This window comes from Oncorhynchus keta, chromosome 1 (assembly GCF_023373465.1).
Source record: "Oncorhynchus keta strain PuntledgeMale-10-30-2019 chromosome 1, Oket_V2, whole genome shotgun sequence".
Classification (NCBI taxonomy): domain Eukaryota; kingdom Metazoa; phylum Chordata; class Actinopteri; order Salmoniformes; family Salmonidae; genus Oncorhynchus; species Oncorhynchus keta.
This window is the reverse complement of record NC_068421.1, coordinates 90,827,321-90,879,168: the sequence shown is the minus strand read 5'-3', so window position 1 is coordinate 90,879,168 and position 51,848 is coordinate 90,827,321. Positions and strand designations below refer to the sequence as shown.

Genomic DNA, 51,848 nt, shown 5'->3' with positions numbered 1-51,848 from the left:
ACGCTCATGTCAGGGAGCTTGTGTAAAAGGGGGTGGAGATTTGTATAACTATTATTTCATTTATTTTTCATTGTATTCACAAGAATGTCCATGTATTGATATGTAATGTTATTATTGTTGCAAAAGATAAAACTTTTTTTTTTAAACTGCCGGAAGAAGGAAATGTGACGTCGGAAACGGTTTCCACTTGATTGCACAGCCACAAAATGTACTATATCATAAAAACTTAATTTAAGGTTAGGAATAAGGATAGCAGTGTGGTTAAGGTTAACGTCAAGATTAGGTTTAAAATCATATTTAAAGACGATACATTGTAGAAATGGGCGGGGTTTATTACTTTGTGGCTGTGGTAACTAGTGACGACAGTAGAAAGCCCGAGATTCAACATGGCCACTTACATGATAATGCTGGCTGCTTGCAAGCAGACTTCTAAAAACGGCGCAATCTTGTCGAGAAATTACCCCAATATGTTTACAACGGGGACCGTGCGATCTCTCGTTAGCGAGTCATCTAACTGGACTGGAATGGTGGCCAAGAGATCTTATTCTACAAACGGTACGCTTAGGAAAACATTATGCAACGCCCGCTCTGGGAACGTTGTTACATCAATGACAGGAGCCGGGAGGCTAGCGAAGCTCAACCGATGGACAAGGGTCACCGGTTTTTATTCCGGGGAAAGAGCGATTCTCGGCTGCGGGGCTTCGACCAGCTACGACCAGATAAGATTGTTTGGCAACCGAGGCAGCGGCGCTGGCTTCTCGGGGGAAGATGGGTCGGAGAGCAGCGGGTCTGGGGGAGACGAGTCGGGGGGAGATGGAGGAACACCGTACAACTCCCCCCAGATGACAGCTCTCACCCCCATGCTGGTCCCTGAAGTGTTCCCCAACGTACCACTGATCGCCGTCAGTAGGAACCCGGTTTTCCCAAGGTTTATCAAAATTATCGAGGTAAGCAGCGCCGACTCATTAGACACAGAGGTCTCCCAAGGACACATCTGGATGATGCAATATTCAGAATTAGAAAAGTCACTTATTTTAAATGACTAGTGTCTCTCTACCAGTGTGTCAACTTAAAGTTGCAACACTTAACTTTTTAGGAGACCTGACAAAACGCACATAGAAATGGGAGTTATAAATCTGTCATTCTCATTTAAAGCAAATCTAAGATAGCTCTGTTCTATGATATTTCTATGATTCCTGTTTTAATTGTTTGTTTTTTTGCTTTACACCAGCTTCAAACAGCTGAAAATACAATATTTTTGGTTATATAAAATTGATCTCACAGCTGTTTAGATGGTACAATGATTCTCTACACTATACTTGCTTGTTTTGCCACATAAACTGAAATTAGGCAAACTATTAGAATTTTAGCAACAAGGAAATGGCAGAGCAATTCATGCATAGTGGGTCTTACATTTTAGTGCCTCCAATCTAAGTCTTACATGGAATTGCATCATATTCAATGCTAGTACTGGTTGTGGTCAGCGTTGCTGTAGATCTAACATCTTTTTTTTAGGGGAATCTTTTTGTTTTTGTTAATGCATTAGTTGCATTTTCTAACATGTTGTTGTGCAAGTAAGCTAATCATTACACATATTGGGTGGTGTGTTTCATTTGTAGGTGAAGAACAAGGGGCTTATGGATCTTCTGAGGAGAAAAGTCAGACTTGCCCAACCGTACGCTGGAGTGTTCCTGAAGAAAGATGATGCGTAAGGGACATCTTTCTTCAAATGTAACCTCTACGACCTGTGATGACAGCATTATAGCAATATATTTTTATTTTTTTTACATGTTAAAAATGATAACATGAAGCAGACCAAACTCTTTGGTTCTTTAAAAACCTGCTGTAACATATTGTGTGCTATAGCTTGGAAAATAAATGCATGTGACTCTGGATGACAACATAACGATTTCCAACATTAGGGCTGTTTTCCTAAACAAGTTAAATCTACTTTGTTTTGTCTCACTTGCCACAATACTAAGGAGTATCGCGATACTGGTATCATCCTGGATCTAGTACTTGCCCTTTAGACAGATCCTACTGTATTCTCTCTGTTGACATTCTCTCTCTTGTCTCTCTCTGGCGTTCTTCAGTAATGAGACTGATGTGGTGGAGAGTCTGGATGCCATCTACAACACAGGAACTTTTGTACAGATCCATGAGATGCAGGACCTTGGTGACAAGCTGAGGATGATTGTTATGGGCCACAGAAGGTAGGGGTGAAGAAGAAGAAGAAAGAACTTACTATGCATGTTACGTTACTTTTTCAATATTTCATCTGTACAGTATGTGTTAGTGTCCATTGGAAACATACGCACTGTACGAAATACTATTTTCTCTCTGGTAGAATCCGCATCACCAAGCAGATGGAGGTGGAGCCGGATGAGTCTGCCTCTGCTGCCTCTGCTGCCTCTGAGTCTGCCTCTGTCACTGAACCAGGGAGCCAGCCCAATGTCTCACGCCGGAAGCCCAAGAGAAAAGAGCGCAAAGAGCCAGCGATCCTGGCCGAAACAATGGAGGAGAAGGTGCAGGAGGCAGACGTGACAGTAGAGGCGCTCCCGCTGCCCTCCTCTGATATCCTCATGGTGGAGGTAGACAACGTGGTGCACCAACAGTTTGAGGTCTCAGAGGAAGTCAAGGTAGGCATTTGGATTCTACAGTGCCTTCGGAAAATACTCAGACCACTTAACTTGTATCACATTTGGTTACGTTAGTCTTATTCTAAAATTGATTAAATATACTTTTTTTCTCATCAATCAATTCACAATACCCCATAATGACAAAGCAAAAACATATTTGTAGATGTTTTTTGTTTTGTTTGAAATTTAAAAACTGATACCTTATTTACATAAGTATTCAGACCCTTTGCTATGAGACTTTAAATTGAGCTCATGTGCATCCTGTTTCCATTGATCATCCTTGAGATGTTTCTACAACTTGATTGGAGTCTACCTGTGGTAAATTCAATTGATTGGACGTGATTTGAAAGGTACACACCGGTCTATATAAGGTCCCACAGTTGACGGTGCATGTTAGAGCAAAAACCAAGCCATGAGGTTGAAGGAATTGTCCGTAGAGCTCCGAGACAGGATTGTGTCAAGGCACAGATCTGGGGAAGGGTACCAAAACATTTCTGCAGCATTGAAGGTCCCAAGAACATAGTGGCCTCCATCATTCTTAAATGGAAGAAGTATGGAACCACCAAGACTCTTCCTAGAGCTGGCTGCCCGGCCAAACTGAGCAATCGGGGGAGAAGGGCCTTGGTCAGGGATGTGACCAAGAATTTGATTGTCACTCTGACAGAGCTTCAGAGTTCCTCTGTTGAGATGGGAGAAACTTTCAGAAGGACAACCATCTCTGCAGCACTCCACCAATCAGGCCATTATGGTAGAGTGGTCAGACGGAAGCTACTCCTCAGTAAAAGGCACCTGACAGCCCACTTGGAGTTTGCCAAAAGGCACCTAAAGACTCTCAGACCATAAGAAACAATATTCTCTGGTCTGATAAAACGAACATTGAACTCTTTGGCCTGAATGTCAAACGTAATGTCTGCAGGAAACCTGGCACCATCCCTACGGTGAAGCATGGTGGTGGCAGTGTCATGCTGTGGGGATGTGCTCTTATTTCTTGGCCCAAGCAAGTCTCCTTCTTATTGGTGTCCTGTAGTAGTGGTTTCTTTGCAGCAATTTGACCATGAAGGCCTGATTCTTGCAGTCTCCTCTGAACAGTTGATGTTGTGATGTCTGTTACTTGAACTCTGTGAAGCATTTATTTGGGCTGCAATTTCTGACGCTGGTAACTAATGAACTTATCCTCTGCAGCAGAGGTAACTCTGGGTCTTCTTTTCCTGTGGCGGTCCTCATGAGAGCCAGTTTCATCGTTTGATGGTTTTTGCGACTGCACGTCAAGAAACTTACAAAGTTCTTGACATTTTCTGGAATGACTGACCTACATGTCTTAAAGTAATGATGGACTGTCATTTCTCTTTGCTTATTATGGCAAGAACAGCTCAAATATGGACTTAGTCCTATTTGGTAAAATACCCGTCTTCTGTATACCACCCCTACCTTGTCACAACACAACTGATTGCTTCAAACGCATTAAGGCCGGAAAGAAATTCCACAAATTAACAAGGCACACCTGTTAATTGAAATGCATTCCAGGTGACTACCTCATGAAGCTGGTTGAGAGAATGTCAAGGGTGTGCAAAGCTGTTATCAAGGCAAAGGGTGGCTACTTTGAAGAATCTCAAATATTATTTTTGATTGGAATAACACTTTTGGTTACTACATGATTCCATATGTGTTATTTCATAGTTTTGATGTCTTCACTATTATTCTACAATGTAGAAAATAGTCAAAATAAAGAAAAACCCTGTAATGAGTAGGTGTCCAAACTTTTGACTGGTAATGTATATAATTCATTTATAAGTCGGGAAATGTTTTTTTTAGCAACTGCAGTTTTCCCCTTTAACCACGCATTGTAGCGTGATGCCTTGATAACAGAGTGCATTTGCTTTGTTTGAAGGCCCTGACGGCAGAGATCGTGAAGACCATCCGTGACATCATCGCCCTTAATCCACTTTACAGGTAATGAATGACATCCTTTCTTTACAAATGCATAATTGTCATTCAAAATACCTAGGAAAGTGATGTCTCTTCCAATGTCTACATGGTGGTAATTATGAATGCATCAATAGTCCAGAACTCGTATGTTTAAAAAAAAAATTTTTTATGACTGAATGTTACTGACTATTTTAAGGTTTTACTTCAAATGCCCACACATGTTTCAGCCTCCTACCCCTTTTCTTTTCTTTTTGGAATACACAAGTGTCTAATCAAATCAAATCAAATGTATTTATATAGCCCTAAGTACATCAGCTGATATCTCAAAGTGCTGTACAGAAACCCAGCCTAAAACCCCAAACAGCAACCAATGCAGGTGTAAAAGCACGCAGGTGTCAAATGACTAACATGTAATTGTATCTGTGTGTGCATGCAGAGAGTCTGTTCTTCAGATGATGCAGGCTGGGCAGAGAGTAGTGGACAACCCCATCTATCTCAGTGACATGGGAGCCGCTCTCACAGGGGCCGAATCACACGAGCTGCAGGACGTACTGGAAGAGACCAATGTAAGTGGACAGGGATTGTCCTCACTAACAAACATGATCCGTTCTTTACAATTTATTATTATTTTTATCCCTTTTTCTCTCCATGGATGTTCAAGCTAAAAAAAAAAAAGCGATTACCCATAAGTAGATTGTCAATATAATATTCTTTGTGCTTTAAAAATATATATATATATATTTATTATTATTATTATTATATATATTTTTTTTTTTTTGTTCAATAACTGTCACTCTCTCCTCAGATTCCCAAACGTCTCTACAAGGCTTTATCACTTCTGAAGAAAGAATACGAGCTGAGTAAGCTGCAGCAGCGTCTCGGCAGGGAGGTAAAGAAACGCTGTCCTTCTTTATACTATTTTGAGATGTACAGTATCTCTTCAAAACCACCATTACCTCAAGCTCTTTGCAAAAATTTAATGACACATTGTACAGTAAAATAGTAACTTAAATGAATGGCGAAGATGGTCCGGACAGCCACCAATCCCATTCCTAGCACAGAAAATAAAAAAATAAAAAAATATATATTTGATATAATGATTGTGACGTATTATTCTCTGTCAGGTGGAGGAGAAGATCAAGTTGACCCACAGGAAGTACCTGCTCCAGGAGCAGCTGAAGATCATTAAGAAGGAGCTGGGCCTGGAGAAGGAGGACAAGGATGCCATAGAGGAGAAGTTCAGGGAGAGGCTGAAGGAGCGCACCGTGCCCCAACACATCATGGACGTCATCAACGAGGAGCTAAACAAACTCGGCCTGCTGGACAACCACTCCTCAGAGTTCAAGTCAGTCCCTGATCCCCAAATCAACCCCTAGTCCATCCCTGCCCCCTGGATGTGGAGATCTGAGTGGATTGGATAGGTCTACTGTAAGCAATATGGTGACAATTCCACCTGGCCTATCAGAGGGCAAAATAGAGCTACCACCATACTGCTTAAACCTATCCAATCCTCACAGATCTATATGTAAGTGCTATGTAGGTAGGGGCTAGGGGTTGATTTGGGAATCAGGGACTGACCTCAGCATCTGCCTCACTTTTGAACTATCACTCAGAAAGAGCATATTTATTTTGTTACATCTGTCCTATTTTATACAAACTAAATCAAATTAAACTATTGAACAAGTACGTAATGAACAAGCCTCTTGTATTAAACTGTTGGTTCTGTGTGCAGCGTGACCAGGAACTATCTGGACTGGCTGACCTCGATGCCCTGGGGAACTAATAGTGAGGAGAACCTGGAACTCAAACGGGCCAAAGAGGTGCTGGAGGAGGACCATTATGGGATGGACGATGTCAAGAAACGCATTCTGGTGAGAGAATTGTACTGTGGGATCACCATGGTTACAATCCGACTAGTGGTTGACGGTTGGACTTGTGGATGTGAAAAATTCTGTTGGGCGACTAGTGCCTTTTTATTCAAGTAAATACAAAGTTTCCTCTTGACCTCACCCTTCTTCCTCTCTTTCTTCCTGCAGGAGTTTATTGCGGTGAGTCAGCTGAGAGGCTCGACCCAGGGAAAGATCCTGTGTTTCTATGGTCCTCCTGGTGTGGGGAAGACCAGTATCGCCCGTTCCATCGCCAGAGCACTCAACCGAGAGTATTTCCGCTTCAGTGTTGGTGGAATGACCGATGTCGCTGAAATCAAAGGACACAGGTATGAGGCACTAATTAGCTGCTGTTCATTGCTCAATACATCAATTCTGTCAGCATTCAAATTCTATACAATCCAACGTTGAGAGTAACTAATTCTTTACTGTACTTTTGTGTTTGTTTTCAGGAGAACATATGTGGGAGCCATGCCTGGAAAAATCATTCAATGCCTCAAGAAGACAAAGACAGAAAACCCACTGGTCCTTATTGACGAGGTGAATAATACATGTAGTCACCTCTAGCACCTCTAGCACCTCTAGCTCCTCTAGCTCCTCTAGCACCTCTAGCACCTCTAGCACCTCTAGCACCTCTAGCACCTCTAGCACCTCTAGCACCTCTAGCACCTCTAGCACCTCTAGCACCTCTAGCACCTCTAGCACCTCTAGCACCTCTAGCTCCTCTAGCACCTCTAGCACCTCTAGCACCTCTAGCACCTCTAGCACCTCTAGCACCTCTAGCACCTCTAGCACCTCTAGCTCCTCTAGCACCTCTAGCACCTCTAGCTCCTCTAGCACCTCTAGCACCTCTAGCACCTCTAGCTCTTATTTGGCTGACAGAAATGTAGTTTCATGCGTTTTGTTTGTATTATTGGTGAACTCGGTGATCGACTGTTCTGCCTTTTTTTTATTCTTCCAGGTTGACAAGATAGGTCGTGGTTACCAAGGCGACCCGTCCTCAGCTCTGCTGGAGCTTCTGGACCCGGAGCAGAACTTCAACTTCCTGGATCACTACCTGGATGTGCCTGTTGACCTGTCCAAGGTAGGTGGACACACCTGCTGTTAGGATGGACACACCTGCTGTTAGGATGGACACACCTGCTGTTAGGATGGACACACCTGCTGTTAGGATGGACACACCTGCTGTTAGGATGGACACACCTGCTGTTAGGATGGACACACCTGCTGTTAGGATGGACACACCTGCTGTTAGGATGGACACACCTGCTGTTAGGATGGACACACCTGCTGTTAGGATGGACACACCTGCTGTTAGGATGGACACACCTGCTGTTAGGATGGACCTGTCCCTGGAGGGATTCGAGGTGTCCAGACTCTCTTCTTGAATCTAACGGTTTGTGTCCTTGTTGTCTCCAGGTTCTGTTTATCTGCACCGCCAATGTGACTGACACCATCCCAGAGCCCCTCAGAGACCGTATGGAGATGATCAACGTGTCTGGATATGTGGCCCAGGAGAAACTAGCCATCGCTGAGGTAATGTGTCATCACACAAGATTCAATCGGACAGTCAACAAACATGATTTAACAAAACACCGACTCCCATCTTACGACAAACATTGGCTCATTTAACATGTTTCCATCCAAACATTTTTATGCGAGTAAAGTACCTGTGAAACAATTTGTTGGTAAGCTTTCCTAAAAACGTTTCCAATGCCGTTGTCACATGATCTATTTCATTGACCCAAATATTGATCCCTTAACCACCAACATATTTTGACAGGTGGATCATATTTTGGGTCGATGAAATAGATCATGTGACAACGGTATTGGAAACGTTTATTTATTTTATTTCTCAATATTTGATAAAAGTAAACTGCAGTCATGCGACGATGCTTGGTCCCGGGCTCCTCCCCCTAGGTCCCGGGCCCCTCCCCCTAGGTCCCGAGCCCCTCCCCCTAGGTCCCGAGCCCCTCCCCCTAGGTCCCGAGCCCCTCCCCCTAGGTCCCGAGCCCCTCCCCCTAGGTCCCGAGCCCCTCCCCCTAGGTCCCGGGCCCCTCCCCCTAGGTCCCGGGCCCCTCCCCCTAGGTCCCGGGCCCCTCCCCCTAGGTCCCGGGCCCCTCCCCCTAGGTCCCGGGCCCCTCCCCCTAGGTCCCGGGCCCCTCCCCCTAGGTCCCGGGCCCCTCCCCCTAGGTCCCGAGCCCCTCCCCCTAGGTCCCGAGCCCCTCCCCTAGGTCCCGGCCCCTCCCCTAGGTCCCGAGCCCCCTCCCCTAGGTCCCGAGCCCCTCTCATGAACAGTTTATTAGCTTCAGATGATTTCAAGTTATGATGAACGTCACAGGGTGGTGAAAATGCACGGTGATGATGAGTTTGACTCTATAATCATGCTGGTGACATGATGATTGGTGCTTGGCTGCCAATTTAACCAATAAAACCAGTATGGGCAAATTTGCTATTTATCGCAAAACTATCAACAGAGCTGAAAATTGGAGGATAACATTTTAAATGAAAAGTTACACTTTTTAATCACAACAAGCCATTTTAGTGGATTTCTGTCGGTAAAATTTGCATATTTTTTTGTGTGAATATTAGCATATGAAAATCTTTTGACAAATGGATGGATGACCTAGCTATTGGAGGCATCTCCATCTGACTGTAACTCTGTCTCTCTCTCTCACACACTTTCTCTAACTCTCTTTCTCTCACTCTCACTAACTAACAGAAGTACCTGGTACCTCAGTTGCGTACTCAATGTGGACTGACTGAGGATACGACCAACATCTCCCCAGAGGCTCTGAACCTTCTCATCAGACAGTACTGCAGAGAGAGTGGAGTCAGGAACCTACAGAAACAAGTGGAGAAGGTCAGGCCAAACTTCACCTTCTGACTGCATGTATTAGTGGCAAGTCTATATCGCTGTCAAAGGTGATTCAACAAAGTAATGAGTAAAGGGTTTGAATAATTATGCATGTTTTTTATATATATATGTTTTTTTATATATACATTTGCATACAATTCTGAAAACCTGTTTTCACTTTGTCATTATGGGGTATTGTGTGTAGATGAGGGAAAAAACAATATTTTAAGAATAAGGTTGTAACGTAACAAAATATGGAAAAGGTTAGGGGTCTGAATACTTTCAGAATGCACTGTGTACACTATGGGGTTAATCTTGACTTTTGAAGTCTCATTTTCACTCATTCGATTTAAGTGGAAATTATTATTCTCCCCTATGAAAGGGAATAATTAGACTTTAAGATGTTGCTCATGTTTTTGATTATGTGTCCAGGTGTTCCGGAAAGTGGCGTTCCGTATCGTGAGTGGAGAGGAGACTGCGGTCCAGGTTACCCCTGACAACCTGCAGGATTACGTCGGCAAGCCCATCTTCACTGTGGATAGGATGTATGATGTCACACCGCCTGGTGTTGTCATGGGCCTGGCATGGACAGCCATGGGTAAGAATGACCTAGAGACGTAGAAGAGAGGTGTGTTTTACAACCAGCATTATGCATCGACAACAACACAAACACCGCTCTGATCTTAACCCTCTGGAATGTAAGCCTGGGGATCATTTAGCTATTTGATTTAGAATTTTATTTAAAAAGATATACAGTACTAGTCAAACGTTGGGACACCTACTCATTCAAGGGTTTTGCTTTATTTTTACTATTTTCAACATTGTAGAATAATAGTGAAGACAACTATGAAATAACACATATGGAATCTTGTAGTTACCAAAAAAAGTGTTAAACAAATCAAAATATATTTTATATTTGAGATTCTTCGAAGTAGCCACCCTTTGACTTGATGACAGCTTTGCACACTCTTGGCATTCTCTCAAATAGCTTCACCTGGAATGCTTTTCCAACAGTCTTGAAGGAGTTCCCACATATGCTGAGCACTTGTCGGCTGCTTTTCCTTCACTCTGCAGTTCAAACCATCTCATTTGGGTTGAGATCAGGTAATTGTGGCAGCCAGGTCATCTGGTGAAGCACGCTATCACTCTCCTTCATGGTCAAATAGCCCTTACACAGCATGAAGGTGTGTTGGGTCATTATCCTGTTGAAAAACAAGTGATGGACCCACTAAGCGCAAAACAGATTGGGTGGTGTATCGCTGCAGAATTTTGTGGTAGCCATGCTGGTTAAGGGTGCCTTGAATTCTAAATAAATCACAGACAGTGTCACCAGCAAAGCACCATCGCACCACCTCCTCCATGCTTCACAGTGAGAACCACACTTACGGAGATCATCCGTTCACCTACTCTGTGTCTCACAAACACGGCGGTTGGAACCAAAAATCTCTCATATGGACTCATTAGACCAAACGACAGTTTCCACCGGTCTAATTTCCATTGCTCGGCCCAAGCAAGTCTCTTCTTATTGTTGTCTTTTAGTAGTGGTTTCTTTGGGCCTGATTCACGCAGTCTCCTCTGAACAGTTGATGTTGAGATGTGTCTGTTACTTATATATGCCATTTAGCAGACGCTTTTATCCAAAGCGACTTAGTCATGTGTGCATACATTCTACGTATGGGTGGTCCCGGGAATCAAACCCACTACCCTGGCGTTACAAGCGCCATGCTCTACCAACTGTGTGTCTGTTACTTGAACTCTATCATTTATTTGGGCTGCAATCTGAGGTGGAGTTAACTGTGATGAACTTCTCTTATGCAGCAGAGGTAACTCTGGGTCTTCCTTTCTTTTGGCGGTCCTCATGAGAGCCAGTTTCATCACAGCGCTTGATTGTTTTTGCAACTGCACTTGAAGAAACATAAGAAATTCCTGACATTTTCCGGAATGACTGACCTTCATGTCTTAAAGTAATGATGGGCTGTTGTTTTTCTTTTACCTATTTGAGCTGTACTTGCCATAATATGGACTTGGGTCTTTTACCAAATAGGGCCATCTTCTGTATACCACCCCTACCATGTCACAACACAACTGATTGGCTCTAACACATTTAACACGGAAAGAAATTCCACAAATGAACATTTTAACCAGGCACACACACATGTTAATTGAAATGCATTCCAGGTGACTACCTCATGAAGCTGGTTGAGAGAATGCCAAGAGTGTGCAAAGCGGTCAAGGCGAATGGTGGCTACTTTGAATATTTATCACTTTTTTTTTTGTTGGTTACTATATTTTTGTGTGTCTCCTGGTCTGACAAACACTGCCGTAGTTCTGCCGCTGTGGATACACAGAGCTAACATCGGCAGATACAGTGGGTTGAGATGCAGCCCATGCAGATATCTCTAGCTTAAACAGATGGATTTTTGATAGGGGATTTTTCTATTATGCTAATTAGATTTAGCGGACATCGCCTCTTAAGGGGTTTTAAAGTCCATCTCTCCTCTCCAGGTGGCACCACGCTGTTCATCGAGACGGCCCTGAGACGGCCGCGGGACACTGGGGGTAAGGATAAGGACGGCCCCAGGGACGGGTCCCTGGAGGTCACAGGGCAGCTGGGAGATGTGATGAAGGAGAGCTCTAAGATCGCCAGTACCTTCGCCAGGACCTTCCTCATGAAGCAACAGCCGGACAACGACTTTTTCTCTGGCGCCCACCTCCATTTGCATGTCCCTGAGGTAAAGGTTGATGAGATGACACTGTCTTCACAGACAGCATTTAAAAAAAAATAGTAATGTGTCTTATATACTATACCCCTTTCGTCCAAACTGGCAGTTTGGTGTTTTTCCATCGATGTCCACATTCCAACCATTGTAATCTGATCTCTTAAATCACTCACCGTATTAGTTTTCTATGAAACGGGATCTTGGTTGTACCAAACAAACAGTTTCTCCTCCTCTCTCCCTGTACGGCTGCTGTGGTTATCGACAGGGTGCTACTCCCAAGGATGGCCCCAGTGCCGGCTGCACCATCGTCACGGCCCTGCTGTCCCTGGCCACCAACACGCCAGTGCGGGAGAACGTGGCCATGACTGGAGAGGTGTCCCTGACCGGAAAGATCCTGCCTGTGGGAGGCATCAAGGAGAAGACCATTGCTGTGAGTCACGTCACTCTTAATAACACCATTTTAGTTACCTGGGAGCTTAATGGGATAATTGGTCAACTTGATACCTTTTTTTTTTTTTTAACTTTTTTTTATAAGAAAGAGAACGAAATGTAGGCTGATCCTTTACATATTGTATTACTATTAAAAAAACGTAAGTTGTGAGGTGAGACACTTGATCAACAATGGTTTCATAACATTAGGTGGTGGCAGGGTAGCCTTGTGGTTAGAGCGTTAGAGTGTTGGACTAGTAACCGGAAGGTTGCAAGTTCAAACCCCCGAGCTGACAAGGTAAAAATCTGTCGTTCTGCCCTCTGAACAGGCAGTTAACCCACTGTTCCTAGGCCGTCATTGAAAGTAATAATTTTTTTCTTAACTGACTTGCCTAGTCAAATAAAGGTAAAATAAATAAATAAACAGGAGACACCTTTGTCATTTTATTGCTAATTCCTGCAGAAAGCACACAAGCTGCTGGTAAGACGGATATGCAAACGATATGTTTTTGCATATGACATTCATGTTTAATTTATGGTTCAATTTTAGAGGTGGCAGGGTACGTATGGTTGTGTATGGGAGAGCTCGTTCTGAAACTTATCTGAACTTTTATTATACTGAACAAAAATATAAAAGCAACAATTTTACTGAGTTATAGTTCATATAAGGAAATCCTGTCAATTTAAATACATTTAATTGGGCTATAATCTATGGATTTCACACGACTGGGCAGGGGCGTAGCCATGGCTGGGTATAGGCCCACCCACTGGGGAGCCAGGTCCTGCCAATCAGAATACGTTTTTACCCACAAGTGCTTAATTACATAAAGAAATGCTCCTCAGTTTCATCCGCTGTCCAGTTGGCTGGTCTAAGATCCCGCAGGTTAAGAAGCCAGATGTGGAGGTCCTGGGTTGGCGTGGCTTCACATGGTCTGTTGTTGTGAGGCCGGTTAGATGTACTGCCAAATTCTCTAAAATTATGTTGGAGGTGGCTTATGGTAGAGGAATTAACATTAAATTATCGGACAACAGCTTTGGTGGACATTCCTGCAGTTGGCATGTCAATTGCATGCTCCTTCAAAACTTCCTTCCCACAAGACATTTGTGGCATTGTGTTGTGTGACAAAACTCTACATTGTAGAGTGGCCTTTTATTGTCCCCAGCACAAGGTGCACCTGTGTAATGATCATGCTGTTTAATCAGCCTCTTGATATGCCACACCTGTCAGTTGGATGGATTATCTTGGCAAAGGAGAAATGCTCTCTAACAGGGATGTAAAAAAAAAAATGTGGGAAGCTTTTTATGGATATGGAACAGTTCTGGGATATTTTATTTCAGCTCGTGAAACATCGGACCAACACATTAAATGTGTTTTATATTTGTAGTTTTAGTACCAGTGACATAATGAATCTTGAACATTCCTCCCTTATCTCCAGGCAAAGCGTGCAGGAGTGACCTGCATGATCTTACCAGCAGAGAACAAGAAGGACTTCTCTGACCTGCCAGAGTTCATCACAGAGGGCCTGGAGGTTCACTTTGTGGATCAATACAGCAAGATGTACCCCATAGTCTTTCCACAACAATGAACACTGAATTATGACTATGAAACTGGCACCTGAGCCGCTACCAGTATTGGGGACGATTCAGGAAGAACAATGAAATTCCAATTCTCTTCAATGTGGAAAATGTTGAATTGTAATTTGTTTTACTTTAAGAATTGATTGGAATTAAAATGGAAATCACCCCAACCCAGATGGATAACAACGAGTTAGATCAGACATACTGAACTATGAAAGCAGATTTCTGATCATTGTTTTTTATTTGGTTGTACATTCTCACCTGTTGTTAAGCCCCCCCTGTGAGACAGCTGTGTCATGAGAGCGGAACTTTAGAAATGTATGATGTAGAACATATGTAGAGGGACATTTGAGATCTAAGTTGCATTTCTAATTACTGATGTTCAACCCTTAACCCCCGGTACAAATTCCCCAATCAGATGGGTCATGTCACTGCGACACAGCCTAGACTATTTTTGACCAAATTTTGCATTTAATGTAACTGCTGATAAAACTTGCATATAACTTTACCTTTTTTTACGCTAAAGTTTATTCCCACTTGATCAATGGTTTCATGACACCTTCGCCATTTATTGGCTAGCCCATCGTTGGCATACTGTAAAGTACACTAACCAGTGTAGTCAATTCTCCAGAATATTTACACAGGTGTAGAGCTGTACTCAAGACCTATTCAAATACAATGCGCATTTCTGATAAAAGTATAAATGGGTCTCTGCAGAGTAAGTACAGTACCACTTCCATGAGAAACAATGAAACAGTTTACTTTTTTTGAAATACAAATTTATTTATTTGCAAGAACAGCTTTAATCCTTCTTGGCAGCAGCCTTCCTCATGGCAGCCAGGACATTGCTGAGCTCCTCCCTCTTTCTCTTGGCGCGGATGTGAGTGCCAATCTGGGAAGAAAACACAAAGGGTACATTACAATGGAAAAACCAAACACACACTATGCAGGTAAACTACCATACTCGGGATGACAACACTAAAGCATGTCTCTGGGATAAGTTCAGTAATCAACATGTTTAGGGATAGCAGTTACATAATGCACAACTTGTCTTTGACAATTAACTGATTGGACAAACTACAGGTCTAATCCAATAGTTGACGAATCTTTCAATATATGCTCCATGATGCAAACAGTCCATATCTCCCACCAACAGGTGGTAACGTTTAACATTATGTGGGTGCTACAAAATCTGTTTTGTTCACTGTTGATACACACGAAAGCAGCTTCAGAAACACACCATCTGACATGCGCAAATGCCTTCATGTTGCCAACACCACCAATATACCTGCCCAGGTTGGTAAGCAGGGGAGTTTACATACCCTCTTCTTGATGAACTTGAGGGCACGTTTATCCTTGGACACCTTCAGCAACTCCATGGCGCGCCTCTCGTAAGGGGCGAAGCCGCACACCTCACGGATCATGTCACGCACAAACTTGCTGTGCTTGGTCAGACGCTGAAATGAAAAATCAGCAACAGTTTGTCAAACAACCAGTTCTAAAGTCACTGTGGAAATATAGATCGTTAACCATGAGGGGGAAAGGGCTTTTATTCAGATAGCTACCATTTATATAATTTTAAAAAGTGTCTGAGACCAAGCGTCCCTGTCTGCCGTGGGATGCAGACAGACAGGAATAGTAGGAAACTAGTTAATGTGTGCAGGGGGAACGACAGAACAGCACTGAACAAGCTGCACTGTAACTTATCCTGCTTTTGTAATTGGATCACTATCACAGCCTATGCTCAAGTTAAATTGTTGACCTATAATCTGTTAACGGGGAGCAAAGCCTGACCACTTTCCGTCACTACAGGTACGGCAGCTATGGGAATAGAACCCAAACTATAAAATCAGAGCCAGAGCGGGGCTTGACCCAGCAGGGTCAAGAAACAACCACCTTTGGCAAAGTAGACCCTTTGCCGGAGGACTTAGGCTCTACCAACACCACACTACCTGAAATGGTTGTCAGGTTTCTATCAGATTAACTCACCCCTCGTCTACGGGCGTGTTTGGGTGCGGTCACATTCTTGGTTACGGGGTGGCCTTTGCTAAGCCCCACGGCCATAGGATACCTGATAGCCATGTCTGTAGAGAAAGAGAGAAAATATATAAGTTTAGTTACATGTAATTCAAAGCATGAGACTTTAACTGGCTAGCTAGTTGCTGACCAACTAACTTACATTACAGTGTCAGTACGGGTGCATCAAAGCTGGGACAGAGAATGAAAAACAGCTTCTATCTCAAGGCCACCCTGCCCTTAGCCAGAAACCAACTGTTTAATCATTCCAGTACCTCAGAGGTGGCAGGTAGCCTAGTGGTTAAGAGCGTTGGGCCAGTAAAAGGTTGCAAGATCAAATCCCTGAGCTGACAATGTAAAAATATTTCGTTCTGCCCCATGAACAAGGCAGTTAACCCACTGTTCCCAACAATTTCAATGATTTTACTGAGTTAGGACCTATGAGGAAATCAGTCAATTGAAATAAATTCACTAGGCCCTAATTCCATGGATTTTACATGACTGAATACAGATGTTGGTCAGATACCTAAATATTTGATTTGTAAAAAAAAAAAAAAAAAAGAAGAAAAAAAGATTCTCGTCACGTATTTCTGTGCATTCAAATTTCCATCGATAAAATGCAATTCTGTTTGTTGCCTGTAGCTTTGGCCTGCCAAATTCTTTAAATAACATTGGAGGCGGCTTATGGTAGAAAACAGGACATTCCTACAGTTAGCATGCCAATTGAACGGTAACTCAACTTGAGACATCTCTTGTGTTGTGTGACATAACTACACATTTTCAAGTGACCTTTTATTGTCCCCAGCACATCTGTTTAACGACCATGCTGTTTAAGCAGCTTCTTGGGGGGCCCAGCTCGTGAAACACAGGACCAGGCATTACTCATCCCAATATTTCTTAATTCCATTATTTTGCTTTTAAAAATGTGTGTACCGTTAGTGATATTACGGCACAGTTGGCGCTAGGAACACAAGCATTTCGCTACACCAGCAATAATTGTTAAGTGTGTATGCGACCAATAACATTTAATTTTATTTTAATGTCAACTGTTACGGGTGTGGCCTTGGCAAGATAGCCAGCTAACTCACGTTACTGGTGATTTCCTACAACGCTCATTGTATTTTTTCCCCCCACCTTTATTTAACCAGGTAGGCTAGTTGAACTAGTTCTCATTTACAACTGCGACCTGGCCAAGATAAAGCATAGCAGTGTCGTCAACTGCAATGTATATTTAACTAGCCACACTCCAGTCATGTAATACACTACTTTAGGTGTTAACGTTAGGACTATTGATTCAGCAAAGTAGCCAAAAATGGTTATGACAGAATGGTGGCTAGCCTCTAACCGTGAACAATGTTAGCTAGCAAACGTAGACAACTAGGTCATTACTCTTACTACTGACGATAGAAGTACGGGTTTGCATTAAAGCAGATTTTTTTTTTGTCAAGGACATGCATATTATCTCATTGTAAAAAAAATAGTCTCGTTGCGAAGCTCCAGCAATAACAAGCCCATGTGGTTCACATGTGTAGGGAAAGAGGCCATGTAAAGCGCAGCAACTTTAGGTTGATGTTTACCGTGAAAATCGTATATTTATCACGACAATATTGGAAGCATCCTTTAAGCAATACATATACATTGTGTTGGTTTTATTCATATTAGTGAAAAAAGAAGGATGTCAAAGATTTTGTAAAGATTTTAGATGATATAAATTCTTCATCAAATTCTTACCTGCTTTCTTTAATGGCGCACAAACCGGAAGGAAAGTTTAGCGGTGGATGTTGGGTAATGAGGGTTTTTCCAAGATAAAACACCAGTGAAATCTCTGTAGCGCCACCTGTGGGTGCGGACCATTTAGATTCAGCAGTCTCTTTTTTTCAAGATAAATGTATTGCAAAAGTGAATCGTTTAGAATATACCTTAGCAGACATTTGTAAAATCAGAGAGGAAGAGCGATTCTAATATAATTAATGTCCATTTCCATTTTATTCCCGTAATAATATTGTTGTAATGTTTAGGCTACAGGCCTATGTATCGTCATATTCGCTTAATATTAAAAGAAAAACATCTCAGACTTCAGTGCGTTCAAACCAACTGGGGAGGGGTGGGTTCTATTTGGGGGGTTGATTTGAACGGTCATCCAACTCATAATTCCAACTCGGGCCTCTTTCTAGAGCTCCGACTTCACAACCTGAAGACGTCATGATTTGACCTCATATTCCCAGTTGTTTTCAACGCGCCAAGTAGCCGCTGGTAGCGTCACATATGATCAAAAACTCACAGATTGGCTAGTGAAATGCACACTCAGCCCTCTGATTGGACTGTCAATCACATGCCAGGTGCGCTTGCACAGTGGATTAAGTTCTGGGGGGTCACGAGTACGAAACTGAATGGGGAAAAATACATATCTTTCATATTTGAATTTGTATTTTAGATTTATTCAGTTGCCTATTTTATCTGGTTTCTAACATAAGCTTACGGTATTGAGTACCACAGTATGAGTTGTAATACCCATAAAACCTAGCGGTAAAACCCGGACATGATTCCAATCGTTTTTCCGCCTTTAATTTTTCTATAGGGTCATTTAGAACTACTTCATATAAGATGAACAATGACCCCAAACATACTTCATACTTCATACTTCATACTTCATACTTCATACTTCATACTTCATACACGGACAAGCATACTTCATACTTCATACTTCATACTTCATACACGGACAAGCATACTTCATACTTCATACTTCATACTTCATACTTCATACACGGACAAGCATACTTCATACTTCATACTTCATACTTCATACACGGACAAGCATACTTCATACTTCATACTTCATACTTCATACACGGACAAGCATACTTCATACTTCATACTTCATACTTCATACACGGACAACCATACTTCCAACGTTGTGGCAAAATGGCTTAAGGACAACAAAGTCAAGGTATTGGAGTGGCCATCACAAAGCCCTGACCTCAATTCTATAGAAAATGTGTGGACAGAACTGAAAAAGCGTGTGCGAGCAAGGAGGCCTACAAACCCGACTCAGTTACACCTGCTCTGTCAGGAGAAATGGGCCAAAATTCACCCAATTTATTGTGGAAGGCTACCCAAAACATTTGACCCAAGTTAAACAATTTAAAGGCAATGCTACCAAATACTAATTGGGTGTATGTAAACTTCTGACCCACTGGGAATGTGATGAAAGACATGAAAGCTGAAATAACTAATTCTCTCTACTATTATTCTGACATGTCACATTCTTAAAATAAAGTGATGATCCTAACTGACCTAAGAAAGGGATTTTTTACTTGGATTAAATGTCAGGAATTGTAAAAAAAAACGGAGTTTAAATGTATTTGGCTAAGGTGTACAGTGGGGTGAACAAGTATTTGATACACTGCCGATTTTGCAGGTTTTCCTACTTACAAAGCATGTAGAGGTCTGTATTTTTTTTAATCATGGGTACACTTCAACTGTGAGAGACGGAATCTAAAACAAAAATCCAGAAAATCACATTGTATGATTTTTAAGTAATTAATTTGCATTTCTATTGCATGACATATGTATTTGATCACCTACCAACCAGTAAGAATTCCGGCTCTCACAAACCTGTTAGTTTTTCTTTAAGAAGCCCTCCTGTTCTCCACTCATTACCTGTATTAACTGCACCTGTTTGAACACGTTACCTGTATAAAAGACACCTGTCCACACACTCAATCAAACAGCATTTCACAGTAAGGTCTACACTTGCTGTATTCGGTGCATGTGACAAATTAAGTTTGGTTTGATTCGACGATTGGCTGTTGAGGGAACACTTGTCACATTGTTTATCATAACACAAACTCCACCTTGGACAATGTGTTCTTTGTCCAGATAAAGATGCTGATACGGCCCTACATACCACTGACCCTTTTGTTTTCCAGTCCAACAGGAGTGCATGTCTCGGATCATCCGGTGCATGGACATCTTGTGCCAACGTGATCCGAGCGAGAGGGCCCAGTTGTGAGGAACACAGCACATCGGGCCTGTGGACAGACAGCTCAGTAACATATTATACAAATATACAATATTGTGTAAAACAGATGCATCTACAAATTCAACCTTTTTACTTTGTCCCCTTTTCTCCATGTTTTAGACATGAGGCGAGACATGCGGAACGCCAGACTCACACCACGAGAAGCACGATCAACGCCATCCTCAGCAAGGTGATCTGCTGGAAGTGATATACTCTCTCTCTCATTCTGGGGGTAAGACATTGTTTACACATCACCGATATAAATTCTCAAATTCTGCGCTTCAGACCAGCCTTTGTGATTGAACTTACTTTAACTACATTACTTTGGTTGGCTGCTTTGAGCAAAACGTGTATGTTATATGACCTATTCTGGGAGGTGTGTGTGAGAACTATGTGGAATATTTTTGGACCATTGGCTTCCCTGAAAACGGCAACTAACAGGAGGAGCATTATGAGCATGTCAGAGGTCGTCACGCTGGATGGGGACGGTGATGGAGGCTTTGATCGTCCACGACAATGAAGGTGCAGGTGTCCCTTCCAGTGATGTGTAGCTGACCTTGGTGCCAATAAGGATGGTCTTCACGGAAGTGTTAAGACCCTCCCTTGATAAATAAATCCTTCGACTTCACTGCCTCTTCAATGTTAAGGTCCCTTAGTAAGCACCATGGGGACACTCACCAGACCAATCGGCGAGGCACCCAGACCCCGTGACCAAAAGCCATGAAATCCTGCACATCCATCCCTGTAACCATATTGAATGCCTTGATGCCAATCCTCTTTGTTTTCTGTACCCCAACTTTACAGACAACACTCCATCCAACGACTGTAATCTAAAGACCCTTTTAATCTGTGACGGAGTAACACGCTTGATCCTAAGTGCTGTCTCCATCATTGCTGTGCGTCAACCTCCCTCTCCTCGTTGTGTGCCAGTTGAGGGTTGGTACGCCGCCCAACTGTTGCTCTCCTTTTAGCGCCATGGCAGTCAGGATACCTGCATACCGCATTTAACAATGTCTGGTACAAACAGGAATGACAGGGAGGGTAGCAGTTCTGGCTCAGGTTCAAGGAGAAATGACATTCTGCTGAACCTGCCGCAGAGACTGTTCCTTAACCTCCTCTGAGGGCTCTCGGGACAGAGGGTTGTAGTCTTCGGCCGGGTACAGGTCCTCCACTGACTGTACCTGATTGGATACGGTTGGCTTCCTCCACTGACTGTACCTGATTGGATACGGTTGGCTTCCTCCACTGACTGTACCTGATTGGATACGGTTGGCTTCCTCCACTGACTGTACCTGGTTGTGGATACGGTTGGCTTCCTCCACTGACTGTACCTGGTTGTGGATACGGTTGGCTTCCTCCACTGACTGTACCTGGTTGTGGATACGGTTGGCTTCCTCCACTGACTGTACCTGGTTGTGGATACGGTTGGCTTCCTCCACTGACTGTACCTGGTTGTGGATACGGTTGGCTTCCTCCACTGACTGTACCTGGTTGTGGATACGGTTGGCTTCCTCCACTGACTGTACCTGGTTGTGGATACGGTTGGCTTCCTCCACTGACTGTACCTGGTTGTGGATACGGTTGGCTTCCTCCACTGACTGTACCTGGTTGTGGATACTGACTGTACCTGGTTGGCTTCCTCCACTGACTGTACCTGGTTGTGGATACGGTTGGCTTCCTCCACTGACTGTACCTGGTTGTGGATACGGTTGGCTTCCTCCACTGACTGTACCTGGTTGTGGATACGGTTGGCTTCCTCCACTGACTGTACCTGGTTGTGGATACGGTTGGCTTCCTCCACTGACTGTACCTGGTTGTGGACACGGTTGGCTTCCTCCACTGACTGTACCTGGTTGGATACGGTTGGCTTCCTCCACTGACTGTACCTGGTTGTGGATACGGTTGGCTTCCTCCACTGACTGTACCTGGTTGTGGATACGGTTGGATACGGTTGGCTTCCTCCACTGACTGTACCTGGTTGCTTCCTCCACTGGATACGGTTGGCTTCCTCCACTGACTGTACCTGGTTGTGGATACGGTTGGCTTCCTCCACTGACTGTACCTGGTTGTGGATACGGTTGGCTTCCTCCACTGACTGTACCTGGTTGGATACGGTTGGCTTCCTCCACTGACTGTACCTGGTTGTGGATACGGTTGGCTTCCTCCACTGACTGTACCTGGTTGGATACGGTTGGCTTCCTCCACTGACTGTACCTGGTTGTGGATACGGTTGGCTTCCTCCACTGACTGTACCTGGTTGTGGATACGGTTGGCTTCCTCCACTGACTGTTGGCTTCCTCCACTGGTACCTGGTGGATACGGTTGGCTTCCTCCACTGACTGTACCTGGTTGTGGATACTGGTTGGCGGTTGGCCTCCTCCACTGACTGTACCTGGTTGTGGATACGGTTGGCTTCCTCCACTGACTGTACCTGGTTGTGGATACGGTTGGCTTCCTCCACTGACTGTACCTGGTTGTGGACTGTACCTGGTTGTGGCTTCCTCCACTGACTGTACCTGGTTGTGGATACGGTTGGCTTCCACTGACTCCTGGTTGTGGACTGCTTCCTCCACTGACTGTACCTGGTTGGATACGGTTGGCTTCCTCCACTGACTGTACCTGGTTGTGGATACGGTTGACTTCCTCCACTGACTGTACCTGGTTGTGGATACGGTTGGCTTCCTCCACTGACTGTACCTGGTTGGATACGGTTGGCTTACCCTCCACTGACTGTACCTGGTTGTGGATACGGTTGCTTCCTCCACTGACTGTACCCTCCACTGACTGTACCTGGTTGTGGATACGGTTGGCTTCCTCCACTGACTGTACCTGGTTGTGGATAAGGTTGGCTTCCTCCACTGACTGTACCTGGTTGTGGATAAGGTTGGCTTCCTCCACTGACTGTACCTGGTTGTGGATACGGTTGGCTTCCTCCACTGACTGTACCTGGTTGTGGATACGGTTGGCTTCCTCCACTCGCATTCCACATCCGTATGGATGATATTGTGAACCTCCAAAATAGGCTACACTGATGAGCTCCATGGAGGCAAATTCACATGTTGTTGAGAGAATCCCCCGGTCACCTATAGAGTGCCAACAGGAAGGATGTTATTAAGTGCTATATGCTGTTCAATGCGTGACTTAGAACATCTTGAAATGCATTTGTTGTAAGAAATGTGCTATATAAATAAAGTTTGATTTGATTGATGACATTACAGCTGTAGAATATTTAATAAACTGTCGTTTTCACATGAGAAGAAGTGCAGACTTTCCATAAGCTTTTAATTGATAACTTGGGATTTTTATCACTTGACGTCTAGTTGGAAGGATCCTTTAAATCAACACTGTACCACTCCAAATCAAATACTGTACCTTTTTAAAAGATTTGTCTCTGGTCATGCAACTACAATACAGGCTAGCTGTCTAAACAAAGTCTATTCTGAATGTCAATAGATTTTTAGATTCATTCTCATCAATGACAACATTATAGAATTCACTGTGGCTGACGTTGAATCTGCTCAGCCTGTCGGGAATGGAGCTCACCCACTGTAAATTTAAATAATATCCACAAAACATGAAGTCTCCCTTAACTATACATGTATCAGTTATGCAAGTTAACAATCAGTATCGCTAGGTTGCTAGCTAACAAGACTACCTAGCTGGCTCACAAGACTAGCCTTGTTCCTTGCAATGCGATTGCCTGTAGTCTTGGAGACAGTGCTGCATGTCGAGCATTGTTCAGGGCTTAAATATCGACGCTGCTGCAGGGCTCCTTGATGAAGTGGTTAGCGTACATCTGAACAAATTAATGGATGACGAGTGGTACTTTTTTGATTATCTTGTGATCTCGACCAAACTTTTGTCATGTAGTCAGGACAAAAAGTGAATTGCTTTGCCACATTTAAAAAAAGTATTACTTTAGTGCCTTGTTGCAAACAGGAAGCATGTTTTGGAATATTTGTATTCTGTACGGGCTTCCTTTTCACTCTGTCAATTAGGTTAGTATTGTGGGGTAACTACAATGTTGTTGATCCATCCTCAGTTTTCTCCTGTCACTCTAACTGTTTTAAAGTCCCCATTGGCCTCCCTGAGCGGTTTCCTTCCTCTCCGGTAAATGGGTTAGGAAGGAGGCTGTATCTTTGCAGTGACTGGGTATGTTGATACATCATCCAAAGTTTAATAACTTCACCGTGCTCAAAGGGATGTTCAGTGTCTGCTTAAAAACATTTGTCCTTTTACCAATAGGTACTCACTCTTCTTTGCGAGGCATTGGAAAACCTCCCTGGTCTTTGTTTGAAATGCATTGCTCAACTGAGGGACCTTACATATTGTATGGGTACAGAGATGAGGTAGTCTTTTAAAAAATCATGTTAAACATTATTATTGCACGCTGAGTGAGTCCTTGCAACGTATTATTTGACTTACTTAGGTTTGTCATTGACTCAAGACATCTCAGCATTTCATGTCTTATTTCTTTGACATTATGGAGTTGTGTGTGTGTGTGTGTGTGTGTGAGCCAGTTACAAACTCAATCAATCAAATGTATTTATAAAGCCCTTCTTAAATCAGCTGATCAGCTGTCACAGTGCTGTACAGACACACAGCCTAAAACCCCAAACAGCAAGCAATGCAGGTGTAGAAGCACAGTGGCTAGGAAAAACTCCATAGAAAGGCCAAAACCTAGGAAGACACCTAGAGAGGAACCAGGCTATGAGGGGTGGCCAGTCCTCTTCTGTCTGTGCCTGGTGGAGATTATAACAGAAGATGGCCAAGATGTTCAAATGTTCATAGATGACCAGCAGGGTCAGATAATAATTACATTGGTTGTAGAGAATGCAACAGGTCAGCACCTCATAGCAAGGAGTCATCAGGCCAGGTAGTCCTGAGGCATAGAGAGAGAGAGGTATATAGAGAGAGAGAGCCTTCCTTCCTTATCTCACAGACAGAGTACTTACATTCACACAGGACACCAGATAAGACAGGATAAATACTCCAGTTATAAAAGACTGACCCTAGCCCCCCAACACATAAACTATTGCAGCATAAATACTGGAGGCTGAGACAGGAGGGGTCTGGAGACACTGTGGCCCCCTCCGACGATACCCCCGGATAGGGCCAAACGGGCAGGATATAACCCCACCCACTTTACCAAAGCACAGCCCCCACACCACCAGAAGGATATCTTCAACCACCAACTTATCATCCTGAGACAAGGCCGAGAATAGCTAAATGTAATACATTTTTAAATTCAGGCTGTAACACAACAACAACGTGAAAAAGTCAAAGAGTGCGAATACTTTCTGAAGGCTCAGTATGTCCTCTGGACTTCTGTAATATAGGATGGGGTGCAGAGCAAATGTCAAATTGTACATAGAGGATTGCCATAAATATGCAAGCTCCAAAAAAATTGTTTGGTGATCAAGAATTTGCAAGCTCAGCAATGGGGAATCAAGCAACAATTACTAGCATAGTCCTACTGTTCTTTTGGTATGAAATTGCATAAAATGTATAATTTACTTATGAAGCTTGCTTTTGGAATTTGTTCAAATGAATTATTACATAGGCCTACTTATGTAGACAAAATAATGAAAAGGGCATTTTTGGTAGCCTCAATCAATAGACAAATATTTGTAGTTGAACAAGTCATTGCATGTATAGATTTGAGTTTAATTGACTTGAAAAAGCTTGTGACTTGACTTGCACCAAAGATTATGGATATACTGACAAGATACGTCTCGACACCCTAACAATGGGAGTCGTTGTTCAAAGCAGTCTAGCTCCCGCCGATCCTTTCTTTGGATTGGGTTGTTGATGTCAACTGCCTGTATTCAATGGAGAGAGAGGCTATGCTACTAGCCTCATGTCAAGAATATGCATAACCATCTCGAGACAACTCCTCTATAAAGTGTTTTTTCTCAAAGTTGCCGGTATGTCACGTGTGATACTTATATCAGTACACTCGTGACAACTTAAGCATTTCAAAACCTCTATTAGATCAAGTAAACCTCACGTAGCAAATAAGCCATTAATTGTTTTATTGACCAAATTCAACACTCTCATTTGACCTCCATACAAAAAAACACCACCTCTTGGAGGGAGACAGATTTTCCTCTGAGTTGGGCCTCTCTCTTCCTCTCTGCTTGGACTTAGAATGCATGACTTGGACTCGGCTCGAGACTCGACCCGTTCTACTTTGCACTCGACATAAAACTTGAACCTTGTGACTTGGTCCCACCTCTGGTAATTCCTAGTGGGAAACTTGTCGATCATCCCTGAGCTCCGACTTCTCTCACATGCTAACCTCTAAGGAAATTACGTCACCTACTGAGGAAATTACCTTGATAACGGCAGTTAAATGCAACATCAAAACATTATTTATAAAATACAATCTATTAAAAGGATACTTCGGGATTTTGGCAATGAGGCCGTTTATCTACTTCCCCAGTGTCAGATGAACTAGTGTATTCATGGATGCCAAAGGAAGCTAGAAGTCGTATTCTTATGTTAACTTCATGGTTGTCCCATGAAAGGAAGCTAGGCTAGCAAGCAAGCATTTTAGCCAGAGTTGTGTCTTTGGCTATGCCGGATTAAGTGATTTGACATGCTATTCAATAAAATAATTTCTCTGTAATTAATATTACCTGATTGAGCTAATCAGGTAAATAATTAACTAGAAATTCGGGGCACTACAATATAATGTTTATAGAGCTGTTATCTTTCAAATAATCTCTTAAAGACCTTGTCATATTTTATTTCAATAGCAGTCAATATTTAATCGTCACCTTGTTTAGTCTCATCTGAAAGTTGTAAATTCTTGGTTATCTTCACGAACCCTGGCTAACAAGTTGAATCAGCAATACAAAATTTGGTTGAATTATTTATTTACTAAATACCTAAATCATCACACAGAATGGATCATCATCATAAACCTCATCCACAGACCAAAGTCATGACACCAGGTAGCCCAGGACAACAAAAACTATAAGTGTATACTGTATGACAGAGTCACGGACGGTTTAGGTAACATGAAAGAGGAGGATGGCATTGACATTTCACGACAAGTAGGCTGTGTCAAAATTTTGTTTTCTACTCACACACACACACACAGAAATCAGTACTATGGACAGCCACATATTTAGCTTAAGTTGATTGGACGAAACAGTTTTTGGTATCTTTTAGTTGTATTAGACTAAGCAGAGGTGATTTAGATGTTAAAATTTGGAAGTTGAAATGGTGCTGGAATAGTGGAGGCAGCTCCTGTTTTCTTTGAGACGTGCGGTAACTCTCTGTGGTTCTAAATCAATAGTTGTTTAGTAGTCCGAAAATATCCAGAACATTACCTTGCATGACCATGCTGTAGGTCATGTAACTGTTTGTTACGTGCAATATGCTTTGTGGACTTCACCAGACAGTGGTTGCTCTCCGGTTTTATGATGAAATAAAAGTGTGGTTGAATTTATTCTGCCACTGTGTCTTCCTATTGTCTCGGCCTTAGGCCTCTTTATCACGATTGCAAGGCAGAACTGACAGGTTATAGAGTAAACAACTCAGTTATTACTGAGTATGTTTATTTGCTTTCTGTCTTGGCTTCCCCGGTGCTTTTACCCACACACCACTACTGACCCTACAAGGTCCGGCGCCTGCTGGTTTTCTGTTCTACCTCATAATTCATTTCACACACCTTGTGTCCCAGGTCTAAATCCCTGATTAGCAGTGGCGACCAGTCATTCATGGCTGTTTTGAGCCCCGCCTGTTTAGCTAAATGAAGTATATATTTTATTGGGGGGGGTTGATGCCTGTTTTGCATGTTATTTTGCTACATATCAGTTTGCAAACAATGTAAAATCAAATGTATTGAGTGAATAAAGCCGCATACAATCATGGTGTCTTTCTTGTGTTCTTGAGTAAGGCAGCTCCAAAATACAGCTGATTCAGCCTAAAGCAGTGCTTTCTGTGGTGGTGGTGGGGCGGCCAAGGGGAAATACACAGCGTAGGGGTTGGTAATCTTCTCTAGTTGCCGTGTGATTGGCTCAGTGTTCTTGTCACGCCCTGACCTTAGAGATCCTTTTTATGTCTCTATTTTTGTTTGGTTAGGGCGTGAGTTGGGTTGGGTATTCTATGTTTTCTATTTCTTTGTGGTTGGCCGGGTATGGTTCTCAATCAGGGACAGCTGTCTATCGTTGTCTCTGATTGGGAACCATACTTAGGTACCCTTTTTCCCCACCTGTGTTTGTGGGAGGTTGACTCTGTTTAGAGCACTTTGCTTGTGAGCGTCACGGTTTGTTTTTGTGGTGTTTATTATTTTTGTTTGGCGTCATTTGGATTAAAAGAGAAAATGTACGCTCACCACGCTGCACCTTGGTCAGCTCCTTACAACAGCCATGACAGTTCTGTCACTCATGGGGACACTACCTCACCGCAGAATCTACAGGGAGCTAGGCAGTTCAATCCCCTTTGGATGCTGCCATAGATATATATTAGAAGTGCCCATCTAAGAGGGCTCAAGGTCATTGGCCACAGTGTTACGTTCCCCAGTTTCTGTGTTGTAGTTTGTGTAATTGAGTGTGTTTCAGGAGATTGCTTCCTGAAATCCCCCAAGCAGCTGATTGGTCAACTCCACGGCAAATTGGAGCTGACCCCGCCACCTCGATAAGTTACAGCTGTATTCCGTTAGACTCCTTCTCCAGTTATAAAAGCCAGTGTTCTGTTGTTTAGGAGAGAGATCATTGCTGGGAGGAGAATGCAGAAAGATTGATTGTGATATAGAGAATGCAATTGCTGAGAGCTGTGTTGGATGTTTTTCATGGAGCTGGGGGTTATATAGTGTTGGTGGTTTTCAGAAAGCGATTTGGTATATACTATGTCAGTTGTTGCTGAAGGAGTTGATTGGTTATGTCTGGTATGTGTCATTAGGACTCACTGTTTTGATTATTGAAATTGTTTATCCTGTTTTCATTTGTTCCCAAGGGGGAAGGCACCAAGGGAGTGCTTAGGCAAGAGGCTCGCAGGCCTGTGGTCCCTTTCCCCCCTCAGAATTTAGCCTGCTGTTCTGACTTGGTGGCGCACATGTAGCCTATAGGCTGTTTTAGAGAAATGTCATCATCGAATATTGTAAGAACTTTCTTTGTCTGCTTATATGCCCCCTTTATTTATCCAATGGTTCTGACTTGGTGTACAGGGAGAACACTTTAAGAATGGCCCATGTTCTGGATTCTGTCGCTTTACATTTCAAAAGTGCTGAACAAATACTTATACTGACCATGTCCATTTTAGCTCGATCATTTATGTCTTGATCGAAATTACGGATTGCCTCTTGTCCGCTCATCTTTTCCTTATGCCATAGTTTGTACATCTCAATTGTTATAGGCCTATTGCTTGTTTAGGTCTCTTATTCATCATTTCATGCAATGTTGGTATGATTTCATTGTTTTTCTTACTTTGTGTATTATAATTAGCTCGTGCTTTTCTTGACAAGGAGGAGATAGTATATGATGTTGTTGGGTTTGTAACCATGTTTACCAGTGACAGTCTCTTCCCATTCATATATCTGTTTTTGCCAAAAAGTTCAGTAATAGACCCATGTAATTCCAATGAATATTGCAAGAGTTTTTGTTTGTCGTTGCGGTCTGTGTCGGTATATTTTATATAGAAGTGGATCCTCAGGATTGTATTTATTTATTTTTAGACCACATAGGTCGAATAAAATACTTCAAATGGTAGGCTAACAGAGTGTCTGTCTCTCGCTCTCTCTCATGACTTAAAGAAGTGTAAAGTTAAGGCCTCAACATCTTGCTGAATTTAACTAAACTTACATCAATGTCTGTTGGTGTCCATTTTGAAAGTGCTAAAGAAATAGGCCTACCTTGTTTGCTTGCACTTGCTTATACTTTGAGATAAGTGTTAATGATATAAGAATACATATACTGAACATAACTGTAATAATGTTAATTTGATTACTGAAGGAGAATGTGGTTATTTTCAACTCCACAAGGAGTCAGTAGTAACCACATTTGTTTAAGCAAGTCTGGCATATCAGCTAAGGTTTTTAAAAAGGCAGTAAATGAGACTGAATGAACTGTTTCGCTGCCAGACAAGGCTCCGCTGATAGCCAGGTGTAGTGGTGGTAAGGATTCACTCCATGGTGCAGAAAGGAAACCTCTGCTGATGGGACAGCTTTGTGGGCCCTAACAGTTTGTGGGCATGTTTGTCTCTTATAGTGCAATTAATGTATTGTTTAGTGTTGTGGCTTTGCTGACTGCACAAAAACACTTTTTTTTTTTGTTTGCCCCACCAAGATTTACATGCTAAAATCACCATTGATGATGACAGGGTAACAAAGAAAAAAAGCAGAAGAGGTCCAGAGATTAATATGAGGGAACGAGACCAAAAATTGTCAAAGGGAGGAGGCAGAATCAGGTGGGAGCATTCTAGCCAATGAGAGGGCAGATATGCTCCTGAACAACAGGGCATAGATATAGATAGAGGACTCATCTTTGTATCAATGAAACTACTATATCTGACAGCATGGGCAGCGTCTCAATTTTAAATAAGTCAATTTTCTTCTTATTCATTGACTGATTGCCCCTAACAAAGAATTGAATCACTAGCATGTCATTCCAGGATATGGAGCTTTAGAAATCATTATTCCAAGTAAACATGTAAGACTACAAAAATCTATAGCACAAGTATTGTAAAGGGTTCCGTCTTTCGGATGGGACATTAAACAGGTGTCCTGACTCTCTGTGGTCACTAAAGATCCCATGGCACTTATCATAAGAGTAGGGTTGTTAACCCCGGTGTCCTGGCTAAAATCCCAATCTGGCACTAATACCATCACGGTCACCTAATCATCCCCAGTTTACAACTGGCCCATTCACCCCCCTCCCTGTTCCCCAAGTCGTTGCTGTAAATGAGAATGTGTTCTAGTTCAATTTACCTGGTAAAATAAGGGTTAAATAAAGCTAATACAATTGTAAGGATGATAATTAGATTAGTAATGCCTGACCTGTCTAAAAAATTCCTCTTTCATATTAACTGCTTAGAGATGGTGTTTGATTTGAGATGGTGTCGAGTCTCTACTATCCCAGCTATTGATGGTGTTCCACTCTTCGAACCCTCTAAACGGCGCTTATATACAATCACTAAGGCAGGGCTCACTATTTCATTCATACTGACATAAGATTAGCCACATTATTTAAAAATGTTTTTAACTAGGCAAGTCAGTTAAGAACAAATTCTTATTTACAATGACGGCCTACCCAGGCCAAACCCGGACGAACCTGGGTCGCCACCCTATGGGATTCCCAATCACGGCCGGATGTGATGCAGCCTGGATTCGAACCAGGTATTGCAGTGATGCCTCTTCCACTGAGATGCAGTGCCTTAGACCGCTGCGGCCACTCGGGAGCCCTATCAATAGGCTTAGTTGGAGTTAGCGAACAGATTGTACACCATATAATGGGATATAACGAAAGATTTGTTTGTCTCCATTTATGGCTGTAAACAGGTTTGCCTATACAAAACGCTGCAGTAGATTCTTCAACTAAACTGGAGTCGGTTTCCCAAAACCTTCGTAGGTGCATCGTTACATTTCTGCGCTGTTAACCGAAAACATCGTTATTTACCTTGCGTTTTTATATTTAGCATTTTAATCTTCCGACACAGAAATGTCTCCCTTTGACAGGTGCCCTGGGCTGTAGGTCAAAACAAGACACAGGACAATTATCATCATCTAGAGTGAGGCCTAACAAACTAACCCCTACCAGATACTATAGGCTTATAGGTGTGTTTTCTTTTCCCACGTCAATCATCCTTTTTTTTTACCATTCTTTTAGACAAAAGTCCATTCCTCCTTATTTCCACCTCCATCAGATTCAAGCTCCATCGCTACTTCTGGCATCATCCATTAGTTCATATCTGATTAAAAAAGAAAATAACTCAAACTTAACTAACCTTCTGTCAGCTGTTCATAGCTACAAACGCACACGTTGTTGCTCGGAAAAGAAGCTTTAAGTGCACTCAAAAGCAGATATTTCAGTCTTTGGGCTGTGTTTACGTCCTAAATAGAAGCAGGTCATTGGCTGCCTTCATCACGAGGGGTATGTACGGGAGTTCTGATTGGTTCTATGTTTAGCAGTTTGGCTAATTTGCCTGAGCAGACAGAATGAAATATACTTTTTTTTTTATGAGAACATGTGCAAGAATTCACTGTGCCAACACATCATCGGAATGTTCAAGTCTTGCAGGTTCGGCCCACCACCTAAATGGGGCTGCACATGCTGACAGATGCCATAATTAGGGCCCCGTGGTTTGGACTATCATGTCACATGACCTAGATATTAACCTCTATTTGAAGCCTTTTACAGAAATGAGAATTGCATAAAATGAAAGCAATTGTCTGAGGATGGTAATGGACCAATCTGATATAAAAACGTGGGACAATTTGTAGAAAAAGCTTTAAATAAAAGGATCAAATCCAGGTCATGTGAAATGATTGCTCTAAACACAATATAGCTGTTTTCGGACAAATGCGATGTCTATCTAAGTCTATGAGCAAAACCCAACTCTCCTTTTGGCGCGGTCCGCGTGAAGTTCGGCCATTTTGTTTTGGCGAGGTCTTTCAAAACTAGGAGAAATTTAGCTACATGTCTTGGTAGTAGACTGCAGATTTCATTCATCAAACAAACTCGTTTAGGTTTTAACTAAGCCGCTTTTGGAACCTCAAAACAACAAGTGCGTGGCGATCGAGTATAAGGAAGAATAAAACATTTTAAAAAATAAATAAAACAAGTTTGAAAACATTACAGAGTGGAGTAAAACTTGAAGAATCATGGCCACCGCAACCCCAAGCCGCGCCGCGCCTGCTGGAACCCCGCTCTCCCCGACGAGGATATCGCGCCTCCAGGAAAAACAAGACCTGCAACATTTGAACGACAGGCTTGCCGTTTACATCGACCGAGTCCGGTCACTAGAGCTTGAAAATGACCGGCTCATGGTCAAGGTCTCGGAAAAGGAAGAAGTCACTACACGAGAGGTAATTTTTTAACCATTAAATCTCTTTTATGTTGCTAGCTAACCCTATAACGTTAATTTAACGGTAGTTAGCTAACGTTAGCATTTAACTAGCTAGCAAGCTAATTAGCTACTAAGTTACCGGTAAAACTACAATCTAGTTAACAAATCGAGCTGATTAATGGAACACACCGATAACCAACTTGTGATCTATTAGTTTGTATATTTTTTTCGAGCAGTTTGATTTGTTGCTTGGCTGTATTTCTCACGGGCCTTGGCTGAAACGAGCTGATTAGCATGCTAGCAAGTTTGTAGCTACTTAACTTGTAGGTAACATTGTACTGGTCCAAAGATTTTTGTCCTGTTACACTGTCTCGCCATAGCTACATTGTATCGATCGTTGAGACTATTGTTTCATTGTAATATTTCACTAGTCATCTTGCTCATTCCTGGTGAATCATATAGTTAACTATAAGACTCGTGATGTTAGTCCCTTTTGTATGGTAGCTCGCTGTCGTGCCTACATTTACATGCACGATTAGCCAGCTAGGAAAACTCGTTTTGTGTTCGAAACTCCCGCGATTATTATTGTTATTTTGGAGGGGAACCTGGTTGTGTTGATTTAAACTCAAATGAACAAATCTGACCTTTCTCTCTCTCTCTCAAAAAAAAAATGAAGTCCAAGATTAGTACATTGTGTGGTAGATAAGGTAAACTAACCAAAGTTGTCTCTGTCCTAGTTAGCAGATTGTAACCGGCTATATGTCCATTTATATTACCAATTACAGGATAGGTACGTTACTGTTTGGCACAGCACAGACAATTTTCGACCAACCAAAAGGAATAAAACAGTTTTGCTCTGAGGTAGTCCAACAATGTGTACGCCTTCATCTTGTCTATTTAAAATATTCTCTCATTTATCGAGACAGGTGTAGGTGGGTGCACTTATCTGTCAATGAGAGAATATTTGAAATAGACAAGATGGCGGTATACATTTTTGTTGGACTAATTCATGGAGCAGAACATTTTTATTTTAATCACCAAACATTCAAACCAACCACATGCAGCTGAACATGGACCATTTTGAAGATGCGTTTTTTGGCCCGAATCTAGAACGAAGATGGTATGGCCAAGGTTGGTCATATTCTCTGTGCTGTGCCAAACAGTACCTGTCCTGCAACGGCTAATGGAACATCACATTAGTTTTTACAATCTGCCACTTAGAGCAGTCCAGGTGGTTTTGTTTTTACCCTGATGTTTATTTCACCACCATCAGCATTTATTGTTATTCCCAGTGCAGCATAAAATCCACATCTTCTGTGAGATTCCTATCAAGTAGGATTGTGTACAGTAGGTGCAATTTGCTGTACAGTCCCTTCGTCTGATTTATTTGACAACTTCAGTCTCGGAGCTCCTGAATGACTTCAGTTCAACTCAGTGCAGAGGATTACATTGATAACTATTTCACCACCTAGAAAGCATACAAATGGGGGAACGGGTAAATTCATTGAGCTAGCTATGAGTTGAGTGGTTGTGGTTACTGTTGATATATGGTAGTTGCTAGGTACACCTGTTCAGCGTTATGTCAAAGGTGCTTACTAACCTGTCAGCTCGTACACCTGTTCATTGCTAGGTTAGGAAGCACCTTTCAGCTCGTCTAGCTACTACATTCCATCACTGTTACATAGTGGTTATGTAGAAAATCTCAGCCACTAAGAAGTGCTTTGACTTGGGCTGTGTCTACTGAACAGACCCCAGAATGGGATCATTGTCTGGACTTGAGCCAAACTGTAAAGAGACACCGCCCTGTTTCCAACCGAGGGGAGTGTTGTTGGGCTGCCGGGGCTGTGCAGAGTCAAAGTTCCAGATGGGAGTGGCCCGGCGGGGCGCCTTTTCAAAGTTTTTTTGTAACTTACTTTCTCCCGGCCTGTTTTTATATATTAAACAAGCCTGTTGTGATTTGCACAGCATGAGGCCACATGCATTGCTTAAACAACTTAGTATGCAAATATTGATGTTTTGGGAAAAGTAGTTTGATGCATGTCAGATGGCCTCTTGAAAGTCGTTGCAATGATTTGTATTTGATAATGGAACGAGTTTAAAAGTGACTGCAAAGAAAGTGGCGTTCAAGAAAAAGTTATACATCTCTTCAAACGTGTTTTTATTGACCAGTTTAAGATATAAACACTTTTTTATAACAAAAGGTCTGAGTTGTATTAACAGGTTTATTCAATCTTTTCGTTTGGGAATTGTTAAGCAAGCCACGCCCGCAATCTGTTATGTATGAGGGGGGGAAAAAATCTGTGGAATGCTGGATAGTACAGGCTTCTGACTGGGCACAGCGCGTGACTGACAGCCTGTGTGCCATAAGACTGCTAAATAGTCTATTGAATACTACCCCAACTATCTGCACTGACCCTACGCACATTCACTAGATATATATATATATATATATATATATATATATATACTTACACACACTTCATTAACACTTGCACACAACCCACACACATTCATACCGACACAACACAAACACGCATACATACAAATTTTCTGCTTCTACTCACTTTATTTTACTCTTATCTATCCTGATGCCAAATGACTTTACTCTGCCTTCATGTACATGTCTACATCAAATACCTCGTATGTCTGCACATTGATGTGGTACTGGTACTCCCGGTATATAGCTCCACATTGATGTGGTACTGGTACTTCCTGTATATAGCTCCACATTGATCTGGTACTCCCTGTATATAGCTCCACATTGATCTGGTACTGGTACTTCCGGTATATAGCTCCACATTGATGTGGTACTGGTACTCCCTGTATATAGCTCCACATTGATGTGGTACTGGTACTTCCGGTATATAGCTCCACATTGATGTGGTACTGGTACTCCCTGTATATAGCTCCACATTGATGTGGTACTGGTACTTCCGGTATATAGCTCCACATTGATCTGGTACTGCCTTCCGGTATATAGCTCCACATTGATCTGGTACTTCCTGTATGTAGCTCCACATTGATCTGGTACTTCCTGTATGTAGCTCCACATTGATCTGGTACTTCCTGTATGTAGCTCCACATTGATCTGGTACTCCCTGTATGTAGCTCCACATTGATCTGGTACTTCCTGTGTTTTGCTCCGTTCTTGTGTATTTTATTCCTCTTGTGTTACTATTTAAAAATAAAACTCTGCATGGTTGGGAATGGCTTGTAAGCAATCATTTCATGGTAAAGTATACATACACCTGTTATATTGGGCGCATGTGACTGATTTGACAAACTGATTTGTGTGTGTGTGTGTGCTCCCTCTCTGCACCAGGTGACTGGGATTAAGACCCTGTACGAGGCAGAGCTAGCGGATGCACGGCGTGTCTTGGATGAGACGGCCAGGGAGAGGGCCAGGCTTCAGATAGACCTGGGCAAGGCCAACTCTGATGTGGAGGAGGTGACCAGGAAGTAAGTAATAACACCCACTGATACCCAAGATTTGGAGTCTGCCTGAAAAGTGTGTTATTCAACGGGAAAGACTGCACATTCCTCTCACTCTGAAAGAGGAAATGGTTGAGTTATAGGCCAACATGACAAGATGTACATTCCACTACGTTCAACCGTCGTAGGAAATCTTTGTGTGTTGGTTGTATGACATTCTACACGCAATCCTTTGACAGGGGGGGTCATCAACTAGATTCAGCCTTGGGCCAAGCTGGTTGAGAAAATGCCAAGTGTACAAAGTTGCCATTGGGGCAAAGGGTGGCTACTTTGAAGTTTCTCAACTATAAAATGTCCTTTGATTTAACACTTTTTGTGTGTGTGTCTACATGATTCCATATGTGTTATTTCATAGTTTTAATGTCTACACTATTATTCTACAATGTAGAAAATAGTTATTTTTTTCAAGAAACCTACTCATTAAATGGTTTGTGTTAGCTTTTGACTTGTACTGTACAGCTCTCCTATTATGCATGAACAGATTTCCAACATTAAAATAACTTGGAGCTGATCATTAAGCAAGTCATTAAGCAGCACCCCCTCCCTACAAAAAAAGTTATTTTAATATAGTTTTTCTCAGAGCCGCCAGTTGGGGAACCCTGCTTACGCAGTTGCTACACAATTCCTTTGACATCCTACACACATTCCTTTGACATGCTACACAAATTCCTTTATGACATGCTACACAAATTCCTTTATGACATGCTACACAAATTAATTTACAGTCTGTTACACAAAATAGCTGTGTTATATGACAAGCTGCAAATTCCTGCCCTACAAAAACGCTGTGTGTGTTAACTTGGGGCAGTATGACAGAATCTGTGGTGTTTGTTTGTTCTTTTAAGATCCAAATTCTACGCTCCCAACCCAAATTGTTTATTTAATATCTGAGTTTCTAATCCTACTGAATGTGTTTTCACTGCCAGATGTTGCCAATCTCTTCAAAGCAACTGTTTTATGACCCGGTTGGGGTTAATTTGAATTAAAGCTAGTCAATTCGGGGAGTGATTTTGATTCAAACTTAAAAAAAAAAAAATCTATGTTTGAAATACATAGCATTTACTTTTATGTATTCCGTCACAAGTAAGAAGTCATTGAAAATAGATGGCTGTTTTTTTTTCTTTACTTCCAATTATTGAATTGGAATTTTAGTTTACTTCCTGAATTGACTCTCTTCAATCGAATGGAATCCAATCCTGTGTTGTATGTTATTATCCTAGTCAGAGTAAACTCTAAATTATAAATCCTCACGTGATCTTATTCTCTTCACTTGATTAACTACGTGGTCTTATGAGCAGGGTCATTTTGTGGAGTGGCCTCGTAGTCTTGACTCCCAATTAGTCTTGCTGTTAGTGTAAACCTGGTTCACTTAATCTTAACTAATCCTATTCCCCCAAGCTGTTTTTGAATTACTTGTTAAGGCAGTTGGTTTGATGCTTTGGGGAGATTTACGTCTGTTCCTCAAAAGTTCCAGACGCTTGTGTTGATCATCGTTTACATGGTTGCTAATTAACACTTTGGTAGACAGGAAGTTAGTTTCTAAAGTACTGACTGACTGTCTTGGTTACCGCTGCTAACCACTGAAGGACTATCCTCTTTATCGGTCTTGTGGGCTTATCTTTAAAGCAACGTTTAATGTGTAGCTTTACAGTCGTGATCCTTTTTTTCTGTTGGCTGATGCTGTACAGCACAGAAGAAGTGCTGAGATTTCGGTCGCCTTTTTTCGTGCCTTTTTCTGTGAAATCAGACGAGGGACAAACATGCTTTAATATATCAAACAGTTGGTTGGAAATTGGCAAAAAGTTAAACAAATTTCAGTCTAAATCTCTTTGGTTTGAAATGGTACTTATGGACACTTTCCTCTGGGTTACTGTTTTTATTTTCTGAAAATAAATGCACATGGTCTCAGTGTCTGTTTGTTCTTCATCTCCTCAGTCTGAAAAAGAAAGATGGCGACCTGACTCTTGCCATGGCTCGGGCCAAGGACCTTGAGGCCCAGTTCAACAAGAGTGAAGCAAACCTGGCCACGGCCCTCAGTGAGAATGGAAACCTGGCTGCGGAGGTTGCCGACCTGAAGGCCCAGTTAGCCAAGGTTTCTGTATCTTTTACAGTTTCACTCTCACGACACTGGTTATAAAATAATCATAATAAAATGGGATTTATAACAGATGCTTTTATCCAAAAGCGACTTAGTCACGAATGAAAACATGTTTTATGTATGGGTGGTGCCGGGAATCGAACCCACTATCCTGGCGTTGAAAGCGCCGTGCTCTAGCCAACGGATCTACAGAGGACCACACAAACAGTCTAAAGTGTTACTGATAACGACCAAAACGAGTCCAAGGCCCTGCACTGTATTTCTAGCCTGGTAGGACGGGCTTCTGTTACGTCACACAGCCCTGTCTGGTTTTCTACCAACAAGGTCTGTGCGTTTACTTAGAAGGACAAAAGGGAATCCCACGCACAATATTTCTAGCCTGGTAGTATCCTTATCTGGATTTCCTGTTTTACTCACACCTGCCTGCTACTCGCCATACAGTCCATTTTCTTCTGTTAAGGCTGGAGGTTGGGCAACCACAAGTGGCAAACTGAACGGAAGTGACCCAATTGAAAGTTGGTAGAGATGGTTTGTTCGTTAGTTACGTAACTGTTATGGGCTATATATGTACATTGGAACAAGAGAAGCGGGAGTGGGGTGGGGGATGTGACTCATATTATTTGTAAAGTACGTCCACACACACGCATACACACTTCGGTGAGTCAGACTGAGCTTACACACACACTATCATGTTGCCGCAATGTTAGGATATATACACACACTATCATGTTGCTGCAATGTTAGGATATATACATACACTATCATGTTACTGCAAGGTTAGGATATATACACACACTATCATGTTACTGCAATGTTAGGATATATACACACACTATCATGTTACTGCAAGGTTAGGATATATACACACACTATCATGTTACTGCAATTTTAGGATATATACACACACTATCATGTTACTGCAAGGTTAGGATATATACACACACTATCATGTTACTGCAATGTTAGGATATATACACACGTGATCATGTTCTCGCAATGTTAGGGTACACACAGGTCAGACTTTAGTTCTTACACACCATGTCTTGTGTTTCCAGGCTGAAGATGCCCATTCTGTAGCTAAGAAGCAGCTGGAGACCGAGACTCTGATGAGAGTGGATCTGGAGAACCGCTGCCAGAGCCTGACGGAAGAGCTGCAGTTCAGGAAGAGCATGTTCGACGAGGTGTGTGGACACATAGCGATAACATCCATCATTGTTTTCCCAGGGTGGGGCAACACTATTCATTGGGGGGCCCTCAGGTAAATGGCTCCTGAGTGGCCGCAGCGGTCTAAGGCACTGCATCTCAGTGCTAGAGGCCTCACTACAGACCCTGGTTTGATTCCAGGCTGTATCGCATCTGGACGTGATTGGGAGTCCCATAGGGCGGCGTACAATTGGCTCAGCGTCGTCTGGGTTTGGCTGGTGTAGGCCGTCAGTGTAAATAAGAATTTGTTCTCAACTGACTCGCCTAGTTAAATAAAAAATGAATGACAAATAAGTACCACGTACTGCACTAAAAACCTACTAAAACTATTTATTGATTTAAAGCCCCAGCAGGTTGTACACTTGTACAACTGTACACTGAGTATACCAAACATTAGGAGCTCCTTCCCCTTTTCACCCCTCAGAACAGCCTCAATTCATCAGGACATGGACTCTACAAGGTGTCGAGAAGCGTTCCACAGGGATGCTGGCCCATGTAGACTCCAATGCTTCCCACAATTGTGTGAAGTTGGCTGGATGTCCTCTGGGTGGTGGACCATTCTTGATACACACGGGAAACTTGAGTGGGGAAAAAACCCCAGCAATGTTGCAGTTCTTGACACAAACCGGTGCGCCTGGCACCTACTACCATAACCTGTTGAAAGGCACTTAAATCTTTTGTCTTTCCCATTCACCCTCTGAATGGCACTCATACACAATCCATGTCACAAGGCTTAAAAATCCCTCTTTAACCTGTCTCCTACCTTTCATCGGGTCCGTCTGTCATAAGAGCGAGTGTTTAATGTTTTGTATACTCAGTGTATAAAGTCCTACAGCTGCTGTGGATTCAAACACACACACACACAGTGAAATGAGAACAAAAGCTACAACTGTGATTCACATGCCTCCTTTTCTTCACAAACCAATTGATATGAAAGCTTTACACCTGGGCATGTGCAAGCATACTAGCCTTGTTGTCATGGGAACGCCTGTCCGACTGGCTTGGTGACCCTCGTGTGTTTTAGGAGGTACGTGAGACTCGTCGACGTCGCGAGAAGCGTACCGTGGAGGTGGACAGTGGAGTGACCCAGGACTACACGTTCCAGCTGGCTCAGGCTCTGCAGGACCTGCGCAGGCAGCATGAGGAACAAGTCTCCATCTACAAGGAGGAGCTGGGCAACACCTTCCAGGCCAAGGTATGTATGATGTCTGACCCCGTGCTTCCCACCCTAAACCTTTTTTATATCTGTAAGGCTAGGGGTTTATGGCCATTATGACCTTTCTTTGACCTTTAAGAAACTAGCTTTACACCCCTAGGCCATCCTTTCCTACAACTAAGTAGCCTGGTGGAACTAAGTAGCCTGGTGGAACTAAGTAGCCTGGTGGAACTAAGTAGTCTACTAATCATTGATTTTAGTTGACTCGTTGTGTGCTTTTGCTACAACAAATGTAGTGCGTTTTATTCAGAGCCCTTGACTTTTAACACATTTTGTTACGTTACAGCCTTATTCCAAAATGGATGAGATGTCCCCCAATCAATCTACACAAAAATACCCTATAGTGTCAAAGCAAAAACAGTTAAACATTTTTGGGGTGGCTAATCTATACATACATTTTATAATTTTATCACATTTACGTAAGTATTCAGACCCTTTACTCAGTACTTTGAAGCACCTTTGGCAGCGATTACAGTCTCTGGTCTTCTTAGGTATGAAACTACAAGTTTGGTACACCTGTATTTGGGGATATTCTCCCATTCTTCTCTGCAGATCCTCTTAAGCTCTGTCAGGTTGGATGGGGAGTGTCGCTGCACAGCTATTTTCAGGTCTATCCAGAGATGTTCAAGTCTGGGTTCTGGCTGGACTGCACAAGGACATTTAGAGACTTGTCCCGAAGCCACTCCTGCCTTGTCTTGGCTGTGTAAGTCGCTCTGGATAAGAGCGTCTGCTAAATGACTTAAATGTAAATGTAAATGTGTGCTTAGGGTCGTTGGGTGTTGGAAGGTGAACGTTTGCCCCAGTCTGAGGTCCTGAGCGGTTTTCATCAAGGATCTCTCTGTACTTTGCTCTGTTCATCTTTGTCTCGATCCTGACTAGTCTCACAGTCCCTGCCACTGAAAAACACTGCCACCACCATGCTTCACCGTAGGGATGGTGCCAGGTTTCCTTCAAATGTGACGCTTGGCTTTCAGGCAAAAAAGTTCAATCTTGGTTTCATCAGACCAGAGAATCTTGTTTCCCATGGTCTGAAAGTCCTTTAGGTGCCTTTTGGCAAACTCCAAGCAGACTATCATGTACCTTTTTACTGAGGAATGGCTTCCGTCAGGCCGCTCTACCATAAAGGCCCGTGGTGGAGTGCTGCAGAGATGGTTGTCCTTCTGGAAGGTTCTCTCATCTCCACAGAGGGACTCTAGAGCTCTGCTAGAGTGACCCTCGGGTATTGGTCACCTCCCTGACCAAGGCCCTTCTCCCCAGATTGCTCAGTTTGGCTGGGAGGCCAGTCAATTTTAGAATAAGGCTGTAATGTAACAAAATGTGGAAACAAAGGTAGGGGTCTGAATACTTTTCAAATGCAGTCCTGTGGGGCGTCTAAGGGACACATTGGGAAATACGACCATAATGATTTAGAATTGGCTATGAAAGTTCGGGGGGTTTGGGGTTGTTGTGAAACAAGTAGTCAATTTCGTACTATATTTATCATGTATCTGTGACAAGTTAATTTGATACTGCTGTTTGGTCCTTTTTGTCTGTAGTTCCGGCCTGCGGGAGTGTAAAATGACATGTTTTGTTCTCTGCCCCCACCCCGTCTGTCTAGCTGGATAATGCAAAGGTGTCGTCTGAGCTGAATGACAAGGCGGTGAGCACAGCTCGGGAGGAACTGCAGGAGGCTCATATGAGGATCGAGAGCCTGGCCTACCAGCTCTCTGCCCTGCAGAAACAGGTACACATACCGATTAACCTGAACGGCATGTTAAGTAATGTTGTTCATCTATCTGGTCATCTGAACTTTTAAACACAATCTGTTTATTTACGTTGTACTTCCTTGAGCTTGTCCTTATTTTGTCATTTTTACTAACGATTTTGTAATCTCGTCCCTCCGTGTGTAGGCCTCTGCCAATGAGGAGCGTGTGCGTGAGCTGGAGAACCTGGTGGCTGGAGAGCGGGACAAGCACCGCATGCAGATGGACCTGAAGGAGAGGGAGATGGCTGAGATGAGGGAGCGTATGCAGCTGCAGCTGAACGAGTACCAGGAGCTGCTGGATGTCAAACTGGCCCTGGACATGGAGATCAACGCATACAGGAAACTGCTGGAGGGAGAGGAAGACAGGTGAGGATGGGATGGACGGACTGACTGACTTCACTCTTCCATAGAGAACAGGGGAAAGCTGATTTTTAAAAGAAAAACACACGCCATCATTGCATCTTGCAAACTAGTTGTTAGATTTGGAAAACAGACAGATGAGCAGTGCATTTCTTCAACCCCTGCCTGAGAAGTTCCACATCACTCAGTGAATTCCAGCCGGTACATTCCTCACTTGTTATCGGGATGAAGCAGTGTCTCTCTGTCCGTCTGTAAGGCTGTTGTTGGGCAAGCTGCTGGAACAAGTCCAATTGCATTCATCCTGTTACACTAAACAGGTAGACTAATAAATATGGCAATAATTAAAATTAAAATGTATTTATATAGACCTTCTTACATCAGCTGATATCTCAAAGTGCTGTACAGACGCCCCCAGCCTAAAACTCCAAAAAGCAAGCCGTGCAGGTGTAGAAGCACGGTGGCTAGGAAAACCTCCCTAGAAAGGCCAGAACCTAGGAAGAAACCTAGAGAGGAACCAGGCTATGAGGGGTGGCCAGTCCTCTTCTGGCTGTGCCGGGTGGAGATTATAACAGAACATGGCCAAGATGTTCAAATGTTCATAAATGACCAGCATGGTCAAATAATTCTCCATTCTGGTTTGTCACTACCCTCCAGGTTAGAGAATATCCCCCAGGCTAGTACAGAAGGGTAAACAACTGGTGGTCCTTCTGTGGCTCAGTTGGTAGAGCATGGCGCTTGTAACGCCAGGGTAGTGGGTTCGATTCCCGGGACCACCCATACGTAGAATGTATGCACACATGACTGTAAGTCGCTTTGGATAAAAGCGTCAGCTAAATGGCATATATTATTATTATTATTATTATTATATTATTATTATTATATTAACTAGCTAATTTGAAACAGGCCTCTCAAGCTGACACTTGTTTCTCCCCCAAATGTCACGCCTCTTAACTTTTACCTGTGAGTAGTTCAGCGGGCACCAAGTGAAGGGTTTAGGAAGGCTTATCCAGGTGCTGCAGGATAGATGTCTATGACGTAATGTCATAAGCAGTATTTGAAGGCAGGTGGTTGGTTGAGACCCTGAGCCAATCAGTTTGCGCCAGACAGACTACTGGAGTGAAGAGCAGAAGACTAAAGGTTGACTAGTAAAACAATGTCTTCCTCCACAATACAGTAGGCGTTTGTTTTCTTTGATTAAAGTATTGGGTAATTGGGATGCAAGTAATGGATGACTCACGTTTCTTTCTCTGTCCCCCCCCCCCGCAGACTGAAGCTGTCCCCCAGCCCGTCCGGCCGTGTGACAGTGTCCCGCGCCATGGGCACAGGCTCTTCCCGCTCCTCCTGGGCCAAGAGGAAGCGCGTGGAGCTGCAGGAAGAGTCAGTGGTCGTGCCTCAGGTTCACATCAACCAGGAGGCAGAGGCCACCGGCAGCATCACCATCGAGGAGACTGACCTGGAGGGGAAGTGTGTCACCCTCAAGAACGACTCAGACAAGGTACCGTTAGCTACTCATAAAATGACATATTACTACTATTCAGAATTACAATTGGTGTTGGTAGTCGAGTCACGATTCCCTCTAGCTGAGTTCCGAGTCATCAATAGTTGTCACAAGTCGTTATGGCTGAAGTCTGTGTCTCTGGGTCTGATTTTAACAAAAAAATACCACATTAATTTTGGCTGATGTGCAAGTAAAAATGTCAATGTTTGAAAGCAAAACAAATAATTTGGTTGTTCTTTAGGTCATAATTGCCTTCATTAGCCTATGAAACAGAAGTTCTTCGTTAACAGGTTTACACAAATTATTTTATTTTTATGTTCAATAGTTATGTCAAATTAGTAATGCTGTTTTTGAATGGATGAATGGTCTCTAGATGGAGTTGGCTATCGCTCCTGTCAGATTGACCAGATTAATCATTTGCAAAAATAATTACTGGCTCTAAGCTACTTGATGTAGCCGACCACTGATATTTCTGTAAATGTTTAGTTCTAGAGCGAAAACTGAAGGGAGACTAGGGAAAGTGAGAAGGTTGAGAGAGATCTAAAGCCATAAATTGTGACTCGAGTCAGACTCGAATGCTACAACACTGCAATTACATGTTACAATTCAATATTACAACTTCTCTGATCCTTCACCGCTGTGAAGTAATCAATAATGAATTGCATGTTTATTAGGATCGGTGAAAGAATTGGTGTTTAAAACACACTGTCTATAGGACCAGTCTCTAGGTAGCTGGAGGCTGCAGAGGCAGATTGGAGAAGGAGAGGAGATCACCTACAAGTTCTCCCCGAAGTTTGTCCTCAAGGCCGGCAAGACTGTCACGGTAAGCAGGACTCCTCCTCAGTCAGTCTGTGACTGGTCATTATTTATTTATCAACTAGATTCACCCAAGTGGTAAGAGTTTGTAAATCCACTTTTGTAACAATTTGATTAGCCATTTCCCCTGTTGTTGAACATAGTCCTGATTTCATCTTTCTGTGTGATGTCCTGTTGTAGGTGTGGAGCTCAGACGCAGGTGTCTCTCACAGCCCTCCCTCTGACCTGCTGTGGAAGAGCCAGGCCTCCTGGGGCACCGGGGATGACATCACCACCACCCTTGTGAACTCTGACGGAGAGGTGAGGGGAGCATGGGGGGAAACGCACCCCTACAGTGCCTTCATAAAGAATTCACCAATGCCTCCCTTCATTACAGCCAGTCACTAAAAAAAACAGGCGTCCTTCCTAACTCAGTTGCTGGGGAGGAAGGAAACCTTGTAGTTACTCCACAATACTAACCTAAATGACAGTGAAAAGAAGGAAGCCTTTGAGAATAAAAACTATTCCAAAACATGCATCCTGTTTGCAGTAAGGAACTTAAGTAAATCTGCAACAAATGTGGCAAAGAAATTAACTCTGTCTGGAATAAAAAGCGTTTGGGGCAAATCCAACACGTCACTGAGTACCACTTCATATTTTCAAGCATGGTGGTGGCTGCATCATGTTATGGGTATGCTTGTCATTGGCAAAGGACAAGCATATCCATAAATGTACCTTTCATCAGGAGAAAAACCTTAAACACAAGGACAAATATACACTGGAGTTGCATACCAAGACCATGTTGAATGTTCCCAAGTGGCCTAGTTACAGTTTGAACTTAAATCGTCTTGAAAATCGATGACAAGACTTCAAAATGGCTGTCTGGCAATGATCAACAACCAGTTTGAAGAATGACCCAGAAAGACACTACGCTGACAAACGTGATTCTAACATGTATTAACTCAGTTGTGATTTCTTTTTAAAATTAATTTTTATAAATAACATTTCTAAACATGTTTTCACTATGTAATTATGGGGTATTGGGTGCGAGAGAGAAAATGGTGTTTTAATTCAGGCTGTAACACAAAATCAAGGGGTATGAATACTTTCTGAAGGCACTGTAAGTTCAATATTTGTTTGTCTTTTCTCAGACATTAGCTACATATCCTGAATTGTAATATCAATTTGAATAGCCTTTTACAAATATTGCCTTGTGCAAAATATTTGGTGAGGGTGAAAATTGCAGAATAAGTACAAGACCTATGCAGAGTTTTTTATTGAGCTGTTGTCTTCCTGTCCAGGAAGTGGCTAAGAGAACCGTCACCAAGACATTGATGGAGGTGGAGAACGGAGATGATGATGATGATGACGACTTCGAGGAGGAGGAACTGAGAGTAAATTATTTCCCTTGAATTGAATCCCATAATGAACTTATCTCAGTCAGGTTGAACTTATCTCAGTCAGGTTGAACTTATCTCAGTCAGGTTGAACTTATCTCAGTCAGGTTGAACTTATCTCAGTCAGGTTGAACTTATCCCAGTCAGGTTGAACTTATCCCAGTCAGGTTGAACTTATCCCAGTCAGGTTGAACTTATCCCAGTCAGCGGAAGTTTAAGCTATTGCCATCTGGTGTTTGACTATAAAAATAGTTATATTATTCTTACTCGTGCCCTGTGTTTTATCCCCGTGTGGTAAGTTACCCTAACAGGTAGGCCTACATTATATTCACTGTTTATGCAGGTTTTTTTGGGGACATAAAATGTATAAATCTGATGCCAACGAGTTAAAAGATTAAATTCAGAATCTGGTTAAGGATTAGTCCAATAGGGTAAGTGTTGATAGGTTGAAGCATGGGGCATCTATGTATTAATAGCCACTATGCTGCATCAGTTAAGCTACGGGCGACAATACTTTTTACCTATATGTTATTGGGCTCATTTCTGAAGGTGGAAATTATATTTTAGATGATGTCAGCGTAATTTTATTTGTACTCATTTTTGGAGTAGGGTGTCCGCTTAAAGTCGCCGGAACTGAGCTTCTCAGTCCTTCTACATAAAAACGTGCTGCATGTGCCTATACTAGATTAAGATGGCTGTTTTAATGTAACTGCTAGTGTTGATTTAGTGGTGTATTGTTTGTCTTATATCTTACCCTTGTTTCCTTCCAGGGAGAAAAGGCCTCTTCCAGGGAATGTTCAATCATGTGAAGAAGTTCCCATAGTTTGTTCTCCTACAAAATCTGCTTCTTTTTCTAGAGCCACTCAAATCTTTTTTGTATAATTCTGTCTTGTGTTCTTAAATATTTTTTTTAATCTTATAAGACGATTTAAGAGCCTGCCCATATTTTCAAGACCCCGTTTTAACATCCAAGTAATCATGACAAAATAAAACCATTTTTGCCTCAAGTTTAGGACTGAATTCACTTAGTTAGTTCAAGTTCAACCCCCCCCAATTATGTTGAGTAAGACAGTCAGACAGCTGGAAGTCTTCTGGATTTGAAACAATAATGATTGTTCGTTCACCACATGATCCCACATTCCACTTAATCTACATGAATTAATGAGAGTAGTCCCCGGGACCGGAGGACACTGGCTTTAGGCTTGCTGTTGTCAAGTCAGAAAGGACTTCACTGTGCGCATGGGATGGGTTTTAACCCTAAACACACCTGTTGAGAAAAAGCTGGACCTAAACCTAAACAATTGTCTAAAAAAATCAAATAAAACGTTTAAAAGCATTGTAGAAAGTTTTAGGGGGGGCATAGTTGTCCGTGGTGGCATTTGAATCGATTGCTAATTCGACGAACTTGGTCACCATCGAGGCAGGAGAGCAAAAAGGGGTTTGAAGGAGAATGGTCAGCCTGGAATCTGTTGCACATTGAATATCGCTCCTTTTCAATGTTTCATTTCACAACATGAACCTTTGTAGCTCAGTTGGTAGAACATGGCACTTGCAAAGCTTCCTGGGACCACCCATGCGTAAAAAAAAAAAAAAAATGTATGCATTCATGACTGTGTCGCTTTGGATAACAGTCTGCTAAATGGCATTTTATTATCAAACTGAGCACAGTGTGGGTTCCATTACAGGCTCGAGCATAGTGGCAGAGTGGATGTGATCTTTGGTTCCTTAAATGTGTAGTAGATTGTAACTGACAGCTGTCGCTTAGCTCATGTACTGGCTTTAGTCTGGCAAATCACAGCAACAGGATGGAAATGGGAGGATTACGTATTCTACTAAATGGATTGGTATATTTTAAAAATGCATTAATGCCTACAATTTTATAATTGGAAATGTTTCAAATTTTCAACTAAATGTATATATTTTTTTTTTTACGTGATGAAATATAGATTTAAGACTTTGCTCTTTATCACAATAGTACTTTTATGGTTTGGAGAGAATTGCATCAGATGGCGTAGTAATGAGGCCAAAGCTGAGTTACGATAGAACATGGCATGCAATCATGCAAAGCTTGTATTTAAAACGCCACTTTTAAAAAAACGCGTTTCCCAACTCGTCTTTCGAGTACCCCCCCCTCCCAACAGCAAAAAGTTTTGCTCCCAGACAAACTCGCCTGATTCAACTCATTGAGGGCTTGGTGATTAGTTGACGTTCGATCAGGTGTGTACTGGTATAAACAGTGACTGAACGTTTCCAACCTGTTGTCTTATTCTGATGCTGTTGACACATGATAAATCATGAATTTTGTATCTTTTTTGAAAATTATGTTTCTCAAGACAAGTAGACTGTAAGAACTACAGTGTGCATATTTGAAATGCGACTTCAGATTTAATGGTAGGGTTTCTGTTTTAAAACTAAACCAGGTGTAACCTTTCTACCTTATGCACCTACTGAATGTATGGCCGTGCCTAGAATGAAAGGTAGTCGTGCTACTTCAAGTAAGCAATATGAGATGCAATTGGTGAGAATCTGCCTTTTCATGAAGATGAGGGGTGCAGTTTGGGACTTCCGAAACAGAATTGAAAAAAAGATTCTAATGGCAATATGCTTGGATGCGTGGAGGGGGATCTGTTGTCTCTACTCTCATCCCAAACAACTACTTGTTGTAGACAAGTTTAAAGGGATAGTAACCCAAATTACAAAATTACATACCGTTCCTTGTCCATAGACTGCTGACAGGGTAAGGAAACTAATATGTAATTTAGTCATTTTGAGTGACGCACCCCTTTTTATATATATATATATTTATATATATATATAAGACCTCAGGATGTGAACACTTATAAACCTCGTTGATTTTCTGTTCTTCGTGGCTGGCTGTGCTATAGCATCTCAGTGGTTGAAGTAGTTATACTACCCAAGCAGTGTTATCTCTTAACATGGCTTTGAAATTGGAGGGAAGGAGCCATTTGGATTGAGATTTTCACTTGATCAATAATCGTGACTATTACAAATTTAACACACACAAAAAGATGCAATGTTGCTTTGACTTTTTATAGTTTTAATACTGGCCTGGGAAACATAATTTTTGTATGTCTATTTGAATGCAGTGCTTTGCATTATTTGAATATTATTATTTTGATAGGATAATTGTAATTTGTTTTTTCGGGTTCTCTTTAGATGGATCAAGTTTGGGTCTAAAATGTCAGAACTATTTTTATTTTTTTGTGGGTGTTTGACTATAAAGTGTTAATTCTCCCAAAAAAATATTTAGCTAAATTAGTGTCTAGTGTAAATGCATGGCTATGCTTTTCAGGCAGAGATTTTTTTTATTTTTTTTTACAATGTTTTTAATTGTCACGGTAACTGAAAAGCATGGAAGTAATGTTGCAACAAGGTTTTGTATTGATGCATTTCCATTGAACTCAAGAGTGGATCCCTGGGAATGACGTATCCACTGCAGACAGGGTATCCAGACTCTCTTTTTAATCATGATTGAACTGTGACTGTCATCTTACTAAGTGTTTTCTATAGGAATTCCACCACCACTACTGGTGATTTTACTTAGGCTTCTTGACAGCTTTTAGTTTCATGCACTGTTTGGTTGTGACACACATTACTGTTAGTACACAGTACTACTATTAATGTGAGTCAATGGTGTCAGTATGTATTCACAGTACTGCCAAATTATCAGGTTCTATGTTACAGATGTAGTAGCAAGTGAAATGTGAGAGACTACAGCATTTGTCTTGGCGGGTTTTCAGTGTTCACTCCTTACCGCATTAGATGCTGGGATTTCTTAAGCCAGTGGAGAAGCTAAGAATATTGTTAGTACTTTTTACTGTATAGTAGCGGTGGTAAGGACTGATGATGAGGAAATCCAGTTAACATGGGAGAGCATGGTTTAGTCATTTTGAGCCATACTAAACATTTGTGAATTGATATTTGGGTCAAATGCGCAGATAAACCGAAACCCTAAACTTTATCACTCTAAGAGGACTTGTATAGGGAGGGAGCATGCCAAATGTGTGTTTGTCATACTGCTATTGATTTTATTACATTTTACAATATTTTTTTTTTGTATACATAAATCATAATAAATGTTTTCCATATGAATAAGTTTGATTTATTCTGACTTGAGTGCCATTTATCAAAGACCAAGTACTTAAGTAGAACACTACCATTTTGATAACGCTGCTAACTGGGTTGTAATTCTGTCATCAGTCCCATTCTAGGAAGTGTAGTAACGTGGTAAGTACTTCAAATCACTGCAGATTCAGTGAAAAGCGTGTGTTTCTGGCTCCAGCAACGTAGTATATGTCTTAACTGTACAATATAACACACAAATGACCCCACCCCCCAAAAAACTAATGGAGAAACAAGAGATTAAGAAATGTCAGAGCTAGCAATATCAGTCCGGAATTTAAATGATGTCTGTGAACACCATATGTTATATACAGTACCAGTCAAAGGTTTGGACATACCTACTCTTTCCAGGGTTTTTCTTTATTTTTTTTTTACTATTTTCTACATTGTAGAATAATAGTGAAGTTGTCAGCGATGACATAACACACATGTAATCATATAGTAACCAAAAAAAGGGTTAAACAAATTCATAACATTTTGAAATTCTTCAAATTAGCTACCCTTTGCACACTCTTGGCATTCTCTCACCCAGCTTCACCTGGAATGCTTTTCCAACTGTCTTGAAGGAGTTCCCACATATGCTGAGCACTTGTCAGCTGCTTTTCCTTCACACTGTGGTCCAACTCATCTCAATTGGGTTGAGGTTGGGTGATTGTGCAGGCCAGTTCATCTGATGCAGTACTCCATCACGCTCCTTGGTCAAATAGCTCTTATACAGCCTGGAGGTGTGTTGGGTCATTGTCCTGTTGAAAAACAAATGATAGTCCCACTAAGTGCATACCAAATGGGATGGTGTATCGCTACAGATTGTTG

The 51,848-nt window shown here is 42.2% G+C and overlaps 4 protein-coding genes and 1 non-coding gene across 39 annotated transcripts; 2 read left to right on the top strand and 3 right to left on the bottom strand.

Moving 5' to 3' along the window:
* The first annotated feature begins 353 nt into the window (after window positions 1–353).
* lonp1 (lon peptidase 1, mitochondrial) lies at window positions 354–14,621 on the top strand. Its single transcript, XM_052465219.1, has 18 exons — window positions 354–947; window positions 1,620–1,708; window positions 2,094–2,213; window positions 2,348–2,639; window positions 4,528–4,589; window positions 5,002–5,131; window positions 5,371–5,454; window positions 5,690–5,910; window positions 6,298–6,436; window positions 6,602–6,780; window positions 6,904–6,991; window positions 7,413–7,535; window positions 7,871–7,987; window positions 9,174–9,314; window positions 9,741–9,906; window positions 11,814–12,040; window positions 12,294–12,458; window positions 13,894–14,621. The coding sequence occupies exons 1-18, from the start codon at window positions 387–389 to the stop codon at window positions 14,041–14,043; spliced, it is 3,054 nt and encodes a 1,017-aa protein (XP_052321179.1). The 5' UTR covers window positions 354–386; the 3' UTR covers window positions 14,044–14,621.
* Window positions 14,622–14,792: 171 nt separating this feature from the next.
* Window positions 14,793–17,910, bottom strand: LOC118394241 (60S ribosomal protein L36). Its single transcript, XM_035787461.2, has 4 exons — window positions 17,783–17,910; window positions 16,025–16,119; window positions 15,358–15,492; window positions 14,793–14,927 (listed from the first exon to the last, which is right to left on the bottom strand). The coding sequence occupies exons 2-4, from the start codon at window positions 16,115–16,117 to the stop codon at window positions 14,838–14,840; spliced, it is 318 nt and encodes a 105-aa protein (XP_035643354.1). The 5' UTR covers window positions 16,118–16,119; window positions 17,783–17,910; the 3' UTR covers window positions 14,793–14,837.
* Window positions 15,621–15,749, bottom strand: LOC118396454 (small nucleolar RNA SNORA63). The gene has a single exon (XR_004828194.1). It is a non-coding gene; the product is annotated as a small nucleolar RNA SNORA63 (small nucleolar RNA).
* A 123-nt stretch (window positions 17,911–18,033) lies between the features above and the next one.
* Window positions 18,034–32,302, bottom strand: LOC127908180 (rab-3-interacting molecule unc-10-like). Of its 35 annotated transcripts, none has more exons than XM_052465232.1 (7): window positions 22,866–23,117; window positions 22,734–22,772; window positions 22,468–22,545; window positions 22,290–22,328; window positions 22,099–22,176; window positions 21,730–21,885; window positions 18,034–21,679 (listed from the first exon to the last, which is right to left on the bottom strand). In XM_052465232.1, exons 1-7 carry the CDS (start codon window positions 23,115–23,117, stop codon window positions 21,137–21,139), a joined length of 1,185 nt encoding a protein of 394 aa, XP_052321192.1. In that variant the 3' UTR covers window positions 18,034–21,136. The 35 variants fall into 35 exon arrangements, with proteins under 35 accessions (XP_052321192.1, XP_052321189.1, XP_052321223.1 ...); XM_052465229.1 differs by lacking the exon at window positions 22,290–22,328 and adding an exon at window positions 22,214–22,252; XM_052465263.1 differs by lacking the exon at window positions 22,099–22,176.
* A 242-nt stretch (window positions 32,303–32,544) lies between these two features.
* lmnb2 (lamin B2) lies at window positions 32,545–51,014 on the top strand. The gene is made up of 12 exons (XM_035787452.2): window positions 32,545–33,108; window positions 36,412–36,548; window positions 38,517–38,673; window positions 39,735–39,860; window positions 40,907–41,077; window positions 42,696–42,821; window positions 42,988–43,208; window positions 44,469–44,697; window positions 45,416–45,523; window positions 45,697–45,816; window positions 46,797–46,889; window positions 47,663–51,014. Exons 1-12 carry the CDS (start codon window positions 32,905–32,907, stop codon window positions 47,699–47,701), a joined length of 1,731 nt encoding a protein of 576 aa, XP_035643345.1. The 5' UTR covers window positions 32,545–32,904; the 3' UTR covers window positions 47,702–51,014.
* Window positions 51,015–51,848: the final 834 nt, after the last annotated feature.

What these genes read in the sequence shown, in the direction of transcription:
- lonp1 (XM_052465219.1), top strand. Translation starts at nt 387, where the DNA reads ATGGCCACTTACATGATAATGCTGGCTGCTTGCAAGCAGACTTCTAAA. An exon ending in GCTGAAATCAAAGGACACAG is followed by an intron (nt 6,781 to 6,903) that starts GTATGAGGCACT and finishes GTTTGTTTTCAG; the next exon opens with GAGAACATATGTGGGAGCCA. An exon ending in CCTGGCATGGACAGCCATGG is followed by an intron (nt 9,907 to 11,813) that starts GTAAGAATGACC and finishes TCTCCTCTCCAG; the next exon opens with GTGGCACCACGCTGTTCATC.
- LOC118394241 (XM_035787461.2), bottom strand. Translation starts at nt 16,117, where the DNA reads ATGGCTATCAGGTATCCTATGGCCGTGGGGCTTAGCAAAGGCCACCCC. An exon ending in AACACGCCCGTAGACGAGGG is followed by an intron (nt 15,493 to 16,024) that starts GTGAGTTAATCT and finishes TTTTCATTTCAG; the next exon opens with CGTCTGACCAAGCACAGCAA. An exon ending in TCAAGTTCATCAAGAAGAGG is followed by an intron (nt 14,928 to 15,357) that starts GTATGTAAACTC and finishes TTTTCTTCCCAG; the next exon opens with ATTGGCACTCACATCCGCGC.
- LOC127908180 (XM_052465228.1), bottom strand. Translation starts at nt 23,064, where the DNA reads ATGTGGAATGCGAGTGGAGGAAGCCAACCGTATCCACAACCAGGTACA. An exon ending in AGCCAACCGTATCCAACCAG is followed by an intron (nt 21,886 to 21,924) that starts GTACAGTCAGTG and finishes GTCCACAACCAG; the next exon opens with GTACAGTCAGTGGAGGAAGC. An exon ending in CCAACCGTATCCACAACCAG is followed by an intron (nt 21,680 to 21,729) that starts GTACAGTCAGTG and finishes ATCCACAACCAG; the next exon opens with GTACAGTCAGTGGAGGAAGC.
- lmnb2 (XM_035787452.2), top strand. Translation starts at nt 32,905, where the DNA reads ATGGCCACCGCAACCCCAAGCCGCGCCGCGCCTGCTGGAACCCCGCTC. An exon ending in GGAAGAGCATGTTCGACGAG is followed by an intron (nt 39,861 to 40,906) that starts GTGTGTGGACAC and finishes CGTGTGTTTTAG; the next exon opens with GAGGTACGTGAGACTCGTCG. An exon ending in AGGCCGGCAAGACTGTCACG is followed by an intron (nt 45,524 to 45,696) that starts GTAAGCAGGACT and finishes GTCCTGTTGTAG; the next exon opens with GTGTGGAGCTCAGACGCAGG.